This window comes from Mauremys mutica, chromosome 15 (assembly GCF_020497125.1).
Source record: "Mauremys mutica isolate MM-2020 ecotype Southern chromosome 15, ASM2049712v1, whole genome shotgun sequence".
NCBI lineage: Eukaryota > Metazoa > Chordata > Testudines > Geoemydidae > Mauremys > Mauremys mutica.
In genome coordinates, this window is record NC_059086.1 from 27,937,578 (window position 1) to 27,998,525 (window position 60,948).

General features: G+C 48.5%; 2 long non-coding RNA genes across 2 annotated transcripts; one reads left to right on the plus strand and one right to left on the minus strand.

The window, feature by feature from the left end:
• Positions 1-31,279: 31,279 nt before the first annotated feature.
• LOC123350466 lies at positions 31,280-37,005 on the plus strand. The gene is made up of 3 exons (XR_006573765.1): positions 31,280-31,384; positions 33,379-33,475; positions 36,564-37,005. It is a non-coding gene; the product is annotated as an uncharacterized LOC123350466 (long non-coding RNA).
• LOC123350465 lies at positions 32,757-45,823 on the minus strand. The gene is made up of 3 exons (XR_006573764.1): positions 45,543-45,823; positions 45,126-45,157; positions 32,757-33,063 (listed from the first exon to the last, which is right to left on the minus strand). It is a non-coding gene; the product is annotated as an uncharacterized LOC123350465 (long non-coding RNA).
• Positions 45,824-60,948: the final 15,125 nt, after the last annotated feature.

The following is a 60,948-nucleotide window of genomic DNA, read 5'->3' on the forward strand; positions in this document are numbered from 1 at the left end:
AGCAAGGCAGATTACTAGGGTTATGTCTACACTGGCAGAGTTACAGCATCAACAGTTACAGCACCGCTCAGAGAGCACTGAATGGAAACCACTATCAGCAGCCTGCTCAATAGCGTGTTCACACTTGTGGCATTTGCAGCAGTATTCGGAGTGGTGCATGCTGGGAAGCTATCCCCCAAAGCATCTCTTTCTCTTCTGCTGCTAAGAATTGTGGGAAGGTGGAGGGGGTCGCAGGGCATCCTGGGTCCTGTCCGAATGCCCCATGATGCATTGCTTTGCATTCCAGCAATCCCTGTGCTTCCACCCACATTTGGTTCAATGGTATGCGTACTGTGCACTCTGCCTCTTCGGTCTGCAGGAATGGATCCTGAGAAAATAGTTGTAGGGGACAACCTTGGCTCGAGTGATCATGAGCTAATTCGTTTCAAAATAAATGGGAGGATAATCAAAATTGCATCTGAGACTAAGGTATACAATTTCAAAAGGGCTAACTTTACTAAATTAAGGCAACTATGTAGGGAAGTGGATTGGACTAACATATTTAGGGATCTAAAGGCGGAAGACGCCTGGGGTTATTTCAGGTTGAAGTTGCAGGAGTTGTCAGAGGCATGTATCCCGAGTAAGGGAAAACAGTTCGTAGGTAGCAGTTTTAGACCGAGCTGGATGAGCAAGCGTCTTAGAGGGGTGATTAAGAAAAAACAGAAAGCGTACAAGGAGTGGAAAATGGGAGGGATCAGCAAAGAAACCTACCTTATTGAGGTCAGAGGGTGTAGGGAAGCAGTGAGAAAGGCAAAGAGCCGGGTGGAGATGGACCTAGCGAAGGGGATTAAAACCAATAGCAAAAGGTTTTTTAGCCATATAAATAGGAAGAAAACCAAGAAGGAAGAAGTGGTACCGCTTAAAACTGTAAACGGAGTGGAGATTAGGGATTATCTTGGAATGGCACAATATCTGAACAAATATTTTGCCTCGGTCTTTAATGAGGCTAATGAAGGGCTAAGGAATAGTGATAGAGGGACTGATGGGAATGAAGATATAGGGGTAGACATTACAGTATCTGAGGTAGAAGCCAAACTTGAACAGCTAAACGGAAGTAAATCGGGGGGCCCAGATAATCTTCATCCTAGAATATTAAGGGAATTGGCGAGTGAAATTGCAAGCCCGTTAGCGATGATTTTTAATAAATCTCTAAACTCGGGTTGTACCGTTTGACTGGAGATTAGCTAATATAGTTCCTATATTCAAGAAGGGGAAAAAAAGTGACCTGGGTAACTACAGGCCTGTTAGTTTAACATCTGTAGTATGCAAAGTCATGGAAAAAATTTTAAAGGAGAGAGTGGTTACGGAGCTTGAGGCCGATGGCAACTGGGACAAATTACAGCATGGATTTACGAAAGGTAGATCGTGCCAAACCAACCTGATCTCCTTCTTTGAGAAAGTAACAGATTTTTTAGATAAGGGAAATGTGGTGGATCTAATATATCTTGATTTCAGTAAGACGTTTGATACGGTACCGCACGAGGAATTACTGGTTAAATTGGAAAAGATGGGGATCGAAATGAAAATCCAGAGGTGGATAAGGAGCTGGTTAAAGGGGAGACTGCAGAGGGTCGTATTGAAGGGGGAACTGTCGGGTTGGAGGGGGGTTACCAGTGGAGTTCCTCAAGGTTCGGTTTTGGGTCCAATTTTATTCAATCTATTTATCGCTGACTTGGGAACCAAGAGTAGGAGTGGGCTGATAAAGTTTGCGGATGACACCAAGTTGGGAGGTATTGCCAATTCGGAAAAGGATCGGGATATCCTCCAGGGAGATTTGGATGACCTTGTAAACTGGAGTATTAGTAACAGGATGAAATTCAATAGTGAGAAGTGTAAGGTTATGCATTTAGGGATGACTAACAAGAATTTTAGTTATAAGCTGGAGACGCAGCAGTTGGAAGTAACAGAGGAGGAGAAGGACCTAGGAGTCCTGGTTGATCGTAGGATGACTATGAGTAGGCAATGTGATGTGGCCGTTAAAAAAGCTAATGCGGTCTTGGGATGCATTAGGCGAGGTATTTCTAGTAGGGATAAGGAGGTGCTAGTCCCGTTATATAAGGCGTTGGTAAGACCTCATTTGGAGTATTGTGTGCAGTTTTGGTCTCCCATGTTTAAGAAGGATGAATTCAAACTGGAACGGGTACAAAGAAGGGCCACTAGAATGATCCGAGGAATGGAAAGCCTGTCGTATGAAAGGAGACTTGAGGAGCTCGGTTTGTTTTCCTTAACCAAAAGAAGGATAAGAGGAGATATGATTGCACTCTTTAAATATATCAGAGGGATAAATACCAGGGAAGGAGAGGAATTATTTCAGCTCAGTGCTAATGTGGACACGAGGACAAACGGATATAAATTGTCAGTCAGGAAATTTAGGCTTGAAATTAGACGAAGGTTTCTAACCATCAGAGGAGTGCAATTCTGGAACAGCCTACCGAAGGAAACAGTGGGGGCGAAGGACCTCCATGACTTTAAGATTAAGCTAGATAAGTTTATGGAGGAGATGGTATGATAGGATAACAGGCTTAGTCAATAGGTCAATTAAGTGCCACACTGGTAATTAGTACAATGGGTCAATGATAGGATATTGTTAGCCTTTTTCCAGAGGGTATGGCTGGAGAGTCTTGCCCGCATGCTCGGGGTTCAGCTGACCGCCATATTTGGGGTCGGGAAGGAATTTTCCTCCAGGGTAGATTGGCAGTGGCCCTGGAGGTTTTTCGCCTTCCTCCGAAGCATGGGGCAGGGGTCGCTTGCTTAAGGAGTGGGTGGATTGGCTTATGTGGCCTGCATCTTGCAGGAGGTCAGACTAGATGATCATAATGGTCCCTTCTGATCTTGAATTCTATGATTCTATGATTCTATGTTGACCAGTATGCTGCTCACTATGACTATCACGTCATGAGGGGCAGTGAAGTTATTCCTTAAACTACAAAGGCAAGAGGAGTGCGACATTGATCTTGCCACGGGTACTGGCTATGACATGGGATTGCTTGTGGCATTCACGGAGGTGTTGGCCACAGTGGAGAGCCGCTTTTGGGCTCTGGAAAGAAGCACTGAGTGGTGGAATCACCTTCCCTTACAGTAGAAAGTTAACAAGAAGTCCCAGGCATAGGTGCCGACTCCAGGGGTGCTCTGGGGCTGGAGTATCCTTAGGGAAAAATGAGTGGGTGCTCTGCACCCACTGGCAGCCAAGCTCCCCTCCCCCACACCACCTCACCTCCTCCTCCACCTCCTCTCCTGAGTGTGCTGCATCCCTGCTCCTCTGCCTACCTCACAGCGCTTGCTGCTGCCAAACAGCTGTTTGGTGGCGTAGCAAGCTCAGGGAAGGAGTGGGGAGGAGCAGGAATGTGGAGCGCTTAGGGAAAGAGGCGGGGTGGGGATTTGGGAACAGAGTTGGAATGAGGGCAGGGAGGCAGAGTTGGGGCAGGGACTTTGGAAGGGGTTGAAATGGGGGTGGGGCAGGAGCAGGAGGGGAGGGGAAGGGGTGGAGTCAGGATGAGACGGGGCCAGAGCGGGGTTGAGCACCCGCCAGCACAAGCAGAAGTCAGCGCCTATGATCCCAGGTAATGTTTTAGTATCAGGTGACAAGATCACCTGACTCTGTAGGGCCCTTGTAGACATTCTTCACAGGAAGACTAAGCTCTGTTACAGTCCATTGTCCTTGTTCATGGGCCGTCCACCCTGTCTGGCTTTTCCATTGTTGTGCCTGAAGTGTTGGCTGCGGGCGTCACCTAAAGTAGCATAGTTGAAATACAGATACATAGGCCTGGTCTACACTACGAGTTTATATCAAATTTAGCAGCGCTAAACCACATTAACCCTGCACCCGTCCACACAACAAAGCCCTTTATATCGATATAAAGCGCTCTTAATACCGGTATCTGTAATCCTCCCCGACGAGGGGAATAGCACTGAAATCGGTATTGCCATTTCGGATTAGGATTAGTGTGGCCGCAATTCGACGGCATTGGCCTCTGGGAGCTATCCCACAGTGCACCATTGTGACCGCTCTGGACAGCAATCTGAACTCGGATGCACTAGCTAGGTAGACAGGAAAAGCCCTGCGAACTTTTGAATTTCATTTCCTGTTCGCCCAGTGTGGAGCGCCGATCAGCACAGGTGACCATGCAGTCCCAGAATCAAAAAAGAGCTCCAGCATGGACCATACGGGGGATATTGAATCTGATCTCTGTATGGGGAAATGAATCTGTTCTATCAGAGCTCCGTTCCAATAGATGAAATGCCGAAATATTTGAAAAAATCTCCAAGGCTATGATAGACAGAGGCCACAGCAGGGACTCAGCACAGTGCTGCGTGACAAGCATAACGGAAAGCCAAAGAATCAAATGGATGCTCATGGAGGGAGGGAGGAAGGACTGAGGACTCCAGCTATCCCACAGTTCCCGCAGTCTCCGAAAACTATTTGCATTCTTGGCTGAGCTCCCAAAGCCTGAAGGGTCAAAAACATTGTTGCTGGTGGTTCAGGGTATATGTCGTCAATCTCTCCCCGCCCCACCCCCGGGAAAGAAAAGGGGAAAAAATGTTTCTCGCCTTTTTTCAATGTCACCATATGTCTACTGGATGCTGCTGGCAGACGCAGTGCTGCAGCATTACACAGTACCAGCCCATTGCCTTCCTTTCTTGATAGCAGATGGTACAATAGGACTGGTATTCATCATCATCATCATCATCCTTCTCCTCCTGCTCCTCCCCCCATGAATGCTCCTGGCTGGCTTCGGTGAAGTTGGCCAGGGTTGCCTGGGCAAAAAGGGGAATGACTCCTGGTCATTCTATTCTTTAAGCGTTGTCTCCTGGAGAGTCAATCCTACTTGGAATATCATAGCAGCTGGAAGCTGTCTCCCCCTGTTTTATCTCAATAAAGTCAGTGTTGTGTCTTATTCATGATTCTTTATTACTTCATCACACAAATGGGGGGATAACTGCCACAGTAGCCCAGGAGGGGTGTGGGAGGAGAGAAGCAAATGGTGGGGTTGTTGCAGGGGTACCCCCTAGAATGGCATGCAGCTCATCATTTCAGTAGGATGTCTGGGGATCTGACCTGGAGCAGCTGTTTGCTTCTCTGGTTCTTTAGTAGGCTTGCCCCATATTCTAGGCAGGACTGACTCTACCTTTAGACAAAACGTAAAGAAGAGAATGACCTGGGGAGTCAATTCCATTTTTGTCTATGTGCCCCCGGCCAACCTCACCAAGGCCAGGCAGGGGCACCCATGACAACAGCAGTGAGAAGGACCGGGATATCATACAGGAAGATCTGGATGATCTTGTAAACTGGAGTAATAGTAATAGGATGAAATTTAATAGTGAAAAGTGCAAGGTCATGCATTTAGGGATTAATAACAAGAATTTTAGTTATAAATTGGGGACGCATCAGTTGGAAGTAACAGAGAAGGAGAAGGACCTCGGAGTATTGGTTGATCACAGGATGACTATGAGCCACCAATGTGATATGGCCGTAAAAAAAGCTAATGCGGTTTTAGGATGCATCAGGCAAGGTATTTCCAGCAAAGATAAGGAGGTGTTAGTACCGTTATATAAAGCACTGGTGAGACCTCATCTGGAATACTGTGTGTAGTTCTGGTCTTCCCATGTTTAAGAAGGATGAATTCAAACTGGAACAGGTTCAGAGACGGGCTACTAGGATGATCCGAGGAATGGAAAACCTGTCTTATGAAAGGAGACTGAAAGAGCTTGGCTTGTTTAGCCTAACCAAAAGAAGGTTGAGGGGGGATATGATTGCTCTTTATAAACATATCAGAGGGATTAATATTAGGGAGGGAGAATTATTTAAGCTTAGTACCAATGTGGATACAAGAACAAATGGATATAAACTGGACACTAGGAAGTTTAGACTTGAAATTAGACAAAGGTTTCTAACCATTAGAGGAGTGAAGTTCTGGAACAGCCTTCCAAGGGGAGTAGTGGGGGCAAAAGACATATCTGGCTTTAATACTAAGCTTGATAAATTTATGGAGGGGATGGTATAATGGGATAGCCTAATTTTGGCAATTCATTTGGCAATTGATCTTTGATTATCAGCAGGTAAGTATGCCCAGTGATCTGTGATGGGATGTTAGATGGGTTGGGATCTGAGTTACTACAAAGAATTCTTTCCTGGGTGCTGGCTGGTGAGTCTTGCCCATATGCTCAGGGTTTAACTGATCGCCATATTTGGGGTCGGGAAGGAATTTTCCTCCAGGGCAGATTGGCAGAGGCCCTGGAGGTTTTTCGCCTTCCTCTGCAGCATGGGGCACGGGTCACTTTCTGGAGGATTCTCTGCAGCTTGAGGTCTTCAAACCGCAATTTGGGGACTTTGACAACTCAGACATAGGCTAGGGGTTTGTTATAGAAGTGGATGGGTGGGATTCTGTGGCCTGCATTGTGCAGGAGGTCAGACTAGATCATCATAATGGTCCTTTCTGACCTTAAAGTCTATGAGTCTATGAGTCTATGAGCAGATGGTACAATATGACTGGTAACCATCATTGTCAACTTGCAAAGCAGTAGACAGTACAATAGAACTGGTAACTGTCTCTGCCAACTTGCAACGGCAAGAGGATACTGTTGTGTAGCACTGCAGTACCGTGTCTGTCAGCAGCATCCAGCATCCAGACAGTGAAAAAAGGCTGAACGGGCTCCATGGTTGCCATGCTATGGCATCTGCCAGGGCAATCCAGGGAAAAGGGCGCAAAATGATTGTCTGCCGTTGCTTTCACGGAGGGAGGATTGACTGACGACATTTATCCAGAATCACCCATGACACTGTTTTTGCCCCATCATGCATTGGGATCTCAACCCAGAATTCCAATGGGCGGGGGAGACTGTGGGAACTATGGGATAGCTATGGGATAGCTACCCACAGTGCAACGCTCCAGAAAACAACGCTAACCTCGGTACATGGATGCACACCGCCAAATTAATGTGCTTAGTGTGGCCGAGTGCACTCGACTTTATACAATCAGTTTCCAAATACCGGTTTCTGTAAAATCGGAATAATCCTGTAGTGCAGACATACCCATAGTCAATATTCCTAATTTCAGATACAGAAATGATACCTGCATACAAAATAGAATAATCACATTCAGTAAATTATAACCTTTCTTATGATACCTCACATAAGCCATCTAGCGTAAAGCATATCTCAGTTATGTCATATTCATATTTTCATAAAGTTTATGGAATGACACGTCACAATCTGCACAGCTATTTTTAGTCCTGTAGCTTAAGCCCCATGAGCCTGAGTCAGCTGACCCAGCTGACTCACTGCTGCAGGATTTTTTGCAGACTGCATGTGCCCTGTCTCCATTCCTTTGTTTAAGTCCCAGGTGAGCTGGTATCTCTGTAGTGTTTAGAAATGGGAGCCAGCTTGGAGTTGGGGGGACATCTCTTTCTACACGACAGGCTGTAGCTCAGCCAGATGTTAGCAGCTCAATGCAGAGATCCCTGCGGGAGGCTTTCTGGCCTGAGCTGTGCAGACGCTCAGACTAGATGGTCCCATTGGTCTCTTCTGGCCTTAAATGTACGACCATGAAAATAAACTGCTCTGGAAACCTAATGAGAACAGAATAAATGGAGAGAGAAAGAGAATGTGGTTACTGTGCAAGGACAAAAATAACATTGTGAGAGCAGGTTCTTCAATCCCACATCACAGCATGTGATACACCCTCCCCCCTGCTGGGCTGCTAGCTCGGGTCAGGCCGGGGAGAGCTCATTGCTGGGCGGGGGAAGAGGTGTCTGCACAGGAGACTCTGTAGATGATCAGGGCGCTGTTGACTCATCCTGTGGTTCCCTCCCTGTGCGGTTGCATGAAGCACCTGCAGGGCTGCCCAGAGGATTCAGGGGGCCTGGGGCAAAGCAATTTCGGGGGCCCCTTCCATAAAAAGTTACAATACTATAGAATACTGTATTCTCATGGGGGCCCCTGAGGGGCCCGGGGCAAATTGCCCCACTTGCCCCTCCCTGGGTGGCCCTGAGCACCTGGACTGTGTGTGCAGAGAGTTGCTGAGCAGAAGCCACTGCTCACGGCACCAACTCTCCTCTCACTTCCCTCTTCTGAGCAGCAGCTGGTCACTCTCTATTCCTGCAGCTCCTGACTCCATCAATACCCCCTTCAGGGCTGGGAATAGCGGTGAAATTCAGCCATGCCTGCCATGGGATTTGCACCAGGGGAAGAGAGGCTGGATCTAGTTCAGAAGGAACAGAGGGTGAGACTGTCTGTGAGATCAATTAAATCCCCTGTGGCAGATTTTCCAGCTTGTGTCTCTGACGTTTTCCCTGTTTCCCAGTCCTGTCCCATCCAGGCTTTGGCTGACATAACCCAGGGTCATAGGCCTTCCAGGCAGGTACAAGGCTGGTCATCGTCACCCAGACTTTGTGGGGGCTGGGGGCTGAAGGGAGGAAGGATAATATAGTCGCTAGGGCAGTGGATTGGGGATCACAAGCCATTGGTTCAATCTCTCACTCAGCTGTGGACTCCTATGAGCGCTGGGCTCAACCACTTAAATGCTCTCTCAGTGCCTCAGTTTCCCCATCTGTGAAATGAGGTTGAACTTCTCTACCTCTCAGGAGTATGTGAGGATAAATCCTATTAATGATGGTGACAGGCTCAGATACTGCAATAACATGGGGTGTACAAGGACAGAAAGAGCATTGATGGGAAGAGCTGTTTGTCCCAGGGCTTTGTTATACAGGAGGAAATTCACCAGTATAATTAAATCACTCTAGCTTTGCTGGTGTAACTCCCACAGGGACACTCTTATTGTGGAATCAGAGCCTTTGTCAGGTTTATTCACAGATTCTAAGTCCAGAAGGGACCACTGGGATCATCTAGTCTGACCATCTCCCCACTGTATAACACAGGCCAGAGAACTAACCCCAAATAATTCCTGTTTGAACTAGAGCTTCTCTTTTAGAAAAACATCCACAATTGATTTAAAATCTGCCAGTGATGAAGAATCTGCCACAGAACTTGGTAAGTTTTCCCCATGGTTAATAATCTTCCCTGTTGAAAATTTACGCTGTTTAGATTATATTGCTTCAAAAACAAGATAAGATAAACCAGAAAAAGGCTCTTATGCCAGACCCAGGTGTGCACAGGGACTTACACTGGTGTAACTGGAGTGGTACAAACTCACCCCTTAGCTGATACGATTTAACTTCCCAGGAAGTACTATAACTGCAGGGGTTGTGTGTTCATGGGGGCAGGTGCTGGGTTGAGTCCATCTGCTTTGGGACACGTCAGCATTGCCCACAGCTTTCACACGGCTACCTCTATTTCCTCAGCAGGAAATGATCCATGTTCACCCTGCAGGGAAGGTTGGGACAGCTGAGAACTGGACTGGCCGCTCAGCGTCTGTGCAGTGTGGTTACTTGTGCCAGAGGAGCTTTATCACTAAATCCCCGTCACAGCTGGCACTGATCACCCTTGATTACAGTCTCATCCAAGGGCCAAGGATAGAATGGGCCATGGTGACACAGCCCCTCGCACCTCTACAGCTGGTCTCACACACAGATTTGGCACATGCACAATTGGCACAAGCACTTCTGGCCAAACCTTCCAAAATGGCCAGTGATTTTGGGAGCCCAACTTGGGGAACCTTGAGGGGTAACAGACAGACTGCACTGACCCTATCCCCCCCACCTGCTGGAAATCAGCCCCTTTAAGGTGGCTTAAATGGTGCCCCCAAAATTTCTAATTGTTTTTGAAAGTCTTGGTTTCTGTGCTTATACATCTATCAATCCCCATATACATCCTCTGTCTATCCACATACATCTCCATACCCATACCCCTACTCATACCCATCTCTCTCTCTCTCTGGCTTTGTACAGCTGATTCCTTTCAAATCTCTGTTAAGGCACTAGCCTAGAGAGAAGGCCGGTGTGGAGCCCTCTCTCTGCTTCTTTCAGGGTCGGTGCAAGTGAGGCAGCTGCAGGGTCTGTGCAGCAGAAGGAACACACTCTGCAGAAGCTCTTGCTTCACATATCTGCATTTGAAACTCTGACTATGGTGGAGAAGAGTGATTTCCTCTTTTTCATATCCCACCATGCACAGTTCATGATCCTGTCATCAACCTCCCCTTCACCCGCCCATGGTGGGGATTTTCCCTGTTCTTCTTCATTGTCTTAGCTGCAAGCAGTGCATGACAGCAAACCAAGGGTGACAGCAGCTCAGACTGAACCACAGCACCCAGGATCACTTGGGATTACAGCCATCAATATTTTGTGATCTAAAAATGACCATTTTTAGAAAGTGAGAGGTTTTGTCAAACATTTTCATTTTTTCCAAAGTTTCCATTTATTCAAAGAAAAGTTTAAAATGTTTTTTGGGTTTTTTAAAAAAATAACAATTGAACATTTTTTTAGAAATTGAAAATTTTCATGTTTTCACATGATTTTTTAAAAACGATTTCACATTTTGCATTCCCTCTCCTTCCCCATTTTTCCTTTTTCCCACCAAGAAAAGGGAAAAAATGGGGAAAAAATATTAAAACAAATATTTTTCACAAAAAAATTGGAAAACATCCTTTTAAACAATTGCAAAAAAATATTTACCTTTTCCACCTTGCTGTTTTCTGGGCACTGGTTATAACAGGTGGTCTCAGACTGGCCCTCACTTAAGCATCTGAGCTCCTCCAAATATCCCCTGTCCAGCTGCTCTGCAGAGCTGACTCCATCCCAATGGTGAAATGTGCCCATCCACCATTCCAGGACAATCCACTTCTGCATAAATTACTCTGCAAAGTTGATCTCCAAAACTGTTCTACTTTGTACTCCTGACAGATTTCCCTTGGGGCCCTCGGCTGCTTGGCTTCTTGCAGATGTGTGTTAATGTCTATTCACAAGACTTTCTGTCCCACATGTTTCTTTGGCCTTTTGCCCTGGGTCCTCCACTTGCTTAGTCACACCAATTCTGACTTCTCACCTGCTCAGAGTCACTTCTGGACGCTCTTTCTCAACTTCCTTGTGTTCTTCCTCATCCATCAGTGACCTAATAAGCGGGACAGCAGACCCTTCAAGAACACAGAATGGGGAGCAGGAACAGTCAGGGCAGGAGTAGCTGGAGCTGAGTGTGCAGGATGGGGTGGAGGAGACTAAGCAGGTGGGGAAGCCAGTGCAGTCCTGTGGTAGGTGTCCTTTGGGGGTGGGGGAGAATTCACTCCTCTGCAGAGGCTCCCACACAAGGCCCAGACCCCAAATATGTCTCTTTTTTTGTCCAAAAGGTGAATTACGCCCTTGGGGATCTGGGTCCTTCTCACCAGGGACTGGAGACCAGGATGGAGGCAAAAGGTTCAGGCTCATCCAACATCCCAGGCTCCCTAATCATCTAGTGACCTTTCACCCTGGCCCAGCTGTGCTTTCAGCCAGGGGCTGTCTCAGTCCCCAGGCAGTGAGATGGGATAGAAGGTGTTTCATCAGTTATATGTTTTGACTCAAAAAAGCAAACCAGGCCCCTTCAGTTCTCAATCTTCCAGCCCTAGAGACGCTGCGGTTGGGGCAGGGAAGGGGGGTGGTGCCGGGCAGGAAATGGGGAGCGGTGACGAATATGAGACTCGAGGAGGGGACAGAGCAGGTCAGAGAGATGCTGTGGTGTCTCTGCTGCCTGAGCCCTGCAAACCCTTGGGGGCCTGGGAGCAGGCAGTGGGGCTAACTGGAGCATCCAACACGGGGGAGCAGACAGGGGCAGATCGGAGCAGAGAGAGAGACTGGAGCTTCCCTTCTGCTGAAGTCAGACAGAGCAGAGGGAGCAGGTGGGAGCAAGGTACAGACTGGGCTGTTTTCATCCCAGTTGGTTCCCCCACTGCCCAGATGATCCTGTCTCTGTGCCTTTTGCTTCATGGTGAGTATCCAGGAATCCTGTGTTAATTCATATCAGATTGGGAGGAAAAAGAGCTGAGACCAGCACCTGGCCAGGACTGTGGAGGCAGGGAGAGAAATGGGAGCCAGTGTAAACACTGAGTGTGAGAGCTACTGGGCCAGATCCCCAGCTGGTGTGAATGGGTGTCTCTCCACTGGAATCAATGAGAGCACATCCCCAGCTGGCGTAAATCAGTGTAGCTCAATTGGAATTAATGCCAGTTTACGCCATCTGAGATCTGGCCTTCTAGAGAGCTGACGGGAAAGGTCAAAGTCTGTGTGCGCAAGGAATCTCTCAGGTCCCAGAACTACTGTACGGCCTGGTTTGCTTCTTCAGCAAAACGGGAATCAAGAATTTATTTTCCTTTCTATTAAGGCAGTGTTTGTCCCTGCGGAGGGATGTCAGACAAGGTGGCGATTTTATCTCCAGCACTAACCACATGGCACCTTTCTGTTCCCAGCGCTGAGTACCAGTGGCCAGGAGATCTGCTCAGCGCCTGGTGAGTCCATCTGTCTGTCTGTCCCCACACACACTCATGCCAGAGGGTTTTGCATTGATAGAAAAGGCTTCCAGCTGCAGAAGATTATTATTAATTACTTGTATTACTGTGGCCCCCAAATGTCCCTCTCAGGGATCAGGGCTCCATCACGCCAGGTGCTGCACACCCGTATATGAAGCTCTGGTCCCTGCCCCAAAGATCTGACAATCTCAAATCTGACATTATCCAACTGTTACCCAGCTGTACTGAAATAAGAGCCTGCACCAGAGACATTGTGCAGACCCTGAAGCCCTTGAGAAGCAGAGCTCCTCCTGCCCTGCCCCCAAAGGGGGTTTCAGCGCTATGGAGTGACCTGCACCGTGAGCTATCCTGGCCGTCACTCGCACAGCGCTCCAGGCCCTCACAATCCCATGTGGAGCATCCCATGCTCCCCAGGGGCTACCCTACAACTCCTCTGTGCCTGTGAACCACAGAGCAGCTGCGAGCTGCTTCCATGACAACCAGCTTCCTCTGGCAAACTGCTCCCTGGGCTTCCCCTGAAACAAGCACCACCTACAACCCCATTAATGACTTTCACTCATTCCCCTTCCTAGGAGCTCTCCCTGCCCCCATCCTTTATCTGAGCCAGACGTCTGCCCAGAAGGGAGACCCTGTGCTTCTCCAGTGCTCCATGCTCTCCGAGCTCCCACTCCCAGCCACCCGCATCGTCTTCTGTAAGGATGGAGAGGAGATTTCATCCCAACAGGGCTTAAAGGAGAAGGTCACCTACAACTATGACCATGTGGTGTCCATGGGCAGCTCTGGGAATTACTCCTGTGGCTACGAGATCAAGGACAGCGATAACCAGGTGACCAGATCCCAGCTCAGCCCTGCCCAGTACCTCAGCATCACCGATAAGGGGGATGAACACCAGAGTAAGTACAATTGTCCATGCGAAGGCAGAGACAGAATCCAAAGACAGATAGCTGAGTGACAGGGTGATGGGCAAAAGTAAGTTGTTAATCTCCACGCCACCCACTTTATTGGCAGGTCACACAACTATTAGTGATACAGCAGTGGGAGGTTGGCTGGCTCTTGGAGCAGATAGTGGTTAGTTAAAGGCAGCATAGCCAGGCACATAAATCTTGCACAATCCCTCTGAAAGGCAGCAAGACAAAGTGGATGAGACCGGGGAGTCCCGTAATAGAGACCTCCACTCTATTCCCAGCTTTGTCTCAAGTGACTTTGTGCAACCCTCTGTTGTCCATACTAGGGGTGAATGACAGCTGTCACCTATACCATAATGGCAGGAGCTCTTGGCTAGTATCTGGGGCTGTGAAATGCACAGAGAAGTTAATAACTCTCGGTGGAAGAGTTGGGCCTACAGAACAGCATCTCCCGGCTTGTAGCTGAGAGTCACCCCCAGGCTACAGGATGCCGTGTGGGGAGTTCATGCCCACACACAACTATGATGCCACTGGGACAGGGCTGCAAATGCCCATGATGTGTGTGACACTTGACAGGTCTGACGGAGCCAGGGGGAGCCCCTTTGGGGAGGTTTCCAGTCGGGGAACAGTCATGTCGCTTTTGACTGGTGCAGGGGGCTGGGCTCAGCCATCACAGCCGTGTTTCTCACCTGGAGGCACTGACAGGCCCAGATTCTCCTTGTCCCCAGTGCACAGGCCAGGCGAGCAGCGGTGGAGAGGAGTCAGACCCCACAGCTCACAGAGACGCTCAAGTCAGACCCTGAGGATCTGAGCCCGGCTCTGTCCCCCCAGCTCTCCCCTCACTGCATACAGACTTTGGGGAAAACTCACCTTGGGGTAACTCCTCTGCCTGCAGCACTTACACTGGGGGGGAGACCCAGCTCTTAACTCCCCTGAACCCTCAGCACTGGGCGTGAGCTGGGCCTAGGCCTGGTGCTGCCCCAGGCACAGGGGCGGCTGGGGAATGTCACCCGTGCACACAGCCCATCACACAACCCGCTCTGCCCACCAGGCGAGCCCCGGGCTGTCTGAAGGGTGCAGGGGTCTCCAGCACATTCAGGTCCCCGAGTTTGCTCTGCAGACAAGTTCCGTCAGGAGGCAGGGAAATCCTGGCTCAGGGCTTCCTGGGGCATTTTCATCCCCATGGACCTTCGACCTCAGTGCCAGGGATGAATGAAATGTTGGTTTGTTAAATGGACAGTGACGTCTTCACTGAGTCTGCAGTGGGGAAACTCAGTGTGAAACTCAGAGCAAGAGAGAGAGTCCAGGGACAAGCACCTCAGCTGCTGTAAACTGGCAGAACCTTATGGACTCGAATGGAGGGACGCCAATTTACACTTGGTAGAGATCTGGTGCATGGACTCCAGCAGAGCTATGCTGATTTACACCCCCTGGGGATCTGGCCCCAGTGGCTGGTAGAACTGCTCTGTCTGTCGCTGCAGAGGCTGCAGGCATCTCTCTCACACTGTGCGATTCTCTTTGCCCTTGTCCCACAGGCAGCATGAATAGCAGTGAAGGAGCAGAGGAGCCGACCCACACAGGTAATGGGATATTTCTCTGTCACACCCTGATTATCAGATCCCGGCTCTGTGCCCCCAGCTCTGGCCTCAGGGCATAAAGTCTGGGTCAAATTCACCCCGGTATGGGTAACTCCTTGGCCTGCAGTGCAGTAATCCCTGGCTGGGCTGGGCACTGCGGGTGCATTCCCCCAGGGCAGAGGGGCAGTACAGCCCCTGGCATCGCTTAGGTACCACTTCCATCCTCACCTGTGGACAGAGCTGGTGCCAAGGCCTCATGCTGCCCCTCTGTCCCGGGCAGGGTCACCCCTGCAGTGAGCTGCCAGTCACACTGGAGAGGGGCGATAGGGTCTGGGCTGCTGCATCTGTCACTGGCTCTTGTGAGGCCTTTGCAGAGAGTCCCAGTGAAGCCTGAGCAAACCTGGGCTGTTCCCTGCTTCTCCGACCCCTCAGGGCTCTGCTGGGCAAAGGGAGGAGACTCCCTAACAGCCTCCATCACTTTGGCCTCCCGTCGGGGGAACGTGCCCCCCTGCAGCATGATCCCCCCTTAGATCTAGGCCTCTGGGCGCTCACACAGGGTCCCTGTTAACCAGCAGCTGCTCTTTGTCTAGTGCTGGCACTGCAGTCCCACATGGCTGTCACCATGTCCCTTTCCATGTTGCAGGGCCGGCCATGTCCCTCGCCATCTGGGCTGCTCGTTGTGTCCTGGTCTTGTTCCTCCTGGTGTCTGCGCCTATCATCACCTTCGTGCTGGAGAAATGGAACCTGCCCAAGCCCATGGAGCTGGAGAAGACTCCTGAGAAGAGCAGCAGCAGCATGCGGGAGAGAGGGGCTGGGAACCCCATTGACCAGCTGTGAGCAGGGAAGACACCAGGGCCCAGCTCTGAGCGGGTGTTGGGGAGTCACCATTGGTCAGTGCTGCACAATAGACCCCTGGGTTACAGTCTTTGCCCAGGTAACTGCTGCAGCCTCCTTCAGTCTCCCCTTTCTTTCCCCGACAGGGTCTCTGTCAGTCACTCTGCCCTGCAGCCTGCAGCCCTCTGCTCACTCCCAGCCAGGCCAGGGACACACCGAGCTCTGTCAGATCTGAGCCCATGAATTGCACCAGCCAGCCAGCCTAGCCCAGCTCCTTCCTTCTGTACAAATAATCCCTCCAGCAGAGAGGCTGAACATTGAGGGGGAAAGGATGGGCTCCTGGTTAAACTGTGAGGATGGGACTTCTGAGAGATTGGGGTTCAAGTTCCTGCTCTGCCCCAATTCCTTGGGCCTGTCATTTCATTTCTCCAGACCTCAGCTCCCCATCTGTGAAACGGGGACAATAATTCTGTCTTGTCTAAGGGGAGAATTTTCAAAGCCCCTAAGGGATTTAGGAGTGTGATGATTCTCTGTGCCCACTGCCTTCCTTGTGCTCCTAAATCACTTGGGTTCTTCTGATAATTTCCCCCCTCCCATATTGGGAACTCTCTGAGTGGGGGCTGTCTCTCACTAAGGGTTTTTCTGCAGTAGGACTATACTGGTGTAATTAAACTACTACAGTCATCCTGGGAGATCCCCTCACAGGGACAAGCTTATTCTAAAATCAGAGAGCCTTGAACTGGGGAAGATTGGTCCTGGGCTGGAGCAGGGTCCAGTGTCTTACTGAAAAACTGTAACCTGCTTGTACAATCTGTTAGGGTGAGAGACCGTTTGATTCAAATCTTGCTTAGTCTATTTAAGTTAGAATTTAGACTGTGAATTTGTTTTTGTGTCTTAGGTAACCAACTTTGATCTCTATGCCTGCTACTTAGAATCACCTAAAATCTATCTTTCTGGAGTTAATAAATCTGTTTTATATTTTACCTAAACCAGTGTGTTTCGGTTGAATTGCTTGGGAAATCTCACCTCAGATTACAAAGGTTCGTACATGTCCATTTTCATATGAAGAAGTGGAGAACTTGTTAATAGTTTACACAGTCCAACAAAACCTTGAGCAATGTAAGATGATATATTGCTGGGGTGTAGGGCTGGGAGCTGGTGGGAACTGGTTGGAGCCTTCCTACTGATGGTTCACGAGTGGCTGGGAGATCATTCATGTAACTCAGCTGGGTGTGTCCCTGCCTGTGGGTGGCTGTGTAAGTGCAGTGCCTGCCAGACCCTTGTAACTTGACATTAGCATCACAGAGTGAGGGACAGCCCAGGTTGGTGGGTTTAGCGGGCTCAGCAGTCCCACAGTCCAGGTTACACCCTGGGGGCCCTGTCACAATAAGCTAAACTGGAAAACGCCCCTCGTACACTGGAATAAGAGTGTCTCCCTGGGGAGTTATCCCAGGATAGCTGTAGTAGGTTAGTTAGACCAGTATAGTTCTGTTGGTCAATTTCCCCCTGCAGACAATCCTTAGTGTCTATGTAGCACCCAGCACAAAGGGGCCCTGACCTTCGCTAGGGTCTCTAGTGGGTCCTGTTATATAAATAATAATGGCAAAATGCAGTCGGGGCTCAGTGGACAGGTCCTGGACAAGAGGCCAAGCTGTTCCTGCTTTGATATTCCGTACCCGAGCTGGGTATTCTTCTGTCTCCAGTGTAGACTTGCGATTCTGATGTCAGACTGTGAGTGTAACCCACACGCCTAATAGGGAGATATCTCTGTAAAGATCTAGAGAGAAGTGGGGAGACGAATACATTGTGACTGGGGCATTATTGCTGGACAGATGCACAATTAGCATTGCACACCCACAAGGTTTGAAATTGGGTGCATTACTTTTGAGCATGCTCAGTAGGCTCCCTGTAGCTGGACACATACACTGCACTGAAAGCAAGTAGTCAGGGCAGCTGCTTTACAGAAAACCATGTGACCTGCATGGGCTGGGAGAAGCTCAGCCACAGGAGCAAAAAGCAAGTTGTTTTCCTCAATCTCTAAATTACTTTGCAGCAGGTTAGTGCTATTGTTGACTTTCCAACAGAGACACATGAGCAGTGTTAGTTATTAAAAAAAAAAGGACAGGGAGGAATAGGCACCGACTTTCCCTCTGCCCAGTGGGTGCTCAAACACCCCCCCACCCCGCCCCTGCACTGCCTCTTCCTGCCCCTGCACTGCCCTCGCCCCACCCCCATTCTACCCCTTCCCCAAAGTCCCTGCCCCACCCCAGCTTTTCCAACCCCAGCCCCATCCCCTGCCTGCCCCCATTCTACCCCATTCCCCCAAGTTCCAGCCCCTGCCCTGCCTCTTCTCCACCTCCTCCCCTGAGAGTGCTGCATCCCCGCTCCTCCCCCTCCTCCCAGAAAGTCTAAAACGCTGCCAAACAGCTGTTAGGCGGTGGGGGCTGGGAAGCACTGGGAGGGAGAGGGAGGAGTGGGAACATGGCACATTCTTGGGGGGAAAAGGAGACAAGGATCAGGTAGCTTGGCTGCCTGTGGGTGCGGACCACCCGCTATTTTTTCCCCATGGATGCTCTGGGGCTGGAGCCAGCGCCTATGAGAAGAGGGAAAACTAACGTCTTTCATTTTAATTGTATACCTTAAATGTTACTGAATCTTAGTTAAATTCACTTAACAAGTCTGGTTCACCAACTCTCATCTTATTTACATGTATTATTAAAGAAAAATCTTCTATATTTGCTGTTCTTAGTTTTTGAATTTTTTTTCATGTATATGCTTAATGCTAATTAATTAGTGAATTAGGTAACTAAGTAATTCCACGGTCCTGCAGAGGAGAAAAAGCCTGCAAGAATTCCAGTTAAAAACCTATTTAAACAAGAGAAAAAATATTTTTATAGTGCTTTTCACTCAGCAAACTATATAAAGTTAATAAAGAAAGACTCTAAAACACAGGTAAATGCAATCTAAGCTTTTAGAACTCTACATTACTTCTCACCATTTTGAAATAAATAACCCTGTTTAAATATTTTTCTTTTATTTTGATTTATATTTATATATAACTAAAATAAAATGTAAATTATAGCCTTGTTATTTAGTCAAAATTAAGCTATTTTTATTATCATTATAAACATTTATAAAATTAATTCTTAAACAATTACGTAAATTCCTTTAATTCTTTTTAACTTAATTGTAACAGGTTAATCCTATGTAATCATTGCTGAAAATCCTCAAAAATCTAAATGTTGGTTCTCCATGTTCTCTTATTCCACTTTACCTATTGTTTCCATGTATTTCCATGCCCAGACCTGAAGAACTCTATCTATACTCATAAGCTTCTCTCCCACCAACAAAAATTGGTTCAATAAAAGATATTATCTCACCCACCCTATTTTTTCAGATACACATTAATGCTGCCATCTACTGACCAAAGCTATTGTTGCAACTGTGCAAATTTGTCTGGTGTTTTTTGACTCTACACCAGAGTTTCATGAACTTCTCCATCCCATGGAGCTGAGTTGGCAAGCTGGGGTCTGGAGTCGGCCCTGCAGTCACAGACCAGGACCCCATTGTGTCAGGCGCTGTACAAACCGAGAACATGAAGACAGTCACCCCGATGTAGATCAGCAACATGGCTTGAACCCTGTGTCAGATACCCAGTTCAGGCCCTTGTTATCTGAACCACATGAAGCTTCTTTTTAGCCCAGCTCCTGGAGGACGGGACAAACCCATTCTCAACAGATTACACAAGTGCTCCCTTGTCAGCTGTAGAATATGGTTTAACAAGAAATGTGGCTTTTACTCCAGCTCTGGGAGAGGGGTGTGGCTTATGTTGAATGGAAATATGAGAACCCAGCCTGTGTCAGTCACTCTGAAAGGTGGTTGGTGCAGTAAATGACCCCGGGTTAGGTGCCTGGCCTAGGCTGACCAAGGGACAGCTGGTGGCAAAGGGGCCCTTTTGGCTAATAAATGACTGAGTGGCTAAGGCACTGGTTTGCTATTCCATTGCGCTCTGCCTGCCTGGCTTCAAAGGTTATCAAGAGCAATTAGCAGATGTGCTTGTTTTCTTTTTTTCCCTGCACCTCCAGAGGCCTGGAGGAGGGAAATCGTAGCAGTGATCTTTAAAAAAGGAAACAAGAACCAGGGAGTTATAGACAAGTCAATCTAACTACCGTACCTGGGAAGATACTTGAACAAATTATAAAACAATCAGGTGGCGAGCACCTGGAGGAGAACAGGGTTATAAGGGGCAAATTGTCCTGTGGCACCTTATAGACTAACAGACGTATTGGAGCATGAGCTTTCGTGGGTGAATACCCACTTCGTCGGACGCATGTAATGGAAATTTCCAGTAGCAGGTATAATTATGCAGGCAAGAATCAGGCTAGAGATAACGAGGTTAGTTCAGTCAGGGAGGATGAGGCCCTCTTCTAGCATCCTCTCACACCTCAACTGTTAGTCTATAGGATGCCACAGAATCTTTGCCGCTTTTGCAGACCTAGACTAACACGGCTACCCCTCTGATACTTGACGGTTATAAGGAATAGCCAGCATGTTCTTTTCAAGAGCAAATCATGACAAACCAACTTAACTTCCTTCTCTGAGATGGTTACTGGCCTAGTGGAATGGGGGGAAGCAATAGAAAGGATATATCTTGATTTTAGCAAGACTTCTGAAGCAATCCCACATGACATTCTCAGAAGCAAATTAGGGAAATGTGAGGAAGATGAAATTACTATAAGGTCTGTGCACAGCTGGTTGGAAGATCATGCTCAAAGCATAGTTATCAATAGTTCACTGTCAAACTGGCAGGGTGTATCTATTGCAGGGGTGGGCAAACTTTTTGGTCTGAGGGCCACATCTGGATATGGAAACTGTCCAAGGGGACATGAGTGGTTACGAAACTGGGGGCTGGGGTGTAGGAGGGGGTGATGGCTCCGGCTGGGAGTTTGGACTCTGGGGTCAGGCCAGAAATGAGGAGTTCAGGGTGCAGGAAGGGGCTCTGAGCTGGGGCAGGGGTTTGGGGTGCGTGTGTGTGTGAGGGCTGTAGCTTGGAGCATGGGCTCTGCGGTGGGGATGAGGGATTGGGGATGCAGGAGGGCGCTCCAGGCTGGGACCGAGGGGTTTGGACAGCAGGAGGGGGAATCAGGGCTGGGCCAGGGGGTTGGGGTGTGGGAGGAGGCCAGGAGTGAAGGGTCCAGGCGGTGCTTACTTCAAGCAGCTCCTGGAAGCAGTGGCATGCCCCCTTCTGTCTCCTATGTGGAGGCACAGCCAGGTGGCTCTGTGTGCTGCCCCGTCCACAGGCGCCACCCCTCCAGCTCCCATTGGCTGTGGTTCCCGGCCAATGGGAGCTGCTAGAGCGGTGCTTGGGGTGAGAGCAATGTGCAGAGTCCCCTGGCTGCCCCTACACTTAGGAGCTGGAGAGGGGACATGCAACTGATCCCGGGAGCCACGCGGCATGGGGCAAGCCCGCAACCCCACTCTCCAGCTAGAGAACCAAAGCGAGGCAAGCCCCAGACCTCTCTCCCTAGTGGGAGCTCAAGGGCCAGATTAAAACGTCTAAATGCTGGATGTGGCTCCCCAGCCATAGTTTGCCCACTCCTAATCTAGTGGGATCCCACACAGTTCGGTCCTAGATCCGGTACTATTCAATATTTTCATTAAAGACTTGAATAATGCAGTCTCAAAGTAAAATTCCCAGCCTGCTCTAGTCCTTGTCACTATGAATGTATTGTTTCCTCAGTGCCACTGGTATATATGGTGCTGTACAGTCAGGAAATATACAACACTGTCCCTGCCCTGACATCCTGCTGTGTATTACACTCTTGACTAGAATGTTAAACCTCCCAGCATCCTTTGCCAAAGTCCTTGGTATGTCTGTGGCCTGGCCTATGTGCTCGGTCAGTCTGTCAATGTCAGGTCTTGAATATGCTCCAGATCTGGATGCTCCGCTGAGCTTCCTGAAATCTATGCTATGATCAACAGCTTCATCTCATTCCAAGTCCACATTCCCAAACTCTAAGAAAGGTCAGAGTAGGACCCACAGCTGGGTCCTCATGGCCCATCTCCAGTTGTTCTGTTCCAGTCCAGCATCTCCCTTTCCCCTGGTTCCCTCTTGCACTGATCAGCCACAGTCATCTTAGTGTTTAGAAATGGGAGTCAGTTTGGAGTCTTTAAACCGAGAGGGGACGTCTCTTTCTACCAGACAGGCTCTAGCTCAGCCAGAAGTGACCAGCTCAATGCAGGGATCCCTGGGGGAGGCTCTCTGGCCTGGGCAGTGTGGACGTTCTGTCTAGATGGCCCCTTCTGGCCTTTAAATGTACGTCTATGAAAATAAACTGCCCTGGAAACCTCATGAGAACAGACTAATGGAGAGAGAGAATGAGGCAGGTGACCACGCGAGGACAAAGATAACATTGTGAGAACGTGCTATTTAATCCCACAACACAGCATGTGATACACCCCCGCCCTGCTGGGCTGCTAGCTCAGGGTCAGGCTGGGGAGAGCTCACTGCTGGGTGGGGGAAGAGGTGGCTGCACTGCAGAGTCTGCGGCTCAGGGCGCTGTCAGCTCATCCTGTGGGTCCCTCACTGCACAGCTAAATGGAGCAGCCGGACTGTGTGTAGAGTTGCTGAGCAGGTGTCACTGCTCACAGCACAGACTCTCCTCTCCCGCTTCTGAGCAGCAGCTGATCACTCTGTAGTCCCACAGTGTCTAGCACCATCAATATCCCCTGCAGGACAGGGGAGATGAGTCTAATTCTGCCCTGGAGTTTGGGCCTGGGGATGGGAGGCATGATCTAGTCCAGAAGGAATAGGGGATGAGACCCTCTGTGAGATCAATTAAATCCCCTGTGGCAGATTTCCCAGCTTGTGTCTCTGATCCTTTCCCTGTTTTCCAGTCCTGTCCCACCCACACTCTTCCCCTCTTTGGCTGAAAGAGCCCAGGGTCATTAGCCTTCCAGGCAGGTACAAGATTGGTCAAGGTTGGGGAGGACGGATGATCTAGTACATTGGGGATCAGGAGCCCTGCATTCACTATATGACTCAGCTGTGGACACCTGTGTGCCCTGGGCTCAGTCACTTAGTCTGGCTCTATCTGTGCCTCAGTTTCCCCATTTGTGAAATGAGAATGATACTTCCCTACCTCTTAGGTTTCTGTGAGGACAAAATCCATAACTGATTATATGAGGGGCTCAGATACAATGACATGGGGTGTACAAGGACATGGAGAGCATTGACGGGAAGAGCAGTTTATCTTAGCACTTCTCTACAGACTGGAAAATTTACCACTGTAATTAAACCATTAGAGTTTTGCTGGTGTAACTCCCATGGGGACACTCTTACTGTGCAATCAGAGCCTTTGTCAGGTTTATTCACAGATTCTAAGGCCAGAACGAACCACTGTGATCTCTAGTCTGACCCCCTGTATAACACAGGCCAGAGAACTGCCCCCGAATAATTCCTGTTTGAACTATGGCATCTCTTTTAGAAAAACACCCACTCTTGACTTAAAAACTGCCAGTGATGAAGAGTCAGCCATAGCCCATGGTAAGTTTTTAACAGGGTTAATGATCTTCACTGTTGAAAATGTATACCTTATAGTTTATACCACTTTCAAAACAAAATAAGATCAACCAGAAAAAGGCTCTTATACCAGAACCCAGGTGTGCACAGGGACTTACACTGGTGTAACTGGAGCGGTATCAATTCACTCCTTAGCTGATACCAGATAATTTCCCATGAAGTACTATAGCAGCAATGGCTTTGTGTTTCATCTGCTTTGGGAACATCTCAGGGTGCCCACTGTTTTCACACAGATGCCTCTATTGCCTCAGCAGGAAATGATCAATGTTCACCCTGCAGGGAAGGTTGGGGAAGCTGAAAACTGGACTGGCCGTTCAGCATCTGCACAATGTGGTTGTGCCAGAGATTTAACACAAAATCCCCATCACAACTGGCACTGATCGCCCTTGATTGCAGTCTCACCCGATGACCAATGGGGATGCAGCCCCTCGCACCCTTACAGCTGGTCTCACACACAGATTCTGCACATGCATAATTGGTACAAGCACTTCTGGCCAAACCTTCCAAAATGACCAGTGATTTTTGCAGCCCAGACCCTGACACCTTAAGGAGTGACAGACAGACTGCTCTGAGCCACACCTGTGGGAAATCAGCCCCTTTAAGGTGGCTTAAACTGGACACACCCAAAATCAATAATAATTTTGAAAGCACTAATGTAGAGAGGAGCCCTGGTCATTTCTTTCCTGTGTGAAACCATCTCTCTGCACCTTTCAGGGTCTGTGCGAGTGAGGCAGCTGCATGGTCTGTGCAGCAGGAGGAAATCATTCTAGGGCTGCTCTTGCTGCATGTATCAGCTGTGTTTCCAGCTCTGGCTTGGAGGGGTGGGGTGAGTTTCTCTTCTCCATATCCTGGTATGCACTGTTCATGATCCCATCATCAACCTCCCCTTCACCCTCCCATGTGTAGAATTTCCCTGTTCCTACAGCAGGTCTGGGTTGGGGTCTCTCCAAGTGAAAGTTGCGGAACCATTTCTGTATCATAAGAGAATTGACCCTCTTACACAGTGGAGTATTTCTATCGACATCAACGGGCTTTGGATCAGCCCCTTTCTGGGCAGCATTGTCTGAGCTAAAAGTAGGGCCCGGCTGCCACCCAAGGGTGCCAGCAGCTCAGCCTGATCCAGAGCCCCGGGGATCACTCTGGACTGAGCCACCACAATGCTGTGAGCTAAAAATGATCTTTTTCTGAAAGTTAGAGTTTTTGTCAGATATTTTCATTATTTCCAAAGTTTCCATTTTTCAAAGAAAAACTTAAAATTGTTTGTGGGGCTTTATTTAAAAAAAATGAAAATTAAAAAAAATGAACACTTTCATTTAAAAATTCCCTTCTTTTTCAGTTTTTTTTTGGTTTGTTTTATTTTGTTTTGTTTTGTTTTTAATTCAGGTTTGGATTTCCACACCCTCCATTTTTGTCATTTGACCACCAAAAAAAAGGGGAGGATGTGAACAAAATTGCAAAAAATATTTACCCTTTTTTACCCTGCCATTTTCTGGGTGTAGTGAGGTGGCATGGCTCCTCTCCGCCCCGGGGGAGTAAGAGCCCAGCCGGAGGCCAGAGTGGGCGGAGCTAGGGAGCTCTGAGCCCGCCCCTCAAAGGGTCAGGCGGCGACCCGGAACTATAAAGGCCGGCCCTCAGAGCTCAGAAGGGCCTCAGCCGCCAGAGAGAGCAGACATCCCTAGGGGAGCTTGAGACTGGGAAGCTCCTGCGGCACAAGGCAGCCGCCCAGACTGGCCAGAGCTACCCCGCGCCCGCTACCCGGAGGAGCTGCCAGACCTGCCACCCACCCCCGGCAGCGACAAACCCATGCTCCTGGACCCTGCAGAGGCCGACGTCAGGACCCAGGTAGGGCACAAGGGGGAGTATGGAAGTAGCCCGGGGGCAGACGACCCCAGTCAGGCTGTGGCGGTACCGGAGCCTATGTCAGTGTGTTGCAGCCAGGATCCCCACTGACTAAGCAGCGGATCGTCAGCCGCTGCTAGGGCCCCGGGCTGGGGCGCAGTGGAGTGGGAAGGCCTGTGTCCCCCCTGCCACCCCATTCCTGGGTGGCAGACTCCCCCTCTCCCTGGCCTGAGGAGGCTGAAGCCTGTTACTGTTGCTCAGCCCTGCCTGAGGGCCTGAGCCTCCTGATCCTGTGGTTGTTGCCTTGCCAGAACCGGAGCCAGATGTAACCACCGTGCAGCCGACTACCACAAGGGCTACCAAGGGAGACCCCCGGCCGGACTATTTTCCCGGACCCATCGGTGTGTAGTGAGCCGGTGTGGCTCCCCTCCGCCCCGGAGAGGGTCAAGTCCTGGTGAACTCTTGTACACTGGACATTACTTATAACAGGGAGTTTCACACTGTGCTCTTCTGACACTCACCTGAGTATCTGAGCTCCCCCAAACATCCACTGTCCAGCTGCTCTGCAGAGCTGACTCTATCTCAAGTGGTGAAATGTGCCCAGCCACCACCCCAGGACAATCCACTTGTGCATCAATTATTCTGTAAAGTTGCTCTGCAAAACTGCTCTGCCTTGTGCTCCTGACAGATTTCCCTTGAGGCCCTCAGCTGTTTGGCTTCCCGCACAGGTGTTAACATCTGTTCACAAGACTTTCTTTCTTTCCTACAGGTCCGGCAGCTCCTCTGGGTAGCGGACGCAGGATAGCTCTGGCAACTCCTTCGGGTAGCGGGCGTGGGGTAGCTCTGGCCAGTCTGGGAGGCTGCCTTGGGCCGCAGGAGCTTTCTTTCCTTCTTTGGCCTTTTCGTCTGATTCCCCCACTTGCTTATTCACACTGATTCTGGCTCCCACCTGCTCAGAGGTCATTTCCGGATGCTCTTTCTCAACTGCCTTGTGTTCTTCCCCATCCGGCAGTGCCCTGTTACCCCTCTCTCAGGAGAGACAGCAGACACCTCAGGAGTTGCAGTATGGGAGGTCTAGGTTGGATATTAGGTACGGTTACCATATCTGAACATTCAAAAAAGAGGACACTCCATAGGGTGTGTGTGTATGTGTGTGTGTGTGTGTGTTTGCACCAGTATCTACCAACCCACATTGTATTAATGTGTTGTTATACTGTTATATATGCTGTGCACTACATGTTGTCTATATTGAGTATATATAAGAAAGTGATATGGCCTCAAAAGTGAAGTTTAATTATTTAAAGTTTCCTGTACTTCCTTATATGTAGTGAGTCCTTTCCTTTCACCAGTTCTTCAATTTTTTCTTTATCCTCATGTGCTCACATATACTTCTCTGTAGATCGCATTTTTCTCAGCAGTCGTTGATTGTTCTTTAAGAAGGCATGAAAGTCTTTACAAGAAGTTTGTCTGAAGTTGTACTGTAAAGGAGAATTCCTTTCAGCGACTCAACATTCAGGTTGTTCTTTCCTTTGTCCACTGGCTTTGCATCAGTGAAAAAATGTGCTCTACATTTGCATTTTGAGAAGGAATAGCAAAGAAGAACTGCGCAATCTTTAAGAGTTCTGAATGACACTCAATGTTTTGGGATTTCTCAAAATATTTGGTCCACTTCTGGTGTGCTAGCAAATAATTAATGAACTCTTCATCACTGTTGCAACTTTCCGTAAACTTCTTCAGGTTACTGAAAACACTTCACGTAATCAATTTGCACCCCCTTATCAATCAGATACTTGATACAAGGTTCCACATCACTCCAATTTGGTCTCACTCAAGGTAATCCACCTGAAACAAGAGAAGTCTTCCAGGGGTTCAAGCCACTTCTCCAAATATTCTAAGCATCTGCTGTACATATTATTTACTTAAGCACAGAATTTGTCAAATCAATTCCTTCCACGCACTTTTGTGCCAGTAGTCCCTTAACTTTCAGGGACATAAAAGTGTGAGTCTTGCATTCAAGAAGGATAATGTGAACTGAGTTCAAACTTTTCAGCACTTCCATGACAGAATTGCAATCCCTTTCGATTTCTTGGATGTAAGCTTGGAATACACTCATGAGCGAATGCATGTGCCAGAGGTAAATCTCGCTTAATTCATACTCAAAAAATGTCTTAAGCACTGTGGGTGGTTTGTCCTGTGACAGAAAGAAAGACTTCAAGGCTGGAAACATCTGTATCGGCCTTGTAATGCCTGGAAATAATGACAGCCATCGTGTCTTGCTATGAGAATGCAGCTTTTTGTATTCAACATCAACAAACTCACAGTACTCCTTCAGCCGCTCAGTTCGGGCAGTATAGATATGAAAATAATGTTCTCAATGTCAACGTTCATTCTTTCTGCTGAATGGTGAACACAGTTGTTCAAAATGTGTGCTGAGCAACCCACACCAATTAATGTTCTCTTCTGCAACAACTTCTTTGCATACACATTGTTTCCATCTTCATCACGTTGGAGTCCTCCAAACATTGTATTGCAGTTGTCACCTGTAAATGCAATACACTTCTGGAGCAAATCATTTTTTCAAGCGTTTCTTTTATGTAATGAGCAATCGTGTCTGCAGTTTCATTAGGTGTGTTCTGGACCTCAATCAATTTTGACTGTAAACCACCATTCTTCCAGTCGAAATAATGAATAATTACTGGAAGTATTTTCACTGACTGCTTCCATCTGTATGTCATTTTCTTCAAACATTTTCAGAACAACATCAACAGAATGCAGTGCAAACACAGAGATAACAATTGCTTCTGTCTTGGTTCTATCACTTGAAAATTTCCATGCTACTTCAGAATCAGGGAATGTCTTCTTCAAGAAGATAGATGTGCAATCCATTGACTTAATGCTATTATGATGCTTAACGGTGTGAAATGAAAAAGCACCCTCTGATGCAGTAACAGCATCCTCTGATTTGCTGCCTGGTTTTGCAAAATAATCTGTCCGTTTTGTTGATGAGTTCTCTCCTCAAACTACTTTTTTGTGCTTGCCTGAGTCCACATGAGGTTGTAAATCATTAGCGCCTTTAATTTTCAGAGAGATGTAAGTTCCAGGTAAACATACCAAGAACTTCTTCTCTATCACTTTGAAAACACAGGAATTTCATCTTTAGTTCTGCAGTGAATTTACACTTTTGTTTTGGCATTGTGTTTGGGGGTGGTAAAATAAAATGTCAAATAAGGAGCTCTTGAGGAAACACTACCATGCACAGTACGAACTCAGAAAGGACACTGAAGTTGTCGAGGTTGCACTATTGCCACTATGGAAAAATGAACATACCTGTCTAGAACCATAGGGCTAGGCACCAACTTTCCCCAGCGCTAGTGGGTGCTTGCTCCCTTCTGCCCCTAACCCCGCCCCAACTCCACCCCCTCCCTGCCCCGTTGGACCCCTTCCCCAAATACCCACCCTAGCCCCACCGCCTCCCCCAAGCATGCCATATTCTCCTCCTCCCCACTCCCTCCCAGTAGCGCAAAACAGTTGTTTCATGGCACAAGCGCTGGGAGCTAGGGGAAAATGCAGGCACTCTCTTGAGTGATCAACATTCACTCTCTTTCTCAAGTAATCAAAATTCACTCTATTTCTTGAATGATCAACTTCTTTGGAGAAAAATAATAATGGCAAAATCCCAGACATTTTTAGATATTTAAAAATTCCTTCCAGAAGGCGATTTAAGAACCAAAAAGCCGGACTGTCTGGGAAAATACGGACCTATGGTAACCCTAATATTAGGAAACACTATTTCACTAGGAGGGTGGTGAAGTACTGGAATGAGTGACCTAGGGAGGTGGGGGAATCTCCATCCTTAGAGGTCTTTAAGGCCCAGCTTGACAAAGCCCTGGCTGGGATGATTTAGTTGGGAATTGGTCCTGTTTTAAGCAGGGGGTTGGACTAGTTGATCTCCTGAGGTCCCTTCCAACCCTGATATTCTATGATTCTAACTCAGAATGGGGAAAGGGGACAGTCAGGGCAGGATGGGCAGAAGTGGTTGGAACTGGGGCTGGAGGATGGGGTGAAGAAGACTAAGCTGGTGAGGAAGCCAGTGCAAGTCCTATGGGAGGTGTCCTCTGGAGGGTAAATTCACCCCCCTGCAGAGGCTCTAGCATGAGGCTCAGACCCAATCTATGTCCCCTTAAGCCCAGAGGGTGAATTTCCCCCTTGGGGAGCTGGGTCCTTCTCACCAGGGACTGGAGACCAGGTGGAGGCAAAAGGTTCAGGCTCATCCAACATCCAGGGCCCCCAGTCACCCAGAGACCTTTCACCCTGGCCCAGTTGTGCCTTTATCCAGGGAGCTGTCTCAGTCCCCAGGCAGTGAGATGGGATGGGGGTGTTTCCTCAATGATATGTTTAGACTCAAACAAGCAAACCAGGCCCCTTCGGTTCTCAATCCTCCAGCTCTAAAAAGAGACAATGTGGCCTGAGCATGGAAGGGGGGGCGGCGAGGGGACAGAGCAGGTCAGAGAGAGGCTGCAGTGTCTCTGCGGCCAGAGCCCCATAGATCCCAGGCAGCCTGGGAGCAGCGAGAGGGGCTGGCTGGAGTATCTCTCCCTGGGGAGCATACGGGGACACATGGGATCAGAGGGAGATACCAGAGTTTCTCTTCTCCTGAAGTCAGACAGAGCAGAGGAGGCAGGTGGGAGCAGGGAGCGACTGTGGATTGTCCCCTCCAGACTCCATTTGGAGCAAAAGCTGATGGGCTGTTTCCATCCTGATCAGTTATTTCCACTGCCCTGATGATCCTGTCTCTGTGCCTCTTGCTGCCAGGTGAGTATGTGGGAATCCTGTGCTAATTCATAGCAGGCCGGGAGGAAACAGAACCGAGAGCAGCCCAGACTGTCGGCAAATCCTCTTCAGTGGGGGAGAAATGGGAACCAGTGTAAACACTGAGTATGAGAGTTACTGGGCCAGATCCCCAGTTTGTGTAAATCAGTGTAGCTCCACTGGAGTCAATGCTGGTTTACGCCAGCAGAGGATCTGGCCCTCTAGAGAGCTGAAGGGAAAGGCAGGTCCCAGCTCAGCCAAGGTCTGTGTGCGCGAGGAACCTACCCTGCCCCAGGTCTAACGCCTGCCTGGTTTGCTTCTTCACCAAAACACGAACCAGGAATTTATTTTCCTGTCTATTAATGGGAGTTTTTGTCCCTCAAGAGACTTAGAAAAGGGGGAGATTTTATCTCCAGCACTAACCACATGGCATCTTTCTGTTCCCAGCGCTGAGTCCCAGTAGATCTGCACAGCTCCAAGTGAGTCCGTCTGTCTGTCTGTCCCCGGACAAACTCACTCTCTAGTTAACTATCATACCAGAGGGGTTTTTATTGACAAAAAAGGCTTCCAGCTGCAGAAGATTATTATTCATTATTATCATTATTACTGTGGCTCCCAGATGGCTCCCCCCAGGGATCAGGGCCCCATAGTGCCAGGTGCTGCACACCCCTATGTGTGGCTCTGGACTCTGACCCCGAAGAGCTGACAGTCTCAGATCTGACATTATCCCCCCATTACCCAGCTGTGCTGAAATAAGAGGCTGCTCCAGAGCTGTTGCGCAGACCCCCACAGCCCTTGAGTAGGGAGAGCTCCTCCTGCTCTGCCCCACGGAGAGGTGTCAGTGCTACGGAGCTACCCACACTGTGCTCCATTCACATGGGCTATCCCGACCATCGCTCAGACAGAGCCATGCATCCCACATGGCGTTCACACCACACTCAGCATGGTCCCCACTACACCCCTCCTGCACTCAGTCACGTTAGCGGCCCTGGGGATTGTGGGTGATTGCACAGTGACCTCGTAGGCACCCTGGGGATTGTGGGAAGAGGAGCCAAACTCTCCAGACTGCCACAGTCCCCATGTGGATCATCCCATGCTCCCTAGGGGGCTATTCAGAAACTTGTCCATGGCCAGGGAACCACCTAACAGCTGCAAGCTGCTCCCACAGCAACCAAATTCCTTTGGCAAACTGCTCCCTTGGCTCCCCCTGAAATAGGCACCACTGACAGCCCCATTAAAGGCTTTCACCCATTTCCCCTTGCCAGGAGTTCTCCCTGCCACAATCTTTTACCTGGACCAGACCTCCATCTGGGAGGGAGACTCCATGCTGCTCCAGTGCTCCGTGTTCTCCTGGACCCCAGCCACCCACATCATCTTCTGTAAGGACGGGGAGGAGAGTTCATCCCAGAGGTGCTTGAAGAGAAGGTTACTTATGACTATGTCCATGAGGTGTCCAGAGACAGCTCTGGGAATTACTCCTGCGGGTATGAGATCAAGGACAGCGATAACCGGGTAAACAGATCCTAGCTCAACTCTGCCCAGCACCTCAGAGTCACTGGTATGGGGGATGAATGGCAGGGCAAGTACAATTGTCCATGCAATGGGAGAGAGAGAATCCAGAGACACAAAGTTGAGTGGCAGGCGTGACAGGCAGAAGAAGTAGATTATTATCCTCTGTGTGCACCAGCCCTTATATGGAGACACAACATCCACTATCTGCAGCAGTGGGAGATCGGTTGGCTGTGGGAGCAGCTAGTGGGGATGGATAGCTCAGGGCTTTGCTCATTGGCCTGACTAAACCCAGGGTTGTGAGTTCCCTCCTTGAGGGGCCATTCAGGAAGCTAGGGTAAAAATCTGTTTGGGAATTGGTCCTGCTTTGAGCAGGGGGTTAGACTGGATGAACTCCTGAGGTCCCTTTTAACCCTGATATTCTATGACAGTGGTTAGAGTTACAGGCAGCATAACCAAGCACATGAATCTGGTACATTCCCTGTGCCAGGCAGTGAGACAATGTGGATGAGACTGGGGCTTGCCATAGTAGAGACCTCTGCTCTATTCCTAGCTCTGCCTCAAGTGACTTTGTGCAGCCCTTCGTTGTCCCCACAAACGGTGAATGGCAGGCGTCACCTGTACTGCAAAGAGTTACAAAGGGACCTCACTATACTGGATCACTGAGCCACAAGATGGCAGATGAAATTCAAGGTTGATAAATGCAAAGTAATGCACAGTGGAAATTTTGGCTTTTGTTTAAAAAATTAAGTTTCTAGCCCTCCTGGTTGAGACAAAAAGCTGGAAAACCTGACCCCTAAAGGCTCAAACACCAGAAGGCAAATCAAAGGATCCAAAAATCATATATATATTTTTTTAAAAAGGCATGAATTCTTAAGGCAATATTGGAATTGGGGGTGGGGGCATCTTTCATGATTTTTGTACACTTTGGGTTGGTAGTGGAATAGTTAAACAGAGCTGATGACTTGGGGACTGAGTTGTCAAGATAAAGGCCTGGTCTACACTGGGGGGGAGGGAATCGATCTAAGAGATGCAACTTCAGCTACAAGAATAGCGTAGCTGAAGTCAACGTATCTTAGATCGACTTACCTCCCATCCTCATGGCATGGGATCGATGGCAGCAGCTCCCCCGTCAACTCCGTTTCCGCCTCTCACTCTGGTAGAGTTCCGGAGTCGACGGGAAGTGCATTTGGGGATCGATTTATTGTAATCCGGCGGAAAGTGTGGACATACCCAAAGAGTCAGAGGATACTAATAGAGAGTTTGGGTATTTTTCCCAATTTTATTCAGAAGAAACATTTTTTTCCAAAAGGTAAACATGCTCCATGTGCCCTGAGAATATTCCAGTGTCCTACCACACTTCGGGTCACTGTGCATGGTCCAGTTGTGGCTCCAGAGAAAGTCTCCCATGTCTTGCTGCACAGCCTGGGCTACAGTTGCCTCTGATTTGGGGGGGTTATGTGATGTGGCTGTGCATGGACGAGTTCTGCATTACAGCAATTGGAGCATTAATGACATGTATCCCGCTGCAGTGTCATGCTCATGTATATCGACGTCTCTTCGGTCTGGGGTGGTGGATGCTTTAAGATAAAATCACAGTAATGTTACTTTTCTGCTAAGCCAGAAAATGTCCATCTGACAGCACTGCTGAACATACATCAAGAGCAATTCTAATCGGCATCTAGGCTGGTAAAAACCAACAGCGCCACTTCCTACATAACCTCCCCCTCTCCACAGTCTTGGTCTGGCCCTTTTCTGCCCCACCCAGTTACGAGTTATGACACCCTCTTCTCACAGATGTATGCCAATCCTAGCCCATAGAAATTCAAGGGTAAACCTGTAAACAATTGTCATTATTAAATACTAATTACTGCCTTTTTGCTTTAAATCTCCAGAAATTTACCTGTTGGTCAACCGGGAGAGCTGCTACCTCATTCCCCTGGACCCCAAAATTAGGATTTAACTGATACACTTTAACAGAAATAGTTTAAGGTAATTACCTGTGTGTTAGCAATATGTTAATTTGAACTAATGATGGAGCCATTATGTAATCTTTTAGACCATTGGCTTATTGTGCTTATCTTGTCTTGCTGTAGAACCTGTCCAGGGACTTGGGAAATCCCATCCCCGTAATCTGCCTCCCCCAAAAGAGTAAAACAATATTGTTTTTGTCTTTCAGAAAATTAAAAATAATAATAAGCATTTTAAAGGTATTTACAAAAACCAATGGTGCAGAAGGGTAAAGGTCAGAGAATGCTAGGCTGTTAACAGAATAAAACATCCTCAGGTAGAAAAAAAACATATTAAAAAGAATTAGCTTTGAGGCAAAAATCAAAATAGTCTCATTCACAAGCAGGCAATTCAAGAGTTAAAAAGACCACAGACAGTTAAAGAAATCCAGAAAGTGCTGGGACTCCTTAGTTACTGTAGGACATATATACCAGAGCACTCAGAGATGGTGGAACCAAACCAAAAACTTACTAGAGGGGGAAAACCTACAAATGAGTCAGTAATAGGGAGCACAGAAGAAGAGGAGGCATTCGTAAAAGTAAAGCAAGCTCTATCCACTGCCCCCAGCCTGGGCTTACCCAATATGGGAAAGCAGTTCCGCCTGTTCTGTAATCACAGTATAGGGTGACCAGATATCCCGATTTTATAGGGACAGTCCCAATATTTGGGGCTTTTTTTTTATATGGTCTCCCCACCCCGTCCCAATTTTTCACGCTTGCTATCTGATCACCCTATCACAGTAAGACCAATATGCTGCAGTGCTGACACATCTCAGACAGCGCCTGGTGGCATACCTGTCTACCTTAAGATCCCCTGTATCACAAGGGCTACCGGAGTGCATGGCTGCTTTGGATTGTGCAACCTGGGCTGTAAAAGCCGGTAAGCCATATACCCTCACGGGCATGCTGGTATTGCACACCCCACACACTCTCATTGACCTCCTTAATACCGGGCGGCTAAAATCCATAACAGATGCCTGCAGGCAGGGGCGGCTCTAGGATTTGCGCCGCCCCAAGCAGGACGGCACGCCGCAGGGCGCTCTGGTGGTCACCGGTCCCGCGGCTCCAGTGGACCTCCCGTAGACGTGCCTGCGGAGGGTCCGCTGGTCCCGCAGCTCCGATGGACCTCCCGCAGGCACGTCCACCGAAGCCGCGGGACCAGCGGACCCTCCGCAGGCACGTCTGCGGGAGGTCCACCGGAGCCGTCTGCCACCCTCCCACGGGATGCCGCCCCAAGCGCGTGCTTGGCGCGCTGGGGTCTGGAGCCGTCCCTGCCCGCAGGAGTCAGTGGGAGTAAACACTGTGCTTGCAAAACCCTAATTTCTCCACAGTGAGGGACAAAAAACTAAATGTGGCTAAATACCTGAACATAAATAGAAAAGTACATGAATGTCTCATAGATAGGGGAGAGAAAGTGTTGGGAAGAGTTAAAAAAAAAGGCATTAAAAATCCAGACATAATTTTGTATGTAAATAAGTCAAGAAAGTATCAAAATAAAGTGCCATATAGAGAATGAGCAGCAGTAGTTAGTAATGGAACAGTAATAGTGTCAGGCCAGCTGGATGGTTCAAAGTCAGCTCAAAAAGCAGAGCTGGCAGCCCTCACTGAAGCTCTAAGACTGGGGGAAGGTGAAAGGCTCACAGTGTACACAGACAGCAGGTACGTGAGCAATGTGTGACTACATGGACGTGTGGTCACGCAGGGGTTTTATAACAACCAGCAAACCCATTAATAATACGGATGCGGTTAAAAGACTAACAGAAGCTGTCAAACTACCATCAGAACTGGCAGTAGTCATCATACAATCGCAAGCGAGGAACAGAAGGGAAACTATTGGGCAGAATAACGGGCTAAAGAGGCTGCACAGGCAAACCCAGTCAGGCTTTGTGGAACTGCAGGGGCTGAGGAGGAGGTGAATTTAAACGGGCTCTATGCAACCATAAGCCTGAAAAGGAAAAACAAATGAGAAGGACCAGGCTGTGTGTATATAAAAATCACTTTGGTATGGGCTGGGGGGAGGAGCTGGTAGCTCCTGAGTGCATACGGGCTCTGCTGCTCCATGCCATCCACTCCTCAGCTCACCTGGGATGGAGGCAAATAAAAGCTGTCCTAAATCACTGGTGGTGGACAGCTGTGAAAAAAGATGCCAATTTCTTAAAAATGTGTAACGTGCACAAGTGAATGTGAGTAGGAGGAAGAACGTACCCCTGAACCATCAACCACGGCCAGAAGGACCACAGCAGAATCTGCAAAGTGATTTTACTGTGTCCTTGCCACAAAGCAGGGAATATAAGTATATTTTGGTAATTATTGACACTTTCACCCAATGGGTAGAGGCATTCCTCGCTAAAAACTATACTGCCACAACAGCGGCTCCTATCTTAGCAAAGGAAATAGTATCCAGATGGGGCCTGCTGCTGTCAATAGACTCGGACCAAGGAACTCACTTTATGGGGCGTGTAATGAAAGAGGCATGTCAGGCATTAGGAATAAAGCGAAGGTTCCATATACTGTACCACCCTGAAAGCTCTGGGATGGTAAAAAGAATAAGTAGGACAATGAAAGCAGCCTTAACAGAAGCAGTTCTGGATACAGGAGACTGATGGGCACGCATGCTGCCTGCTGTGCTTTACCAAAGCACAGGCAGCCTAAACAAGCTGACCTGGCTAACACCCTTTGAACTAACAAGAGGAAGAGCAATGAGAATGCCTAGTGATGCAGTCCTGCCTGCAGAAGAGTCAGGGCCCTTCGCAGACAGGTTACAAAACTACATTAAGGTACTGGACAATAAATTAAAAAAACCTATACAACCAAGTTTAAAAAAAAATCAAACCCAGCTGGATAATAAGAGCAGTCTAAGCAAACCTGCATTTAAAGTCAGAAATCTGGCAATGTGTTGCATTTATCCAGAGGTCAATAGAATTCTGAAGCCAAGGTAGCCAGGCGGGTCCTTTTGACTATTAACACCACGTGTGCAAAGGTTGGAGGGAAAATGGGAACGTTTTGGAGGCACCAAAATCAGTTCAAACTGTTTAAACCAGCACCTGCCAATACTAACACTGTCTCCACAGGTGAACAGGAAGAAGGGCTGAAGGGTGACCAGGAGGGGATTCCTGCTGGGGCTCTTGTTGCCCCTGTGGTGCACGATGCAAGACACAAGTAGTGTGCCATGTGAAAGGGAGGACTGGATACTAATAGGGCCAGTCCACTGATCCTAGACAGCTTAAAGGATCTGTGAAACTCTGTATCCACTTCATTGGATATAACAAAATAACTGGGTCAAGAATACACAAGCCTGTTAATAAATGGTATCAAAATAAAGCAATTGGAGGAAAGTTGTTGGAGAGACTGGAGCCTGGCTGGGTCCCTAACGTGTGTCATTAATCTATGGGCAACTGCAGCACATTGTTGTATTTGGTGTCTGTGATAAGCACCTTCCATTCAGGCTAAACACAGGAACCATTAAATGCCCTTTTGTGTAGTTCCACCTGAAGCAATGGGAAACCAAACCACAAGGACAAGACCGCAGGCAAGGCTGGGAATGGCAGGGCCATGTAGTCCAACGGGGTTCCTCATGGTCTGATAACAAATGCAGGGGCTTTTGGGCAGAGTGCTGGCTGGAAAGACACTTGGAGTCAGGAGCAAATAAAGTGCCTCCTGTTGTCTGGTTACTGTTGTGCTCAAGGACATACAGGACTTTGTGGATTCTATGTAAATAAATGGGGTTGCATTAATGAACATACCTGAATCTGTCATCACTTTCTCCTCTCAACCAAACAGTGCACAAGACCTCAAATACCGGCTAACTCTTGGGTCAAAAGGGAGGCCAATATCTATAATGTTAATAATGGCTCTATGCACTTTTTATTATCATAGAGTCATAGAAAAGAATATCAGGATTGCAAGGGACCTCTGAAGGTCATCTAGTCCAACCCCCTGCTCAAAGCAGGACCAATCTCCAACTAAATCATCCCAGCCAGGGCTTTGTCAGGCCTGACCTTAAAAACCCCTAAGGAAGGAGATTCCACCACCTCCCTAGGTAACCTATTCCAGTGCTTCACCACCCTCCTTGTTCTGTCATCTGCTACCACTGAGAACAGCCTAGCACATCCTCTTTGGAACCCCTTTCAGGTAGTTGAAAGCAGCTATCAAATCCCCCTTCATTCATCTCTTCTGCAGACTAAACAATCCCAGTTCCCTCAGCCTCTCCTCATAAGTCATGTGCTCCAGCCCCCTAATCATTTTTGTTGCCCTCTGCTGGACTATTTCCAATTTTCCCACATCCTTCTCATAGTGTGGGGCTCAAAACTGGACACAGTACTCCAGATGAGGCCTCACCAATGTCAAATAGAGGGGAATGATCACATCCCTCAATCTGCTGGCAATGCCCCTACTTATACAGCCCAAAATGACATTAGCCTTCTTGGCAATTATGGCACACTGTTGAATCATATCCAGCTTCTCATCCACTGGAACCTCTAGGTCCTTTTCTGCAGAACTGCTTCCTAGCCTTTCGGTCCCTAGTCTGTAGCATTGCATGGGATTCTTCCATCCTAAGTGCAGGACTCTGCACTTGTCCTTGTTGAACCTCATCAGGTTTCTTTTGGCCCAATCCTCTAATTTGTCTAGGTTCCTCTGTATCCTATCCCTACCCTACAGCGTATCTACCACTCCTCCCAGTTTAGTGTAATCTGCAAACTTGCTGAGGGTGCGGTAAACGCCATCCTCCAGATCATTAATGAAGATATTGAACAAAATCAGCCCCAGGACCGACCCTTGGGGCACTCTGCTTGATACCGGCTGCCAACTAGACATGAAGCTTTTGATCACTACCAAGTTGAGCCCGATGATCTAGTCAGCTTTCTATCCACCTTATAGTCCATTCTTCCAGTCCATACTTCTTTAACTTGCCGGCAAAAATACTGTGGGAGACCGTATCAAAAGCTTTGCTAAAGTCAAGGGGTAACACATCCACTGCTTTCCTCTCATCCACAAAGCCAGTTATCTCTTCATAGAGGGCAATTAGGTTAGTCAGGCATGACTTGCCCTTGGTGAATCCATGCTGACTGTTCCTGATCACTTTCCTCTCCTCTAAGTGCTTCAGAATTGATTCCTTGAGGACCTTCTCCATGATTTTTCCAGGGACTGAGATGAGGCTGATTGGCCTGTAGTTCCCCGATCCTCCTTCTCCCCTTTTTCCATTCATCCAGGACCTGGATTGCCATGAGTTTTCAGAGATAATGGCCAATGGCTCTGCAATCACATCTGCCAACTTCTTTAGCACCCTCGGACGCAGTGCACCCAGCCCCATGGACTTGTGCTCGTCCAGTTCTTCTAAATAGTCCCGAACCACTTCTTTCTCCACAGAGGGCTGGTCACCTTCTCCCCATACTGTGCTGCCCAGTGTAGCAGTCTGGGAGCTGACCTTGTTCGTGAAGACAGGGGCAAAAAAATCATTGAGTACATTAGCTTTTTCCAATTCCTCTGTCACTAGGTTGCCTCCCTCATTCAGTAAGGGGCCCACACTTTTCTTGGCTTTCTTCTTGTTGCTAACATACCTGAAGAAACCCTTCTTGTTACTCTTAACATCTCTTGCTAGCTGCAACTTCAAGAGTGATTTGGCCTTCCTGATTTCACTCCTGCATGCCTGAGCAATATTTTTATACTCCTCCCTGGTCATTTGGCCAATCTTCCACTTCTTGTAAGCTTCTTTTTTGTGTTTAAAATCAGCAAGGTTTTCACTGTTAAGTCAAGCTGGTCACCAGCCATATTTACTATTCTTTCTACACATTGGGATGGTTTGTTCCTGCAACCTCAATAAGGATTCTTTAAAATACTGCCAGCTCTCCTGGACTCCTTTCCCCCTCATGTTATTCTACCAGGAGATCCTGCCCATCCATTCCCTGAAGAAGTCAAAGTCTGCATTTCTGAAATCCAGAGTCTTTATTCTGCTGCTTTCCTGTCTTCCTTGCATCAGGATCCTGAACTCGATCATCTTATGGTCACTGCCTCCCAGGTTCCCATCCACTTTTGCTGCCCCTACTAATTCTTTCCTCTTTGTGAGCAGGAGGTCTAGAAGAGCTCTGCCCCTAGCTGGTTCCTCCAGCACTTGCACCAGGAAATTGTCCCCTACACTTTCCAAAAACTTCCTGGATTGTCTGTGCACCTCTGTATTGCTTTCCCAGCAGATATCAGGGTTATTGACGTCTCCCATGAGAACCCGGGCCTGTGATCTAGTAACTTCTGTTTGTTGTCGGAAGAAAGCCTTGTCCACCTCAGCGCCCTAGTCTGGTGGTCTATAGCAGACTCCCATCACAACATCACCCGTGTTGTTCACACTTCTAAAGTTAATTCAGAGACTCTCAGGTTTTTCTGCAGTTTCATATCAGAGCTCTGAGCAGGCGTACTCCTCTCTTACATTCAGTACAACTTCCCCACCTTTTCTGCCCTGCCTGTCCTTCTTGAACAGTTTATATCTATCCATGACAGTACTCCAGCCATGTGAGTTATCCCACCAAGTCTCTGTTATTCCAATCACATTATAGTTCCTTGACTGTGCCAGGACTTCCAGTTCTCCCTGCTTGTTTCCCAGGCTTCTTGCATTTGTGTATAGCTAATTAAGAAAACTAGCTGATCATCCCGCTTTCTCAGTATGAGACAGGAGTCCTCCCCTCTTGCACTCTCCTGCTCGTGCTTCCTCCTGGTATCCCACTTCCCCACTTACCTCAGGGTTTTGGTCTCCTTCCCCCAGTGAACCTACTCTAAAACCCTCCTCGCTAGGTTAGCCAGACTGCTTGCGAGGATGCTCTTCCCTCTCTTTGTTAGGTGGAACCCGTCTCTGCCTAGCACTCCTCCTTCTCAGAACACCATCCCTTGGTCGAAGAATCCAAAGCCTTCTCTCCGACACCACCTGTGTAGCCATTCATTGACTTCCACGATTTGACGGTCTCTACTCGGGCCTTTTCCTTCCACAGGGAGGATGTACGAGAACACCACTTGCACCTCGAACTCCTTTATCCTTCTTCCTAGAGCGACGTAGTCTGCAGTGATCCACTCAAGGTCATTCTTGGCAGTATCATTGGTGTCCACATGGAGAAGCAGGAAGGGGTAGAAATCCGAGGGCTTGATGAGTCTCGGCAGTCTCTCCATTACATTGTGAATCCTAGCTCCTGGCAAGCAGCAGACCTCTCGGTTTTCCCGGTTGAGGCGGCAGATAGATGACTCAGTCCCCCTGAAGAGGGAGTCCCCAACCACCACCACCCACCTCCTCTTGGGAGCGGTGACTGTGGAACCCCCATCCCTAGGACAGAGTATCTCATGCCTTCCAATCAGTGGAGTCTCCTTCTGCTCCCTTCCCTCAGATGCCTTATCTAGTCCACTCTCCACATTAGGACCTGTGGAGAGAACATGAAAATGGTTGCTCATCTGTATCTGCATTGCTGGTACATGGACGCTCCTCTTTCTTCTTCTGGAGGTCAAATGCTGCCAAATTTCTTCACGTTCCTTCTGTCCCCACTGCACAACCTGCTCTGATTCTTCAGAATTATACTGTTATGCTGATTGGGTGGCTCCCACCAAGTGTGTCTTTTCTCTATTGGCAATCACAGCACCTTGTTGCAGCTGGTGGCTGTGATAGCCACCATCCATTCAGGTTAAATAAGGGAACTATTAAATGCCCTTTTGTTTAGTTTCAGCTGAAGCAATGGGAAACCATCATCCAAGAACTAGACTGCAGGGAAGCCTGGGCATGGCAGGGCTTCCACAGGGTCTGATAAGAAATGCAGGGGCTGGTTGTGTGACAGAAGCAACAGAAAAACCTTAGAAGCAAACAAAGAAGCAACAAAAAATCAGACACAACCAGGGAGCACTTGGAGCAGGACTCTGAGAAAAAGCTGAGAGGGAGAGAGAGCTTTTGGGCAGAGTGCTGGCTGGAAAGAGGCTTGGATCCAGGAGCACAGAAAGTGCCTCCCGTTGTTTGGTTCCTGTTGTGTCCAAGGAAACATGACTCTGAGTCTTTGTAAATATGTGGGGTTGAATCAACCAACATGTCTGACTCTGTCATCACTTTCTCCTCTCAACAGAACAACTCACAACTCCAAATATTGGCCAACTGCATAGGTCAAAAGGGGGACCAATAGGCATACTTTTGATAGGGTTCAACCAACTTCTGAATTCACATGAAATGTGTCATAAATATCTCTGTAAATAGCATCCTGTCCTAGAGTCATTTACTAAAAGCTCTAAGAGATAAATCAGTGTTTGTTGGTATAAGATCAGCTAGTGTAATACTAGGAAAGTCTCTGGAACATAAGAACATAATAGGCCATACAGGGTCAGACCAGTGGTCCATCTAGCCCAATATCCTGTCTCCAAACAGTGGCCAAAGCCAGATGCTTCAAAGGGAATTAATAGAACAAGGCAATCATTAAGTGATCCATCCTGTGTTTTCACTCTCAGCAGCTGGCAGTCAGAGGCATAGGGATACCTAGAACAGAGGGTTGCATCCCCAAGTTAAACATCTTGGCTAATAGCCATTGTTGAACCTATCCTCCATGAACGTATCTCATTCTTCTTTTAATCCAATTATAGTTTTGGCCTTCACAACATACCCTGGCAACGAGTTCCACAGGTTGAATGTGCACTGTGTGAAGAAGTAATTTCTTTTGTTTGTTTTAAACCTGCTACCTAATAATTTAATTGGGTAGCACTGGTTCTTATGTTACGTTAACACTGCCATATTAATTTTCTCCACGCCATTCATGATTTTATAGACCTCTATACCCTTGATTATCTCTTTTCCAAGATGAACAATCCCAGTCTTTTTAATCTCTCCTCATACAGAAGCTGTTCCATACCCTTAATCGTTTTCATTGCTCCCTTCAGTATCCTTTTCATTTCTAATCTATCTTTTCTGAGATGGGGTGACCAGAACTGCACACAGTATTCAAGATATGGGTATGAGAGTCCATCTCTTTGAGATCCTTTAACTTGTTTGCCTGAAGCTTTCAGGAGAAAATTTTCCCAGTGATGAGATGTGACAATGAAACTTTGATGTCCGCAGGGCTAGTTTTGTAGCTGAGAGGGTGTGTATGTAAATCAAGTTGATAACAGGATGCAAACGTCAACCTTAACTCCAGGGAAATCAGCGATCCCTTCCTGATAGCAATGCACAGCTCTTCTCTTTGTGACATTGCTTTAGATGCTCAATAAAATGTTACATTTTAAAAATAATAATAAAAGGACAGAACTTCAGTCACTCAAATTCCCTCCATAAGAGAACGAGGAATAAAAATCCAAGGTTGTTGTTCATTGCCAATGTAAGCAGGTCTGAATGAACTCTTCCCTCACAGCTAGTAATGAGCTGGGGAGGGGAAAAGGCTTCAGGATCACACTGTGTTTACATGAACACACTCACTTGCCCAAGGTATGAGCAGATAGAACTGTATTGTCAAGGTGACCAACTTTGACTGGTGTTGGGTTACAAATCACTTTAGTACTGAATACAGGGGTGATGAAATGTTCTTATCCTTATTTTATGATGGAAGCAGAGCCTGCCCTGTCTGATGGAATCACCTTCAACTGAACTGAACTCGATAAGCAGGGGGTTGGATGCCAAATGCCAGTGAGAAGCAAGAGAAGGTGTGAGTAGGTGGGTGGGGGAGGGACTCTGCTTAAAAGTCCTAGGCATGGTTTGACATAACCCTTCCTAGTGTTCAAAAATGGAGCTAATCAAGGCTCCATTAAGAGTCTGTTTGTTTTGTTCAGTGATCCTTAGAGCTGAAATCATCTGTTGTGGGACAGCTTTTCTGCCCAGCCTGCTTCAGCAGTGAGGTTCCTTTACTAAGAGCTGACAATCACTGAGAGCTGGGTAAAGGGTCAAGAGACAGACCCGCAGAGATCACCGTAGAGAAGCAGGTAGCAGCAGCAGGTGATGATGTGCATTGGTGGAGCTGTGAGCTGGCAGGCAGTGGAGTCAGGCAGCTGTGGAGCAGTGAGTGGCCGACACTCTGGCTGGCGGAGCGGCACCAGAGCACGTGCCCAGATGATGGAGCGAGCAAGGTGCTTCTCCCCCGCACCCCCTATGGTGGGAGGTGAATTCACACCAATGCATCTCTGAACTCTGTTTCTTCACTGACCAAGGACAACCACTGTGAGTGGAGTGTGGTGAAGGGAGGGGCACGTTAAAGGAACTTTTCATTGTTGGACTCAAGAACCTGAGGCAAAAGACGCAGCCCAATGTACCCTAGGACAGGTGTTTTGCTCATGGTTTTATGTTTATGAATCCTGCTTGCAGCATTTTCCCAAGCTAATGCCGGGTTACTTTCCCTCTTTTCATTAAAAGTTTCTTTTCTACACTCAGACTCTGTGCTTGGGACAGGAGAGGTTTTGCCTCCCTATTTCCCTATGTTAAGTTCTCCTCACACCTTCTATGGGCCATCTTAATTATCACTTCAAAAAGTTTTTTTTTCCTCCTGCTGACTATAGCTCATCTCAATTGATTAGACTCTGCCTGTTGGTATGCATACTTCCACCTTTTCATGTTCTCTGTATGTATAAATATCCCCTGTCTGTGTGTTCCATTCTATGCATCCGAAGAAGTGAGCTGTAGCTCACGAAAGCTCATGCTAAAATAAATTTGTTAGTCTTTAAGGTGCCACAAGTACTCCTGTTCTTTTTACAGGGGTGGTGTGTAATTTTACCAGGTTCCTGGGTGGGGCTCGAGCTGGTTCTGTGTTGAATTGTTGAAAAGGAACCTCTAGATATTGAGCCTGGCCCTGGTTGCTGCTGACTCCATCTGGCAGAAGGGTTACACCAATACTAGATGGAGTACTGATAAATAATTATCGTAAGGAAGCACATGGAGGAAGGAAGCTCTGTGTTAGCAGCTTTCCCTGCCACTAACATGGTACCCAGGGTGTGTGCACCACCGTACAGCTGCTGCTAGCAGTGTGAGTCTGTGCACACCACACTGACACCTACATCACATGGAGACCCATAGGGGGAAATCCTGCCCCCACTGGAGTCAATGGGAAACTCCCAGGATTTCACCCCTTTCCTGTCTTCCTTCCCTTTTGGGAGACCCATGATGGAGGGTTACCAGCAACTGGTGCTGGGACTTCATTAATAGTATCAGTCTCACTAGAGAAGATTCCCTCTTGGGTAACATTCCAGAGGAGGTTTTCAAACCCACCTGGGGAATTTGACTGTCCAGTTCCCAGGAGTTTTAATGGGAACTTTGAAACCTTGAACATCTCTGCCTTGATTGTTTGTCTGACTGGGGAAAGCCCCTCTGTAGCTGGATAGATTTTGAGACCATAGATTCTCCCCTGTTGCTGTGGTGTGGAGTTTGGGAAGGATGTTTTCTTCTTGCCTGGATGCCTGTTTGTGTGTTTGGGGGTGGGGGGCAGGGCCTGACTGCCCAGGCTAACAGCAGTTATGGGAGCCAGCTACCTGCTCTTGGGTGGAGATCTGGGTCAGCAGCAGTGAGATCAGGGTAACAGACACAACCTGAATCCTGGGAATCCTGAGTAAATCCATGTTTCAAGCCCAGGGGTCACTGCCGAGCTGGAACAGGCAAACGAATCGCTCTTTTCTATCACTTCACTTTGTTGTTAATAAAAGCTGTGACTCACCTTGGAGCTTCCTACCCAATCCACCGAGGCACCTGGGCAGAGAATGACAGTTACACATTGTCATATGGCGGTAAATGCCCTTAAGGGAAGGCACCTCGCTGGGCACAAATTATAACCACGCGGTTCCCACCTCTCCCCCAGCCAGGGCAGGACTCCCCAGTGGGCAGCACTGAGCACAATGAAACCTCATCCTGATCCGGGTCGCTAGGGGGTACCGGAGAAGAAGGATTTAATATGGCTGATGAAGATGTTCAGTGGAAACTGTTTGTCTGGGTTTTCAACAGAGCTATTTTGTCACAAACAGAATCAGCTTTTGTCAGAAAATTCCAATATAGTCTCAAAAAAACAAATGCCCCCAAACTGAAATATTTTGACCAATCCCAGAAACCCCTGAAATATTGTGATTAAAAATACCACCATGGTGCTGCGTGGGGGCAGGGGCAGCATACAGATTCAAGTGCCCCCAAGATTGGCCTGTCCACATCCTTCTCTCGCTGTGCCTGCCCCCTGGCGTGCTCACCCTTGTCCCCAGCAGCTGGGCCCGGGCGGGGAGTGGAAGGGGCGGGACCAAACACTTCTCATGCTGGCAGCTCCAGGTCACTGCTCTGTGCGGCGTGATGGCTGCCTGCCAGAGCCTGGCTGGGGAGGTGGTGGCAGCGCCCCTCCACCCTCCTGTAGTGTATTTGGTTGTCATGGTAATAGAATCTTGTGTTGCTATGGCAACTGAGTTAGATTATTAGGGGATAGCCCATCCAGTTTGGCTGGCTGTTGGTTAGTTCTGTGCGTAGCAATTAATGACTGCTCCAAGGTTTACAGCTCTCTGTGTCTCCAGTGATTTCTTCCTAAAACTGCTACCTCCAAGGATATAACAACGTGGCAACGAGGATGGGATCTCTGTGCTGCCCCAGCAACAGAAGGAAGTAGAAGTTAAGGTACAAAAACAAACAAACAAACCTTGTTTTCTGCTGGAAGTGGGTGAGAATTGGCTTGTTTGCTCTAACTGTGCAAACTGAAACTGAAATCATGGCTACACTTACAGGGCCACTGGAGCCTTTTGATGAGAATACAGAGCAGTGGCATGTGTATACTGAGCGTTTTGAGCTTTTTGTTATTGCAAATGACATTACAGAAGCGAAGAAGGTACTAATATTCTTAAGTGTTGTATGGGCTAAAACCTACTCCCAGCTATGCAGCTTACTACACCCTGTTAAGCCAGAGACTAAATTTTACAGTGACATTGTGGAAATCCTGGGGTCCCATTTTTCTCCAAAACCATTGGTACTTGCTGAAAGACATAGGTTCCACAAAAGAGACAAGAAAGAAGTTGAAACAGTTGTACAATTTGTAGCAACTTTGAGAAAGCTAGCAGAACACTGTGTATTGAAGGAGATGTTAAATGAGGCCCTACATGACAGGTTAGTGTGTGGCCTGCATAGTGAAGCTATATGGAAGCGCCTATTGACAGAGGCACAGCTTACTTTACAGAAGGCCATTGATATTGCAGTCTTTATGGAACTGGCTACAAAGGAGGCACAATCCACCTGTGCATCCCCTAGGGTGCATAAAGTGTCACAAGAACCTACCCACAAAACTGTGGGAAGTCAGGAATGTTACTGCTGTGATAAGCCGGATCACCAGGCATCAGAATGCTGGTGTAAGGGCCTGATGTGTTGACACTGTGGCAAAAAGGGACACATTGCGTGTGACTGTAAACAAAAGAAAAAGAGGCCTGTGGTCTGGCCGACCAAAAAAGGAAATCTGCATACCCTAGAGCAGACCCAGGATGACCAAGGAGATGCCTCCTCACAAGAAGAAGAGCCACTGCACATTTTGTCTTTGGCAGTGGGCTCACATGAATACTGGGTAACCTTGTTGTTGGACGGCAAACCTATATGCATGGACCTGGACACCGGTGCAGCTGTTTCGCTGGTCGCAGAGACTGTGTATAGAGAAAAGCTACAGCATCTTCCACTTAAAGTAACAAAAACAGTTCTGAAGACATATACGGGAGAAGATGTGCCCATGATGGGCACTACTATTGTTAAGGTGGAGCTCAATGGATAGGCTGCTAAATTGCCACTGTTTGTGGTGAGAGGTAATTACCCAGCCTTAATGGGTAGGTCTTGGCTTGGGAAGATTCAGCTGAACTGGGCAGAAGTGCACCGAATGATTAAAGAAGAAACCAGTCTAACCCTTATACTAAGGAAACATGCTGCTGTTTTTGGAGAGGATCTGGAAAGTATGAAGGGAATCACTGTGACATTGAACATTAAACCTGACAGTCAACCAAAATATCTGAAAGCCAGAACTGTGCCATATGCCATCAGGCTGAAAGTTGAAGCAGACCTGGAGCGCCTGGTCACCAATGGAGTCCTAATAGCAGTTACCCATAGCCCATGAGCAACTCCTATTGTTCCAATAGTGAAGAAAGATGGCTGTCTTTGGATTTGCGGTGATTTTAAAGTCACTGCCAACCCAGTGTTGTGTGCAGAGCAATACCCGCTTCCCCACATCGATGACCTCTTCGCAGGCCTGGCTGGGGGACAAAAGTTCAGTAAGATTGATCTGAGTCAAGTGTATTTTCAGATGCACATTGATGAAAAGTCCCAAGAGCTGTTGACTATTGTGACTCATAAGGGGCTTTATTGATACTGTCGCCTACCCTTCGGAATAATGTCTGCTCCCGCCCTGTTCCAGAAGGCTATGGACCAGATCTTTTGTGGCTTGTCAGGAGTTCAGTGCTATCTGGATGATATCCTGGTCACTGGAAGGAATGAAGAGGATCACTTAAAGAATTTAGAGGCTACCCTACAAAGACTGGAAGAGTATGGCATACGAGTTCGCAAAGACAAGTGTGAATTCTTCAAGCCCTATGTTGAATATTTGGGACACATCATTGATTCTGCAGGTCTTCATAAGGCCCCTGCAAAAAGTTAAAGCTATTGTGGAGGCTCCCCCACCTCGAAATGTAAGCCAGCTGCACTCGTTTCTAGGACTACTGAACTATTATGGAAAGTTCATCTCACAGTTAGCCACACTGCTAAAACCACTTCACGAGCTCCTTGGGCAGAAGAAGGCCTGGAAGTGGACTGAAGCCTGTGATGTTGCATTTAACAAAGCTAAGGAAGCATTGCTAAATTCTGAAGTTCTGATGCACTTTGAGCCATCCTTACCCCTACAGTTGGCCTGTGATGTGTCCCCTTATGGAGTGTGAGCAGTCATGTCACACATTATGCCTTCGGGAGAAGAGAGAGCTATTGTTTTTGCTTCACGCACTCTAAGCAAAGCAGAAACTAACTATGCCCAAATCGAACGTGAGGCATTGGGAATCGTTTTTGGAATTCGGAAGTTTCATCAGTACCTGTTCAGATGGAAGTTTACTCTTCGCACAGACCCTCGACCCTTGACTTCAATTTTTGAACCTCACATGGGCATTCCTCCATTAGCCTCTAGTCGTATGCAATGGTGGGCATTGTTGCTTTTCACGCATACATATGAAATAAAATATCGGAAATCCACTCTGCACGGCAATGTGGATGTTCTCTCAAGGCTGCCTTTGCCAGTCAACCGTTGAGATATTGCCCAGAAGGAAATCTTTTACTTTGAACAGGTAATACACCCATCACCGCTATTCAGGTAAAGAAGGCAACTCGAGTTGACCCAGTATTGTCCCAGGTTATGGACCTGGTGATGCATGGAACATCTCGACGAACCTCTCTGGTCTCACCCGGCCTTGTTACCTACACCTCCAGGAGGATGGAGTTATAAATCCAATCTGGTTGGTTGTTGTGCGGGAGACGTGTCATTATTCCACCACCACTGAGGTCACAGATGTTAGAACAGCTCTATTCTGGTCACTGTGGAATAGTGCGCAAGAAGGAAATTGCACAAAGCTATTTTTGGTGGCTTGGATTGGACAGTGCTATTGAAGAGAAGGCAAGAGCGTGTATGTCTTGTCAGGGTGTAAGGAATGCACCCCAGTGGGCACCCCTACACCCATGGGACTGGCCTGAAAACCCATGGCAACGTATTCACGTTGACTTCGCTGGCCCCCTTGAAGGAAGCATGTTCTTGATGGTGGTAGATGCCCATTCTAAATGGCCAGAAGTCTTTATAATGCAGTCCACTACTGCAGAGAGGACTATCCAAAAACCACGAGGAATCGTTAGTTGTTTCGATCTGCCAGAACAACTTGTGAGTGACAACGGAACACAGTCCATCTCTCAAGAGTTTCAAAAGTTTATGAAGGCAAATGAGATACACCCCATCACTTCAGCACCATGTCATCCATCCACCAATGGATTAGCTGAAAGATTTGTGCAGACAATGAAACAAGCTTTGAAATCTGCAAGGAGACAATTATCCATTCAAAAGCATCTGGACACCTTCTTACTATCCTACAGAAACACACCTCATGCTACGACCAAGGCATCTCCGGTCTTTCTAATGATGGGATGACAACTGCACACTTGCTTTGGTCTGCTGAAACCTTCTCAACCCCGACAGATTGTGCAACATCAGCAGCAAGATCAAGACATCAGACGGGCACCCAGAGCAAAAGTCTGAACGTTTAGCCCGGGACAGCAGGTTTTGGCTCGTAATTATACTTCTGGAGCTAAATGGGTCCCTGCCACTGTCATCACTCAAACGGGACCTTTTCCTACACAATCCGGACTGCAGAGGATCTCACCTGGCGGCGACATGTAGATCAGCTTTTGCCAGGTCATACCAGTCCTCAGGACACATCTTCAGTTAAGTTGCCTGACTTCACCACCTCCGGCGAGACACCGTATCAAGAGTCACCTGTTCCTGACTTCCCCCCCGCCCCATTACTGCCAGTAACACCAGAAGTCCTTTGTAATCCACCTAGAGACAGAAAGCCTCCTCGTTGGCAGGATCTTTAGCTAGGGCAAACCCATGGTTACGGGACAAAATAATCCCCGGGGTTTAGCCAGGAATGGAGGCAGTCTATCCTTCTTCTCTAGTTAGTGTTTGTTTGATTTTGGGGACATTCTTATTAAGAGGGGGGATATGTTGTGTATTTGGTTGTTGTGGTAATAGAATCTTGTGTTGCTATGGCAACTGAGTTAGATTATTAGGGGATAGTCCAGCCAGTTTTGGCTGGCTGTTGGTTAGTTCTGTGCGTAGCAATAAATGGCTGTTTCAAGGTTTACAGCTCTCTGTGTCTCCAGTGATTTCTTCCTAAAACTGAAGAAGTGAGCTGTAGCTCACGAAAGCTCATGCTAAAATAAATTTGTTAGTCTCAAAGGTGCCACAAGTACTCCTGTTCTTTTTGTGGATTCAGACTAATACGGCTGCTACTCTGAAAACTTCCTAAAACTGTTGCCCCCAAGTATATAACACCTCCCACTCCCATGCCTGAGCTCAGCTCCCAGGGATTGTTGCCGAGTGAGCCCCTCTCCCTCCCAGCATGTTTCTGGATCACTCGGCCCCTGTCCCCGGCATCTGGGCCCAGGCAGGGGGTGGCCCACAGCCTCCCCAGCCAGGTTCTGTCAGGCAACTGCTGCATTGCAAAGAGTCAGCGACATGGAGTGACCAGCTTGAGCCATGCAAAATGTGACTCCCTCCTGCTTCCCTCCCGCGCCCGGCTGCCAGGAAGACCAGCCAAATGAGCCAGGAAGAAGGCGCAGTGAGAGAAAGATAGAGCCCCTACGTAACGTGCGGAAGGGACAGTGCGGCAGCACCGGGCTGGGTACAGGGTGGGGAAGTCGCTGAGAAGAGGAGATGCGTGGGGGGGTCACTTGTCTTCCCCGTTAGATTGTGCCCCCCAGCATGGGGAGGCCTGAGATGTCTGTGCTGGTGCTGACATTCTCCTCTACAGGCAGGACTGTGTGGCTGGATTTCATCTCCCATGATGCACCACAGTCAGGGACTCCCATGATGTACTGCCTACTGTCACCGAGAGGGGAGAAAGTGGTGCATCCTGGGAAAGCCAGAGATCCCAGCTCAAAGAAGAGACCAGGATCAGGAGGCACCTGAACTGCAGCTCCCACGAAGCACCCTTACACCATTTTGAACAAAATAATTTCTTTTTTCAGGTGAAATATTTCAATTTTTGATATTTCACTGAAAAGTTGAAATTTCCCACAGAAAATTTTGAGAAAAATAAAACAAATTCATTTTTATCTAAATGTTCCACAGGAAAAAGATTCTATTTTCCAACCAGGATGAGGATTTAGTGATCCACTGTGTTAATTTATAATTAAGTGGAACAGACCCCGGCAAGTTGTGAGTGACTGTGCTTCTCAGGGGGCTTATTCTCCCTCTGGGATGTGACACTCCTCAGGGCTTCCAAATACCTTGCACATTTAGGGTTTTTTTAAACAAGAGTTTTCGCTGTTTATACTTCCAACTTCACACACTCTGAGATAAGAGTATCCCCCATGTATGTATCTCAGCCTTCAGCCTTGTGCCTCACAATACAGCAACAGGTGGGCACCAATTCCCCGCCAAGACACCATCTGTTGGGACTTGTTGCTATGTTGTCTGTACTTATTCCTGTCCACATTTGCACAGGGCAGGAAGGACTGGTCTGTATTGAGCAGACCCAGCTCCTAGTGAAGGCGGTAGAACACTTTCCAATGGGAGCTTTCCCCAAGATGTGCCCTTTCCATGAAGGACGGGACGTGGAAACACTTTGGCTCAGTCCCCTAGGCCATGGCAATGCAGGACTGGGGATTACAGGCAAAGGAACCTCAGGGACTCAGATGCACGAGCCTTGGGACCTCGAGAACTTTTTCTCCTCAGTCACTTTGATCACAGGCAGTTTGTTGTTGTAACTCTTGGCCAGACAGTCTGACTTGGGATCTGTCCATCCCCCACCAATTAACACATTTACTCCCAGTGCCTGCCTTTCTCCCTCATGTGCAGGTGACCCTGGTAACCCCCAGTACTCTCCAAAAGTTCTTACATTCAGTATAATCTTCAGAAGTGTTGCTGGTATCACACTGGGCTTGTTCCCTGTGGGGAGTAATAAGCACAAGGGGTATCAGTGATGCCATGTGTTTTCTCTCTGTTTTCAGAGATCCAGCTAGTACCATACATCTCCATTCAGCTCACACTCAGTTTCTTTGAATATTTTTCACCCAAATAAAACTGGATTTTTGCCCACGTCTGCTCCAGTGTGTCAGTGCTGGAAATCTGAACATTCATTGTTAAAGATCAACTGTAAAGTCTTCGCACAGTGTGGAAAGGTTCCCAAGCTCTTTACTTCTCACCCCGTCTGCTCCCACATTCCAGGAGGGAAGGATGGAGGTGTTTGGGGCAGAGGCTGGTCATATGGCAGGAGGAGGGAGGGAATGTTTGGGAGAGGCAGCTGCTCAGAGACGTACAGGTGGGAGGGGCGCAGGAGGAAGGCAGGGAACATACACAACTGAGCATCGGGGAGGGGCTCCCAGTACTGAGGGTCTGTGGGCCATGTCCTCTCTGTCCCCTGCCCCCAGTAGCTTTACTAGCAGAGTCACTGCACTGTGAACCCAGGCTGGGTCGGACACTGGCAGAGCCTGGAAACTGCCTCTAGCCTCCCCACATGCCTTTCCCTCTCTGTGTCCAGATGGTCACCCCATGCACTCCCTGGCTGCTCCCCCCATCATGCCCATCGGGGCCGGGGCTGCATAGATTTCCTGGAGTCCCTCTCGGGGCAATGTGCAGCTGATGAATCGGCTCTGAACCATGAGGCCGTCATGGGCCAGGCAGGGTTTAGAACAAGCATATGGGCCCGGTGGCCCTCAAAAGGGCTGACAGGCTGCAAAGTGGCAGAGGAGGAAAGGAGCAGGAGTCAGGAGGAGCCCTGAGTGGCAGGTTTGGCTGCAGAGCAAGGGGAGTGGCCCTTAGAAACTCTCTGGGGGGGTCCCTGCAGGTCTCTTTGTGTGGAGGGAGGGAAGGATGCCACAGAACCCCCTCATGGGGTGGTGGGCAGACAGGGAGCCAGCAATTCTGAGCAGCTCCCTGGGGGCCCCAATGAGCTGGTCCCCTGGTCAGTGCTGCAGAAGTGACCAGCTCAGAGCCCCTTCTACAGCGCGTTGATCACATATATGATTCACTCTGAATCCCCACAGGCATCCCTGCTGTCCAGCTCTCCCCAGTGTTATGGCTGCCCCCACCCCCAAAGACCTGCACCGAAATCACGGCCACTGTGAGTGAACCCTATGTGAGTGTTTTGGGGCGAGTCTGTGTGTGGACATGCCGAGCCTGGCACTAAATCAGCTGCAGCTGATGGAGATAACATTGGATGTTACCCACTACAGCTGGATGGACTGGAGACCCTTGGTTCCCAGCCAGGCCTGGCCACTCCCAGTCCTGCCCCAGAAGAACAGACCCAGTTCAGGGGAACTGGCTGGGTCGGTCGGTGTTGCTTTGTGGGCCACCAGCCTTGACATCCCAAGTGTAAAACATGGTCACTTTCATTCTTTCACACACCTGAGGCAACTTTCACACACACTCACTCTGCTGACCCAGAAAGAAAACTAGATGGGAGAGGGAATAATCTCCTCCTACCTGTGATCTCGCAGTAGAGACGAAACTGGAAGGCAGTGACACAATGTGGTCAGATACGTTGACACATTTCCTCCTGGGTAGGGAGAGAGATAGAAACTGAGTGACCCGGCCCCAATTCATCATCACATTGATGCAGAGTCCCGTCCCCATGGCCCAGCCCAGCACTCTCCTCCACCAGACCCACTGACTGCCCTTGGGAGCGCTGTTCCCAAGTCTCACAATTTTAATTCCTGTCACATGGCATTTGATGTTCTACGTAAAGCCCCAGGTCTGATAGTCAGGGGAGTTAGTAAAAAACTCAGCTTTCATTAAAAGGAAAAAAAAAAGGAAATTTATAACCCTCGTGTTTGGAGAGAAAAGTCTGAAAATGTGACTCGAGATACCCCCTCTAAGATCAAATCCCCCAGGCAAATACAAAGACCCCACACTGGTGACTGGTTGGAAATCCCATGAGTTTTAAGCCAATCTCAAGATTGTTGGGGTGACTCGAGTGCTGTGAAAGCTTGAGGCTGGGGACGCTGTGTGAGGAAAGGTTGGCAGGGCAGAGCTGTGTCCAGAGCTCTATTTCCAGAGTTGTTAGGCCCTGATTCAGGAAAGCACTTACACACGGGCACAGGCATAAGGGCCCTTCCTGACGAGGGAATGCCTTCCTGAACTGCAGCCTTAGTTACCTGTGTGTCGAGATTCCATCCATAAACACACCTGTGGCTTAGCCCTAGATTGTGACCATCTCTGGGGAAGGGACTGTCCCCTTCATTACTGATCTGTGCAGCACCTGGCACAGCGGGTTCCTGATCCCTGATTGGGTCTCCAGGAAACTACAGTAACATACTGTGATAGGGTCAGGCCAGATGGCTACAGGAGAGTGGTGGAAGATAGATACGTTAGCCCCAGTTTAAGCAGGTCTCTTTTCCCTGGGCAAAATAACAGGGACTATTCCATAACAATCAGGAACCTGCTAGAACTGATTAAGGCAAGCAGGCTAATTAGGAGACCTGGAGCCAATTAGGAAGCTACTAGAACCAATTAAGGCAGGTAGGCTAACCAGGACACCTGGTTAAAAAGAAAGAACTCCCTTCAGTTGGAGACAGGCACATAAGGTGTTGGGAATGAGAGGACATGCTGCTGGAGGACTGAGGAATACAAACACCATCAGGCATCAGGAAGAAGGTCCTGAGGTGAGGACAAAGAAGGTGCTGGGGGAAGGCCATGGGGAAGTGGCCCGGGGAGTTGTAGTTGTCACACAGCTGTTACAGGAGGCACTATAGACAGCTGCAATCCACAGGGCCCTGGGCTGGAACCAGGAGTAGAGGGCAGGCCCGAGTTCCCCCCATTCTCCCAACTCCCTATTTGACACAAGAGGTGTTGACCTGGATTGTGTGTTCCACCAGAGGGGAAGGTCTATCGCCTGACCCATTAGGTGGACCAGCAGAGACTGTGGGGATTGCTCTCCCTTCCCCCCATGCTGGCCAGTGATGAGGTTAGCTGAGTAAATGGCAGGTTTGAGTCAGTGGCAAAGGTGGCCAGTCTGAGGACCGCCGTGAACCTCTGAGGCAAGCAAATCCACCAGAAAGTGCAAGACCCACCAAGGCAGAAGAGGAACATTGTCACAATACCTAATAAATAATGTACAACACCTAGCACAATGGGGCTCTGATCCCTGTCTGGGGCTCCAGAGTGCTACTGTAATACAAATAATTAATCACAATGATAATCCCTTTCATCATCTCTTTGATGTTTCTCCTCAGCCAGCCTCCCAGTAATGAATGATTGATTTCACTGTGTCTTTGATCATCTCTCTCTCCTCATCCCAGACATACTGGGTACTGGGGATCTAAGGGGCTGTCTCTGCCACATCTGTCTGTAAATTTGCTAACACTGCTTGGCCTCACTGTCATACCCACCTTGCTTTCCCAGCAGATAAAGCACCACAGCAAGAACCACGATGGCAGGGATTGTAATTCCCAACAGGAGCTTTAGATCCAGCCCTAGGAAAGAACCTCGATGTGAATGGCCTCTCCAACCAGCCACTGGCAAGTCCCTACTGTCTGGAGCTGGCTGAGTCCCGTGGTAAGTGACCCCTCATGTCCTCATGAACATACCCAGGGAGCTCACCCCACGGTTATCTGCATGGCGTCATTATTGGCTGTTCTTTCTGAGTAAAGTTTTCCACAAATTATTTTGACTCAACAGTTTTAAATCCTAACACAGTTTAATTGAATGAAATGTTTAGCCCCGTATGTGCACATGCAATGATATACTTAGTCATTACAGAGAAACAATTTTGAAATGAAAGACATTTTGTTTTGTTTAGAACTGACAGTTTTGTTTCATTTTGGTTTTCCAAATCCAGAAATAGAAGGAAAACATCCCTTTGAAAGGAAACAAAGCAAAACACTCTGTGTTTCTAACTGACAATTTGTCTCATTTTTGTTCTGAAAACCCCAAACAAAGGAAAATGTCTAGTCAAAATGAGATCAAAGGAAAATTTTTGTTGAGTTTCATGCATATTTTTTTCATCAAAACATTCACATTTCCCATCACAAGTTTTGAATGATATACTTTTGTTCACAATTTTTTTGTGGAAATAAACCTGGATTTCCCACCAGATCTAAGGGTGAGCTTCTCAAGGCAGGAGGCAACCCTGTGGGAACTGCCCTGCTTTAGGGAAGCATCATGATTCAGGACAGCACCCAGGTACAACTTCAAACAACCACTTTAGTTCCATCAATGGGACTTTAGCAGGAGCTTAAAGATAACCACCTATATAGAATGTGTTGTCCTGGATAGGGTTGGACTAGAGCACGTATTCAGAGGTTTCCTGGGTTGGGCCCAGAGATCTGTAGGGCATGTAGAGATGTGTGTGGAGACAGTCAACAAATCTCCAATGGAACAGTTTTCCATCAGAAAATGCTGTTTCTGCAAAACACAAACATTTTGACAAGACGCTTCGATGTAAAAATATTGCTGAATTTCTCTTCCATGAAATATATCAAATTTCAACTTTTCGTCCTGATTCCATATGAAAATAAAATTTGAAATGTCAGAATTTCCTGCAGGAGAGAAATTACTTTTCCCTCCTGCCCCTCCTGTTACTGGCCAGGGCTGAGCTGGGATACAGTCTGTGACGTTGCACCCCATATGTTTTATGGAAGTATGCTAATGAGTGTGAATATAATGTAACTGGAATATGCTTCATGCAAAAGGTCTCTTGTAAGGTAACATTACAAAGCTTATAATCTATGGAGTGTGTTCATCCTCTTTGTATGAATGTATCATTCTTGTATCTAAAGCTAGAAATATGAAGTATAACTCTGAGGTCCTATTGTAATTATGCAAAGTGTGGGCCATTAATGGTGGTTTAGAATCTTGAGGGTTCCCATTGACTAGGACAATTGGTTGTACATGGCTCTGTTTACTTGCAAGCCTTCCTGTGGTCCTGTGAGTGAAGCCTGGAAGAATGAAGGCTGGGATCTCACAGGACATGTGACCAGGTCACATGATACTGCAATCAATTTTAAACCTGGTGCTTTTCCATTTAGAAGGAGGGATGGGGACCCAGAGAGAGACAAAAGATTCCTGCCTTGTGTCAAAGATATTAAAAGGAGGTGGAACAGAACAAAAGGGGCTGCCACTCATGAGAAATCCCCTAGTCATCACTGGAGCCGGAACTAACAAGGGCTGTACTAGGGGAAAGGATTGGGCCCAGACTAGAAAGGAGTCTAGTCTGTGAAAGAAGCTTATCGGACCATCTCTGAGGATTAGATTTACCTGTATTCAGTTTCTTAATGTATTAGGCTTAGACTTGCATGTTTAGTTTTATTTTGCTTGGTAACTGACTTTGTTCTGTCTGTTATTACTTGAAACCACTTAAATCCTACTTTTTATACTTAATAAAATCACTTTTGTTTATTATTAAACCCAGAGTAATTGATTAATACCTTGGGGAGCAAACAGCAGTGCACAACTCTCTATCAGTATATAGAGCTTTATACAGTGTAAAATGGATTTATTTGAGGGTTTGGATCCCACTGGGAACTGGGTGTCTGGGTGCTGGAGAGAGGTGACCTCCTGAGTGGTTTTCAGTTAAAGCGTGCAGCTTTGGGGGCATGGTTCAGACCCTGGGTCTGTGTTGCAGCATGCTAGTGTGTCTGGCTCAACAAGGCAGGGTTTTGGAGCCCCAAGCCGTCAGGGAAAATGGGCTCAGAGATAATCTCAGCACGTCAGGTAGCAGTCCCAAGGGAGTCTCCGTTACTTAACCCATCACCTTCTCTCTCTCTCACACACACACACCCCTCACTCACAGGTTACACTGAGGTGCTTAGCAGGGCTGAGCTGGGATTTGGATACCCGTTTGTCGCTGTTCTTCATCTCATAGACACAGGCATAATTCCCGGAGCTGCCACTGGACACCGTATGGTTATAGCCATAGGTGACCTTGTCCTCCAAACCCGTCTGGGATGAAATCTCCTCGCCGTCCTTACAGAAGATGATGCGAGTGACTGGGGCCTGGGAAATCACAGAGCACTGGAGCTGAACGGAATCCCCCTGTTGGGCAGACGTCTGGCTCAGGTAGAGGGTTGGGGCAGGGAGATCACCTGGGAAGGGGAATGGGTCATAGCTGTCAGTGGGTTGTCAGTGGCTCCCATTTTAGGGGGAGCCCAGGGAGCATTTTGCCATGGCTATGAGGGACTGGGAACTGGTGCTGTGGGAATGTGAATCCCTTGGGGTCAGAGCCGTGTGTTCTCTGCTTCCCAGTGCCTGTGCCCCAGGGGGGTGGGATGGGCCATGGATGTGACTCTCTTCTTACCAGCATGTCACATCGGCCCCAGGTCACAGGAGAGACGCAACGGGTCAGGGAGGGGTTGGCCAGGAGACCCGCGCACCCCTCTTGGATCCAACACAGTCCTATCTGCCCTGTGCCACTGCTACCAAGCTGAGAAGGGAGCGGCCCAAGGGGTGGTGGCTGGATTGGTGGAGGGGGAAGGGTAAATGCCCTAGGCAGATTGGGGACAGACAGACAGATGGACTCACCGGGCACAGAGCAGTTCTCCTGGCTGCTGGGGCTCAGCGCTGGGAACAGAAAGGTGATGTGTGTTCAGTACGGGGCTAGAATCTTCCCTGCTGTGAGACACCCTGAATAGCTGATGGGGTCTGTGCTCCCCCCATGAGCACAGGCCCTGGTTCCAGCCCCACCTGTCCCACCAGGGGCACCCCCGCTGCTCCATGAGGCTTCACAGAGCCCTGATGCACCCCTCCCCCCCCAGGTCCCCTCTGGACTAGTGACGCCCTGGCAGCAGCCTGTGGGATTCCCATGTCATCACCAGTGAGCAGCGCCTACGTTCATCCCCAGCCCCGTTAACTGAGTTCAGCCCTTCACTTCACCAGCAGAGCCTGCAGCAGGAAACGTGCTACAGACACAGAGGGACAGGGCCGAGACCTCATACGGACATTTGAGACACAGGCCCAAAGCAGAACCCCTGATCCCAGCTCCCGGCCCCCAACATGTGACCTGGGCCCAGCCCTATAATGAGTCTGACCCCGAGCCCTAGACCCAGAACCCCTAAATTCTGGGGAATCCAGAACTGGAGCCCAGCCTGGACCCCCTGCTGAGTGTCTCGGGCCCATCAGTAACAGGGGGCCCTGGGGCTGGACCCCAATAATCCCACATCCCCCAATGGCAATGGCCCTCCCTGCTCTCTCTGCCTCCAGACTGAGCTGACAACCCATGAGCATCCTGCCCCGAGCCCAGCCCGTCCCGACTCCATGTGCCTGGCATGGGGCGCTGGGCCCAGTGACACACCAGGTGTTTGAATACAGCCAAATGCCAGGTCACAGCTCCCAACAAGGAACGCTGGCCAGACCTGCAGCCTGAGGCCTGGGCTGGAGAGCAGGGAACCTGGGAAAGGACTTAGGGGTCCCAGAGAACAAGTAACTCGACATGAGCTCCCAGGACACCACAGAAATACAGGGCTGATGCACTCCTGGGCAGTATAACGAAGGGAGCAGGAGCAGGGAGGGGATTTTCCCGAGCGTGTGACCTTGGTGAGGCCGATACTGGATCCTGCATCCAGTTCTGGGGGCCCCAGTTTAAAAGGCTGTTGGAAAAGTGCAGCAGGGGCAGAACAGAGCCAGAAAAATGCTGCAAGGCTGGGAGAAGAGCTGGTCAGACAGCTGGGCTGGTCACGGTGTCCAAGTTCCTTTCTAAGGAGAAACCCCCAGGTGCTGATGGGCTCCTCAGTGCAGCAGATACAGGCAGAACCAGACCCAAAGGCTGGACACTGAGTCTGGGCAAACTCCAGCAGTTTCCCACCGTGCTGGGGATTAACCCCTGGCACCAGCTCCCCAGGGAAGTTGGGGAGTCACAGCCCGGCCAGAGGCCTTTACAGGGGATGCTTTAGTCAAACAAAAGTTACTGGGCTCAGTGCAGGGGAGTTGGGGAATTGCTCTGCTCTGGGCTATCAGGGGGCCAGACTAGATGGGCTAATGGTCCCTCCTGGCTTTAAACTCTGTGAAGCTGCGACTGTAACTCCAGCCTGGCCTGACTGCTAGTCCTGGCCCATCCCCAGCACCAAGTGCTGGCCCTGTGCTGGTTTGGGACAGTCCCAGTCTCTCGAACATCACAACAGTGCAACCCTCTCTGCCACTAAAGGGGATTTGCAAAGTCCCTGGGCCAGGGGCTGCTCTCGGTTCTGTTTCCTCCCAACCCCCTAGGAGATAGCACAGGCGTCCCGGATACTCACCAGGTAGCAAGAGGCACAGAGACAGGATCATCGGGGCAGCTGGGGGAAACATGAGGGACAGAAATAGTCCAGTGGTTTCAGCTCTAGATGGGGTCAGCTGGGAATTATCTGCAGTCGCTCCCTACTCCTACCTGCCCCTTTTGCCCCTCAGGGCTCAGGACAGAAGGACCCTCTCTCTGCTCAGAGTGTTGTGAACTCAGACACTGTCGCTGCTCTGAGTCCCCATCAGGGCCATATGGCTGAGGCAGGAGGGATACTGTGGCCCCTCTCTGCTCTGCCCCATCCTGTCCTCACGTCTGATTGTCATCGCTCCCCGTTTCCTGTCTCATACACACAGACCTGGCCACAGCATCTTTATTTAGTGCCGGAAGTCTGACAGTCAAACACTGATCATATAGGTCGATAAAAACCCTCCCTTGATTTAGTAATAGAGGACTCAGCCAAACCCATGCTGTTAAACACAGGCCTGGCCTGGATGGACATTTTAACACTAATCACACCTAGCTCACCCATAGATCACAAAGTGCTTTACACAATAAGGAAACAGATGAGGTAACTGAGGC